Source organism: Acomys russatus, chromosome 10 (genome assembly GCF_903995435.1).
Source record: "Acomys russatus chromosome 10, mAcoRus1.1, whole genome shotgun sequence".
Classification (NCBI taxonomy): domain Eukaryota; kingdom Metazoa; phylum Chordata; class Mammalia; order Rodentia; family Muridae; genus Acomys; species Acomys russatus.
Window position 1 is genome coordinate 73,818,344 of NC_067146.1, and position 56,901 is coordinate 73,875,244.

General features: G+C 44.3%; 3 protein-coding genes across 3 annotated transcripts; 2 read left to right on the forward strand and 1 right to left on the reverse strand.

Moving 5' to 3' along the window:
* Positions 1–3,558: 3,558 nt before the first annotated feature.
* Positions 3,559–7,552, forward strand: Gimap4 (GTPase, IMAP family member 4). The gene is made up of 2 exons (XM_051152412.1): positions 3,559–3,637; positions 6,624–7,552. The coding sequence occupies exons 1-2, from the start codon at positions 3,580–3,582 to the stop codon at positions 7,550–7,552; spliced, it is 987 nt and encodes a 328-aa protein (XP_051008369.1). The 5' UTR covers positions 3,559–3,579.
* A 9,524-nt stretch (positions 7,553–17,076) lies between these two features.
* On the reverse strand, positions 17,077–21,755 carry Gimap6 (GTPase, IMAP family member 6). Its single transcript, XM_051151507.1, has 3 exons — positions 21,741–21,755; positions 19,210–19,291; positions 17,077–17,784 (listed from the first exon to the last, which is right to left on the reverse strand). Exons 1-3 carry the CDS (start codon positions 21,753–21,755, stop codon positions 17,150–17,152), a joined length of 732 nt encoding a protein of 243 aa, XP_051007464.1. The 3' UTR covers positions 17,077–17,149.
* Positions 21,756–36,787: 15,032 nt separating this feature from the next.
* Positions 36,788–41,929, forward strand: LOC127194835 (GTPase IMAP family member 7-like). Its single transcript, XM_051152414.1, has 2 exons — positions 36,788–36,944; positions 40,902–41,929. The coding sequence occupies exon 2, from the start codon at positions 40,939–40,941 to the stop codon at positions 41,821–41,823; it is 885 nt and encodes a 294-aa protein (XP_051008371.1). The 5' UTR covers positions 36,788–36,944; positions 40,902–40,938; the 3' UTR covers positions 41,824–41,929.
* Positions 41,930–56,901: the final 14,972 nt, after the last annotated feature.

The window sequence follows — 56,901 nt, forward strand, 5'->3', positions numbered from 1 at the left end:
ACAAACTCATGGGAAACCTCAGTCTACAGTCCAGGGCATGGGAAGGTGGGAGGAGAATTTAGAAGGCCTGTGGTGAAAACTGAAGTTCCCTAGGGCCTCTCTCAGCACCACCTGGTTGTTTGGTGACTTTGTGCCAAGTTATCAGATTGCACAGATGAACCTGGAGAAAGAATCAAGGAAACTTTATCAATAGATTTCCTGGAAGTGCTGATCTGACTCACTACTTTGCCCCATGTCAATACTATTGTTTGTGTTAGGGATTCAAAGCAAAGCTCTTCCTGCTGAATTCTGCTGCATTTGTGGAGAGGCTCAATAGAAATTGAAAGGAGACTGTCCCAAGTTGAAGAGGTATACATGAAGCCCAAAGTGCGCTTAGCGCGCGTACACACACACACACACACACACACACACACACAGTTTTTCTGAATATGTCAACAAAAGAAAATAAAAGTTAAATTACACAGGAATCATCTCCAAAGTAGGCAGAATAATAGAGAAAAGGAGAGCAAGACCAGGCAAGGAGACATCTGGTAGCAGGGTGATAATTGTTTGTTGTTAGAGAATTTTACAGATCCACGGGCTGTGTGTCATCAATTTCATTCCCATTTATCTCCCCTCTAATTCCTTCTCTATCCCACTCCTTTCCCGTCCCAACTCATGGACTCTCTCCACCCCATAAGAAAAAAAAACCCAGACTCCCCTTAGTGCTGGCTGTGCATGCTGGGATGTGGATCATCTTAGCATGTGGGCAGCTTTTAGGGGCTGTGTTCTTGAGGAAAACTTCACAACTTCACACACACACACACACACACACACACACACACACACACACACACACACACAAACACTCAACACAGACTTGCAGCTATCATTTGCCCATGGTTCCTCAGATGCAGCAAGTCTTCATAAGCTTTTCCTCATGAGCGCTGGGCTTTTGGTTTGTGCAGGTTTGTGTGTGACATGGCCTTTCCACATCCAGCAAACACTGCTTCACTGCAGACAGTCACTGCACCCATCTTTCCATCCCCTCTTCTGCAGTGAGAACTGAGCCTTGAGGAGAAAAGGTACAAAATAGATGTCTAATCTATTAACAATTCAACAAGTGGATGTCCAGTCAAGTTCAATCCTATCATGAATACATGAAGTGAAAAAATCTAAATACCCAAATTAAAAGCTGATTCTATTATACGCTATTGAAGAGGAGTGCTCCCCTGAGACCCTTCTCATTTCATAAATAAAAACATCACATGAGGAACTCAATGTCATGCCAACCAAGGCATTGTCATTCGTATTTACAGAATGTTTGTCAAATAAGAGCAGACTGCCCATTTTTAAGAGATAGACCATATTGTAATCAACAAAGTCCTGGCTGGCGATGAGAAAAATGACTAATCCCATGAAATACTTTATTTCTGCATTTGATTTATCACATTTCAAGTATTCAGTGGGTACCAGCTGCCCATAGGTGCCATATTAGATGGCACAGAAATAAAAAGGAACTGCAGAAAACTCTGCAGTGCAGCTAGCTAGGAAGGGGGGTGGGTCCTTTCCACACTCCTGTTTCCTTAGTCCCTCCCCCTCACTTCCTGTCTGCTGCTCTCTCTTCTAGGTTTACCATTGTTGCAAAATCAGAGAAGGGCACAGGGGCCAGATTTTCAGGTAAGAAAACAAGGTGGGGGAGGGCAGAGGTGCTGAATTTGAGTTTGATGAAAAGGGTGCCTCTCTGTTGGCTGTGTCCAGTTACTCTACTGGCAGAGCTGCTCTTGGCAGTTGTACTTGTTGATTTCTGCTTCCTGCCTGCTGACTTGAGGCTGTGATCCTCACTGAAGGCTGAGCCCTACAAATTCATGTGAGCTTCAGGATTCTTTGTCTTTTCTCCATGGAAAAAGTTTTCCTTAAGTGGTCAAAACTTTTTTTAATTTGACTCTTTGTGGAAGAGAATGAATAAAGGAGTTTGGAGGGAGCAGGCAGGGAGAAGATGGGGAGGAGGGGCCCCTCACAGCATAGCCTGGCTGTGTCCTCCACCAGGTCAGGCTCAGCACTAGCTCTTTTCTGTTTTTCCTTTAAGCTGCTTTCTAGGCAGTCTGCCTCTTGGGGAGTCAGTCTTTTAGGGTTCACAGAAGACCTGAGCTCCCTCCAGGTAGGGCTAAGTAGGGAGCTCAAGTTCACTGTGACCACAGTTCTGAAGCCAGGGGTGGGTGTTTGGTCATAGGCAGAGGGGGGATGATCTTGTCCATGACATCGGAAGCTATAGAAGCACAGGCCCTGGCGTTCTGTTCTGTGATATCACATAGGACAGCCTTCCAGCCTGTCCTGGATGTGGTCGGCTCCAGTGTGTGAAAAACATGTTCATATGAAGCAGGTCGAGGAAGCATTTAGAATGAGCTGTGTGTTTCTACGTGACTGCATCTTGGTTCCCAAGGAAGGGATGGCTGTGTGCACAGGTCACCAGCAAGCAGAGAAAGATGAAGACCCAAGAAGGTCAATTTGCTTGTTTAGTAAATTGCACCACACCTTTGTTCACTGCTGTGCCTGTCCCTGGGATGGTTCCTGCCATATGGTCTAAGAGGAGACAATAAAAGGTTAGAGAATAATTCCACGTGATGACCATGCTCCTTGCTGAAGAAAGGCTACTGTGCACGGAAGGCAACTGCAAGTGAACTTGAAAGCTGCAGCAGGAACAAGGCAATAGAGGCAACCTCTCAGGAAGCAGAGGCTGAGCAGAATCAGCCGGACAGTGGGCTGGAGCAGTGCCCCACAAAGGGAAATCTGAAAAAGTCCAGGAGATGAGGTGTGCTTCGAAGGTCCTGGGAGCATAGGGGAGGTCAGGGCCTTCAGAGAGAGGTGACCATGCAGGGACTTCTGAACCATTTGAACAGTTCACACTATCTTCAAAAATAATCGAAAGCTGGTAGGAATTCAAGCAAGAAAAGGCAAATGAAATTTTATTTTTAAAGAGAGATCCATTGGTAGAGTAAAGGGGGAGCTAAGGGGAGATGATTGGACATCAACCACTGCACTGACCACAGAAAGCAATGGCTTTGTTCACCATAAAGGAAGAAAGATAAAGACAAATGAGATTTCTGAAAGAGATCCTTAAATTTGGTGGTAGGCTGATGCAAGGCAGGAGGCAAGGCTACAGTGGAGCTCAAAGCCTGGCAAGAGCCACTGGCTCTGTGGTGATGCCCTTCACCAAGATGAGGAATGTTTCCTGGAGGAAGGGGAAGTCACAGATTTTGTTCTGGTCAGCCTTTGTTAGAGAGGTCCTGGAAAGCTGCGGTGAGAGGCTGAGCCGCAAGTTTGGGAAGCTGAGAGAACATCTTGTAGAAGACACCACAGTACTCACTCACTAGCTGGGCGAGGTGGGCAGAACCAGCACGAGGAAGGATTTAAGTCTGTGTAAGGAAAGTAACAGCTTGGAAAAGGGGAGGTTAAGGTGAGTTTTGCGGGAAGGAGGCAGGAGAAATCAAAGTATCCAGTGTATGGCAAAAAGTTTAGTACTGGCTACAGGAGGTGGGGTCCACATGTTTTTCATAACTTGCCATGGCTGTCTTTTTATCTGCAGGGAGTCCAGCAACAATGGCAACCCAGCACCATGGTATGGAGTCCATCCTGGGACAGTCAAAGACCAGCCATGGTGAGAGGATGTGGGGTGGATTGTGGGGAAGAGGACAGCCAAACTGCAGGAGACGTGGGTAGGCAGGCAGGGAGGGGTGCAGTCCCTCTTGTCATGACCATCAGTCCCCTCTCAGGCAAGAGAGAACCATTCCACTCTCTTCATTTTTCTTGACTCTCCTTATGTTCCTAGAATGTATCCATCAGGCTGAGCAGGAGACACCAAATGGCCTCCCACTGGTCCAGACTTGGTATAGCCCTCCCTTCCTGTCTTTTCCTTCCTTTCCCTCTTTGGTTTGTTTCACAGTGAGGCCCAAGCCAGCCTGGAACCTGTAACAGCCATCCTGTGCCTGTCTCTCCAGTGCTGGTGATGAGGTGAGCCACCATGCCTCCCCTCAGCACCGCTTCTTACTTCCTCCTTCCCACAATGAGGACATAACAGAAAGACTGCCTGTTGCCTCTCTAGTTGTGCTACCTCTGGCCACATCTCTATCCTTTCTTAAAGAAGGATTGGGCACGAGCAATGTGGGGGCAATTGGTCCCTCATCTGGCTCCTTGCTGCCAGTGGCCTCATCCTAATGAACAAATGAGCACCCCAATCCTGTACCCACCTCTACATACCTACCAGTTAAGATTTTGCCAGCTTATCAAACTACCTTACAACATAGTAGCTTAAAACATCAACCATTTCCTTGTTCCAGATGTTGTGGGTCAGTCAAGCATTTCTGAGGTTTGAACTTTGACTGATAAAGTTGGGCCCTCATCCATGCACCTCTCAGAATCCCGATAGGCTCACAGAGGTGCCACACATGCACCTGCGGTTAAGCTAGTGGTTCCCTGTCAGACTACACAGACTCACAGATGTGTGTGCTTCAGGGCTTCTCAAGCCTTTGCTGCCTTTTCCTCATGGAATTTTTATGTGACCCTCATTACATAAGAATATAAAACAGATTACAAGTCACATAGAAGACATTTGTATATATTTCTTTAAGATTAATGCAAATTTTCCCTGTTCATAGCACAAGGAGTTTTACTTATATAGGATGAAGACATTCTTGAGACCTCTTACATAACATAGTGAACATATATAATTCTATATTTTACAGTGGATAAAACATATACTTTAAGTGTAGTCACCATAAAACATAGCTGTATGACCAATGGAGATATTAAGTATTTTGAATGTCTCTTTAAAGCAGTTCACTGTATACCATAACTACATACGAGTTATGTTTAAAAATTCGACTTTGACAACAGAGAAGTGGATGCCATGTCCTAGGAAAGTAAATTTAAAAATTAAAAGATAATAAATGTTTTCATGTCTTTCCTCAACTTAAAAAAAAGCACATTTGTACACTGCTGAGATCAGTATCAGTGGGGTTTGTTCTGCATAAGTAAGTCTTGATTGAATATTGGACCTTGTAGGAAAGAACATCTCAAATGCTTTTTTAGGTTGATTGCTATAGTAAATTTATAATAATAAGTTGTACAATTTCCACTCACTAAATACATAATACAAAGCAGTAATAGTCTCAAATCCAAGTCAAGATGTCTCGAGCAGTGTTTATTGGTGCTGCATGGTATGAGCAAGGCAAAGTGTTCATGTTGTTTGGTCAGTAACAAGGTTGTCTTTCATCACAAAAAACAGGCAAGCACTATCAGAGACACGACAGAGTCATTCTACCTTTTATTTTGAGATAATTTGTTGTCATTGTGCATTCAGAATCTTTTACTGTAGTTTTCTTTCACTGTTTCCCTTCCTCCCTATGTTCAGCTTTGTGGCCCCACATGAAGTCACAACCTGTGCTTTAAGAAGCTCTGGTGTGGTCAGCTAGTGTTGGGTCAGCCGGAATGGTGGGGATCTTTCCTGGCTGTTGCTATCAAGAAGGTCCATCCAGGCATCTTCACGTGGCAGCTGCAGAGTAGCCAAAGAATCAGGCGGGCCACAGTGCTGAAGGGCTCTTGGAAGTTTAGTTTGCCTGTCCTCCAAAGCATGTCAGACCAAGACACACAGCCTACACTTCACTGGAAAGAGCTGCAAATTTATATTCCATAGAGCAGGGCATGCTGGGATGGAAAGGATTGAGTATGGATTGCAGTCGACTCATGTGTCATCAACACATGGTGTCAACACAGCATGGCATGGGAACTGCTGTTGTTGCCTTGCCCCATTCTTCCCTCCTATGATAAATAAAAAAAACCCAGTGCCCACAAGAATTTTTCATATGGGGTTCTCCACTGTGCAGCCAGGTAAACACTGATGTGAAGTAACCCGCATTCCCAAACATGGGAGACTATCTTATGGCTTGTACATACTCACCTACTTGGCTCTCATTTGAAAAAAGAAAAAGTCATTTTTAAATATAAAAAAAAAACATGTTTCCCTACACATGCCCCAAACTCACATTTTGTGTTCCACTCAGTGTCCTGTTACTGAGGCAGCTCTCAGAAGTGGCTCAGCGTTCTCCTTTGACACTCTTACTCTCTCCTCTGGGTGCTTGGGAGCCACAGGGTCAGAATGAGTAGCTCAAAGGAATATTAAAAAGAGGCTGTGAAGGAAAGGGATCACCGGAGGTCCTTATTGTCAAGTCTTTAAAGACAGTGAGACCCAGAGTTTGGTTATCAGGGTATGGTGGCGCATGCCTTTAATCCCAGAATTCAGGAAGACAGAGGCAGGGGGATCACTGTGAGTTCCAGGCCAACCTGGTCTCCCAAGTGAATCCAGAATAGCCCAGGCAACACAGAGAAACTCTTTCTCCAGAAAACACACACACACACACACACAAAGAGAGAGAGAGAGAGAGAGAGAGAGAGAGAGAGAGAGAGAGAGAGAGAGAGAGAGAGAGAGAGAGAGAGACCCCGAGACCCTATAGGTACTGGGAGGACAGAGGTGACAGCAAGAGGAAAGCTCACCAGCAGCCAGAGACAGGACGTCATTGGTGGGACTCCACATGCTTCACATTTGGGGGCTGTGTCTAACACTTGGTTTTGTTTCCTTGGTGTTCTAGATCTTGGAAACCAAGATCAAGGAAATCGCCAACTGAGAATTGTCTTACTGGGGAAAACTGGAGCAGGAAAGAGTGCAACAGGGAACAGCATCCTTGGGGAGAAAGTGTTTTCTTCTGGCATTTGTGCAAAATCCATAAGCAAGGTCTGTGAGAAAAGGGTGACCACCTGGGGAGAAAGAGAAGTTGTTGTCGTGGATACGCCTGGTGTTTTTGACACAGATGTATCAGATGCTGACACAGGAAAGGAGATCGCTCGCTGTGTTGCCCTGACTTCCCCAGGGCCCCATGCTCTGCTCTTGGTGGTCCCATTGGGCCGTTACACTGTGGAAGACCATAAGGCCACACAGAAGATTCTGGGCATGTTTGGAAAGAAGGCTAGAAGGTTCATGATTCTCTTGCTCACCAGAAAGGATGACTTGGAAGGCACTGACATCCATGAGTACCTAAACACAGCGCCAGAAGGCATTCAAGAGCTGATGTGTAAGTTTGAGAATCGCTACTGTTTGTTCAACAACAGAGCCTCAGGGGCTGAACAGGAAGACCAGAGGACACAGCTGTTGACCTTGGTGCAGAGCATAGTGAGGGAAAATTATGGGAGATGCTTTACTAACAGGATGTACGAAAGTGCTGAGGATGTGATTCAGAAACAAACCCTGGAGGTGCAAAAGCGCTACAAAGAGCAGCTGCAGAGAGAGCGCATGCGCATAAGACAGGCGTATGAGGAGCAGATCAGAGACCTGGAAGATCAACTGGAGAGGGAAAGGAGAAAGGCGCTTATGGAGAGGGAATTCACCACAATGGACGCTGTCTTTGCAGAGAAACAAGAAAATGCTAGGAGGGAAGTGGAGAACGGAACTAGAATTCTTGTATTAATTTTAAAAGCATGGGAGATTGTGTCCTTTATCTTCAGCAGGTTTATGCAAGACTAGGCCTTGCCTGTAAGAGGAGGCGTTGGCTCGACTTTATGCATTTCCCCTGATAACTCTGTGAAACTCAGCCCTCAGTATCTAAGTGCTCTAGTTTCTGTCTTCCGGGACTAAGGAATGAAGTAAAGGTTGCCATTAGCAGTTGGTAGATTTTCAATTGACTCATTAAGAAACTGACCAATGCTCAATGTGTGTAACTCCAGAGCAGAATGTATTACTGCTTGCCACTTTGTGCTTTTCCTCAGAGAAAGCTACCCAGGAGGCCACAGAAAACACGAATAAGACCTACCCACTCATCCTCCTCCAGGATACTCTTCACCTGCAGCGACTACACACTGACGTCATCTTTCAGATGGCCGTATTGTATGTTGTATTAGAAAGTGCATTTCTTTGCATGAGGTAAATGTTAGGCAAGATAAGGTGATCAAAAACCATATACCTCAGTTCCATATCAGAATTGTATGCAGTCCTTACGGTATTATTAGATTTTTCTGAATAGCTTATTATAGTTACTGACTCACAATATGCATATTGTTTTTCATATAGAAACTGCTGGATTTATTCCTGATAACTCAGATATAACTCTGCTGTTTATGCGATTGCAACAGGCCATCAGAAATAGAAGCTATCCATTATATATTACGCATAGTCCCTCTCACACAGGTTTGCCAGGTCCATCGGCAAAAGGGAATGAGGAAGCTGACCACTTACAAACAGGAAATGTGTTAGAAATCCTCAACATTTCATGAAAAACACCATGTTAATAATGAAGGTTTAAAGAACAAATTCTCTATCACTTGGCAACAAGCCAAAGAAATAATAAAAAAATTTCCTATGTATTTTCTGTACAACCAAACTCCATTACCTGTTGGAAGTAACCCTGGAGTATCAAAAGAAATGAAATCAGGCAGATGGGTATGTTTCATTTTGCAGAATTTGTAAAGCAATGGTATGTATACCATACCACTGATACATAATCAGGGCTTCAATGGGCAACTGCTTTGAGCTCTGAAAAGGCTGATTTTGTAATTACATTATTGGAATTAATGGGGATTATGAGTATACCTGTACAAATTAAGACTAATAATGCACCTATATATGTATCCCGTATATGAAGCAATTCTTTGCATATTATAAAATAAAGTAAATTACTGGTATACCACCCAATCCTACAGGACAAGCAGTTGTAGAAAAAGCTAATCCTACTTTAAAAGAGATGCTTTTTAGCCAAAAATAAAGAGTAAAGACCACCCCAGGACAGACTAAATAATGCTTTGCTAACTCTAAATTTTCTTTTTTATTTTTATTTTTAAAATTTTTATTTTATTTTTCCGTATACATTTATATTATTACACCTAAGTAGAAAAATTACATATATAGCAAGAAGAACCACAGAACGATCAGGGATCATTTGAATATTACATTCAAGGTGATTTGGCTCATTACATTTGGCATCCTGGTTGAAAACATCTTTCCTATCTTGGTGAGCCTAAAATTCTGAATGAGAATCAATATCCATCCTCTCTCATCTCTGCCAACTCAAAACCTCTATCTAGACCTAAAAACATCTTAACAGCCTAGGTTAATTATAAGACTAAACTCTCAGGTTTTCTGATGGGGTTGAAGACCTGCTCAGCAAGTTTTAACAGAAAGCACCACAGCCCTTCAGCTGTGATTCAAAGCCAGCATTGTGCTTCTCGAGTGGGACTTGCAAGGAGTGAGTGCCTTGTGTCTCTTTTCTTTGTCCTGGAGATAGGATGGATCACTCTGTGTGATCAGTGGAAGCAGAGCTCCAGGCAAGCTCTGAATGGGAAGCGCAGTACCAGCTTTTGTCTGACAGTAGAGCAAGAGACTTGATACCCTATGAGCATATACAGAGGGAGGTAATCCCCCTCAGGAACAGTCATAGAGGAGGAGAATAATGGGAAAATGGGAAGGAGGGGAAAATGGGAGGATACAAGGGATGGGATAACCATTGAGATGTAACAAGAATAAATTAATAAAAAAATTTTTTTTAAAAGGATCTAATTCAGATAACTATTGTCACACTTTGCAGCCACCAGCTGGACCCTCCCACTCCTGCTTCTGATTACAAGCAGTCGGTACAAACAAATAAATTTTTGGAGACAGATTTCAACTGCTCTAGTGTAAAACTGTTTTGGGCTCATCTCCAGGCTAAATATATTGACTCCTAAATTTTCTTAATGTTAGTGAGAAAGGAAAACAGCAGCTGAGAGATAGTAGGTTATAGAAAAAAACAAGGGAAGTAGGACAACAAATATATTATAGAGATGTGTTGACAATAAAATGACAATATATATATGCAAAATTGTACCAATATTACCTTTAAAAGTTTATTTTCTGAACAAAAGAACACATAGCAATGAAGACAAAGCATGTATCCCAGATGATTCAGCCTCACAGTGCCTCAGTTACTGTTTTCTCAAGAATTTGCATCTAGGTCAGCCTCAAAAGGACCAGCCCAACTGATCGATCCCACAGAGACTGGACAGAAAACACAAAGCTGGACAGAAAACACAGGGAATTAAAATATAGCCAGATTATCAACATTTAGTCAATATCTTAATTTTCTAGGAGTACCCAAAAAATGTTTTTACCTCTAGACAGCAAAAGGTGATTTTAAGAACAAGTTACTCCTGTCCCAATAGGTGAGGTGGCAGGTTCTGGTCATTTGGTGGGTTATGGACGTTTGTTGTCATCAAAGGAGCTTGGTTATAAGTAATGGTCAGGGAAGAAACAAAGAAAATTTGGGATTAGGGATCTCTTTCTTCCTCCCTTCTATCCTTTTTCTCTGTTAGCTAGTGGTAGGGAAATGGGGGAATGATGAAACAAAAAGGGATATAGGATGATAGGATGAGTTAGTCTACTAGTCTCAAGTATTTTACATTGGTATGGATTATTGTATATTGTTGGAATTTAAGAGTATTTTGTTCAATTCTTGATTAATGTATTGAACATATGCAACCCATTTATTGTGTATTGGTTGGAATTTAAGATTATTTTCTTCCACTCTTGCTTAATACATTGTGCATATGCACCCCATTTGATAATGAGATGTAAAGTTCTAGTCCTATGTAGGCAGTGCAAACTGTTTAGAATGATTAGAGATGCAAGTTAGTAGTTAGTCACCTATAAGTAATCTTACTTGTAGTCTTGTTAGATACTAGTTTAGCTAATTACAGAAATAAGCCTTTTTCACTCTCTGGCATATGTTTTCAAGGTTAAGCAGATAGTACATAGCTAGGAACAATTAAAGTTTATCAATTTAGATATGCTGAGATGATGGATGGATGGATGGATGGATATGATGATGGGCTACATTTAGGTGACCTTCAAACACTACAGAGATCCACAGAAAATATCATTTAAAGATGTTTAAATAATAAACGGCTTCTCTGACAGAGAGACACATCTTTTCCTGCCAGCATCTCTAATCTACTTCAAAGACGATTATGGGCATCTAAGAAAACAAATGTGACAAGATAATCCTGGACACACTCTTGGATTAAAGGTGTGTGTAAGGCTTTTGGAACCACACCTTAGTCACCTGTTTCCAGTAAACAGAAAGTTCTTGGATTAAAGATGTGTTAGAGCTCAACCACAAAAACACAGGGATTTAGTTCAGTCTCATGGATCACAATGGGATCAACAGCAGATTTTTGCAGTTCATGCTCTCAGGGATCCCAAAGAATCAAATATACTGCAGCTTACATATGAAAGATGGGTGTAATATTTGTGTTCCTAAGTCTCATTTATTTTACATCACATAATAATCTCTAACTCCATCCATTTTATTGTAAATAAAATAGCATTGCTTCTGCAATATGTGTAGATTGCATAATTCCTTTATCCTTTCCTTCCTTTATGGGCTTCTGGACAGAATGTGGCCACATATTATCTGTATTTTATGTTTGCTTTGGTTACTTTGGGTCTATGCCCATAAGTGGTAAAACATGATCGCATAGTCCTACTTTGAATCTTTTTTTCTCACAAGTATTTTGTATGTGTTTTTGTTGGCACGTGTGTATGTCTGCATGCCCGTGGAAACCATAAGTCTTCTTCAATTTGTCTCTATCTTATTTTTGTTTATATTACATTTATTTATGTGTGTAGATGCACATGATGTGTGTATGTGGAGGTCAGAGGACAATTTCTGGGAGTTGGTTCTCTTCTTCTACCATAGGGTCCAACCCTAATTTCTCAGGCTTAGTAAAGGTGCCTTTACCCACAGATCTTCTCTACTCTCTGGTGTTTGCTGGTTTGTCTGTATGTTTCTTTTTGTTATTGTTGTTGGTTGTTGGTTTGTTTGATTGATTGATTTTGAGACAGGGTCTTTCACTGAAACTTGGATCTTTCGGGATTTATCTCCTTGGGCAGTGAGGAAGCCCCTGGATCTTCTGTTTCACCAACTCATCACAACTCAGAGTGTACCATATAACCTCAGAAGCTACATGTCTGAATGCTAACTGGGTAAAGGTTACAGAGTGGTGCTCCACTATTGGGGAGTTTGAGGGAAATATTACATATTTAAATTTTGTTTGTTTTTTTCTGTGTAGTGCTGGTTGTCTTTCTACTCTGTGACCAGGTTCACATGGAACACAGAGAGATCCACCTGCTTTGGGCCTCTGGCATGTGCAACTATAACCTGTTCCTAACTCTCTATATATATTATATGAGAAAGATCTCCCATGAAATCACAAGACAAAACTTTGGCTCCTTGATAATTATAAAATGCTCAACTGATTTGGTTGGCACCAGATGAGAAGTGTGCCAAGAACCACATCAGAAACAAGAGGCAACTCTGCTATGAAAAACTTTTGAACACCTTCCTGTTCAGGAAGAGCAGTGCCTGGCTCTGCTCTCTTCCTGGGTGGGCCCTGGGAACCACTGAGACACATTTCCTGTTTATATTTGGACTTTACAAAAACAGAGACAAGATTGCTATCCCTTTGGGACCCCGGTGAGAAGAAGTGGCCTGAAAGAAAAAAGAAAGAGAGCTAGAAGGACAGAGAGAGAGAGAGAGAGAGAGAGAGAGAGAGAGAGAGAGAGAGAGAGAGAGAGAGAGAAGAAATGTAAAAAGTAGAGGACTTTAGCTTGAACAGTGGGATGTAGGAAGAAGACATCCAGGGGAGGGAGACTGAGTGAGTGAGGGGCAGAAAGCTGAGTGACCTGCTAGGCACCGACTGTACTACTGTACCACCACGTGTTCCATCCTTATGAACAGCATTGCCTAGAAAGCAGTGTGTCCACAAGAGTGCTACATCCCACAGAGTTTCCTGTGGCTAGAGGCAGCCATAAGAGAAAGAAACATAAGCAGAAGTAGTGTGGGTTTCTGCCCTTCTGTTGCCTTGGTAATAAAAGGCCATACTCTCTTGTATAACAGTGCTACCTTCCTCTTTCTCCTTGGGATCCAGAGGCTAGGAGTTGCTCTCTAAGAATGCTGCATCTCTGATGTCTCTGACAGTGCTTATCTTAGCCCCAAACAGACTCAGGGCCTCCTTTTGTCACATCAAAAGCGGGTCCTTTGCCTGCTATCCGCTGCAGTGACTTATCTCCAGGTGAAGGTAAGGGATGAACCTGGGCTCATGGGGAGTAATCCTCATGTCATGGGGCCTAGACACTGGTAAGAGACATGGAGAACCAAGCCGAGCCTGCAAAGGAAGCTTCCTGGGTTGAGAGCTGATGTGCCTCAGCTGAGACTTCCATGTTAACTTCGCAGAGTGTGTAGATGGGGAGCATCAAGGGAGAGGAGCGGTGTGTTCTGAAGAGACCATCTGACCATGGAGCCCACACAGAGAACTGCAGGAGTGCTGGCAGAAGAGCCCGTCACCACCACATAGAACTGCACACAGTGCCCATCACCACTATATAGAACTGCACAGAGTGCCCATCACCACCATAGAGAGCTGCTCAACAGGGCAAACTACACTGATTTAAACATTGTCAAACATTCACTTGACACATGCCCCAAATGCAATGGGTGAACAGTATGAAAGAATAAAACATACCTAGAAAAGAACAATGTTCAGTTTTCAGTTTGTGGGTAAACATGCCCTTCAGGCTTAAATAAAATCATTTACTGAGAGAATGAATCACATTCTTTCCAGGCACTCACTGCTGACTGAAAGTAGCTTTCCTGAGCTTCCTCAAAGCCCTATTCCTAGAAAGGCTACTATTGCATTAGCAGGACTTTAAACATTAACAGTGTGTTGACAACTGCAGGACATAGTGTCTTCTTCAGGTTTATCAGTGGGTTCTGTAGCAGTCATTACCTGAATGAGCACTCTCAAGACTTTATTATTTTTATTTCATTTGGTTTCTGGTAATGGGGTTTCTCTGTGTAGCCTTGACTGTCCTGGACTCATTTTGTAGACCAGGCTGGCCTCGAACTCATAGAGTTATGCCTGCCTCTGCCTCTCAAGTGCTGGGATTAAATGAGTCCTTTCAAGACTTTAGAGGACATTCTTTTTGCTCAGGAGTCCTTTCCCTCCCTGCTGAGTAATAGATTATATCCACCCAACCTGTAGATCCATTGTATCCTGGGATAGTATTACCAAGTGCAAGGCTCAGCTTTAATAAAGAGTCTTGTTCCAGGTAGACGATCCATGCCTGTCTGGGGATATCAAGATGCCTCATTAGTTGTGCCCAACTCTCAGTGCTGGGGCTTCCTTTGGGCAGAAGGATAGAATCAAGGAAATGAAAGTATTGGTCATATCTGGTTGCTTAGACCCAGTGGAGGGGATGCAATCTGTTTCCTGTTGGGGAAAGTCAAAACAATACAAGGAAACCCAGAACCCTTTATCAGGTACTTCCCAGCAACATTCCACACCAGGGCCATTGCTGCCCTTTGCTAAAAGAAGTGATTTGTGATGTTTTCCCTGTGCAAGGGAGGTTAGGAGCTCCTCTTTGCAGACAGACAGCAGAGACTAGACACAGACCTGCAGATGAGCAGCTAGCAGGAGCTGAGGCCACATCTTCTGAGTCCTGCCAATCCCCGTGCAGCCCTCACCATCCCATTTCCCAAACTTCTGTGGGGAATGGAGCCAGAGCCTCCACTGCACAGCTGAAGGAGAAGAGGGAATTGAGGTCTGCACCCTCATCCCACCCCCACCTCCTGCTGTGAGCTCCTGACAACCTGGCCACACTCCCAGGAGCTTTCCCAAATCTCCCAGATGCTCAGCTGCACCTGACTTGACAGCCTGTATGGTTAGCTAAACTGCTTCCTTTATGAGCTCCCAGCCAATATCCTGCTTCCTTCTTTTGTTGTCTAAGCCCTATCTGTAGGAACATCTATCCAGGAAGGCATCCTTGTGTCCTTGGGAAACCCAGGCTCCACCATATGCGATCATGAAGCACACTGCCTTCTGTTGCAGGGTCCCTTCTGTCAAGACTTCCTTCCCTTTGCTCACCCTTCCAATTGATCTTCCTGCAGAGCTCATTTACATGTGCAGATCCTCCCCCCACCCCATCCACACTCCTACCAAAGTAAAAGAGGTTCTTGTAACTGTGAAAATATCCTTTGCTTTCTAATATTCCCAACTAGTTCTATAACTGGGAGATGGAACCCAAAGAATAAAATGGCAGATAACAAGATGGCCTGCCCCATCTCAGGCTCATGGACAAAGGGAGCACTGGCCTTTTGGACCCAAGTCCATGCTCATGTAGACACTCCCACATCCTGTAGCCTGGGGTAAAGTTCTCCGAGGCCAAGGCTGGCTCCTCCAGTTCTTATCCCAACCTCACTCATTCTGACCCATAGGGAGTATCCGTGGACCTGTTGTTAAGGTTCAAGAGAGTAAAGTGGCTTTGTTGTGAAGCTTGCATGTGCATGGTGGTCTGCTCCTATACATTTGGGCCAACTGTATAGCTCACAAAATAGGGGAGGAACTAACCTCCCCATTCCCCCCACCCACACCCACCCCCGTCGCCTTGCCCCTGGCAACCCCACAGCAAGAGAGACATACACTGTTCAGAATTAGTCATTGTGCATACGTGGTCATCGCAGCAAAGTCTCTCAAAGGCTTAAAAGTCAGCCAGTGGTTAGAACATGATTATGGAACACAGCCTATTAAATAACTTTCATTGTGCAAGAACACTGAAACTCGGCCTCTCTCTTCTGGGTCATTGTCATTTTCCACCCACTACACAGGACAGACATCTTAATAATCACAGTGCTTGTGCCTCTTTATGGGTAAGGATGAAGTCCAAGACATGCACAGCTATCTGGTCCATGTCCCACCTTGGGCGGCATTAACTCTGACTACCTTGGCTAAGCAGCTGTGCAGTTTACACAAAAGAAAGAACCAGTCCTGTTGGCATATTTTTAATGTATTTTTATTTTGAGTTCCTTAAATCTCTTCCTTTCTCCACCTTAATCCTTTCCAACAACCCCAATAACAGTTGGAGAGAAAGAAGGTTAGTGGGGAGGGGGGCTTAGTTTTCCTTAGCTGCTTCCTGCTGTTTAGGGCCTCTGGGTAGCTTGGGGCAAGTCCAGTCCTCATGTGAGGATATCTCAGGACTTCTTCTTGTCACATTGCATCCACAGCAACCAGGGGCAGCAGTGGGAAGCACCAGCAGCCGCCTTCTTTCTCAGACCCCAATCTCTGTCTAGGTCTCTCTTTTATCCCAGCTAAGACCCTGCCCCTGCACCAGGTAGTTCACAGCTGATAAACATCACACGCCCTCTCAAGAGACAATTATCAGCTGTGGACAAACTGGAGCACCCCCATGTCCCACAGCTGAGATGAAAACAGAACCATGCTTACATAGGAGTCAAAACTTTCAAAACAAGAGTCCTGCTGTCAAGCAGCTCTGGTTGCAGCAGAGTATTGACACAGAACATAAAATATGATGCCAGAGGGACAAAAATCCCACATGAGGGCAGTGTACTGTTGGCTAAGGTTAAGGAGGGCCTGTGTGTTCAGAAAGAAGCTATGCAGCTGCCCCACACCCTTAATTGAGGCCTCACTCCATTACCACCCTTGACACGCTGATCTAGGGACTGGAAAGCTCTCTGTGAAGACAGAGGGATCTGCCAACAAGGGCTGATACAGGGTACAGCTGCTGATAGTCTCCTTGTGGTGGTTTGAACGAGAATGGCCCACACAGGCTCGTAGATTTGAGTACAGGGTCACCAGGCGTGGCACTGTTTGAAAGGATTAGGAGGTATGGCCTTGTTGGAGAAAGTATGTCACCTGGAGATGAGCAGGGGGCCAGTGTTGAAGTTTCAACAAGCCCGTTCCAAGCCCAGAGTCTTTTTCTTCCTGCTGCCTGAGGATCCAGACGTAGAACTCCCAGCTACTTTTCTAGCACCCTGTGTGCCTGCCTGCTGCCATGCTCTAAACCTCTGAAACTGTAAGCAAGCCCCAATTCAATGCTTTCTTTGGTAAGAGTTGCCTTGGTTGTTGTCTTTTCCAGGCAAAGAACACTGACTGAGACACTTCTTATGGCCAGCCTGGCCTCCTATGGATGCCTTTTCCCACAAGTGCTGCCAGGTCTTCTCAGAGGCCACCTGCTTCTGGGACAGCCTTTCCAGCCAGGACACCTTAAGAGTTTTCTACTCAGAACCTTGCTATTTGGTTAAACTGTTTTGCTGGGAACACTTGGAAGTGCTGTGCTGTAACAGTGGCCCTCGTTTTCCCACAAGACCAATTCGATTTTCTTCATAAGGTCCGTCAGCTGGTCCTTCTGATCAGCCTCTTGAGCCCTGTTGTTGAAGCCACAATGGCGCCTCTCACAGGCAACATCCAGCTCAGCCAGGCTCTTACTGCTGTTCTCCTGGACATACTCTTCCAAGGAGCCCCCGGCCAGGTCTTCCACCTTGGTGAACACCAGAATAGTGTAAGCCAGAATCCCATTTCCGAAGATCTCCTGAAGGCGCCTGGCGGCTTGCTCATCCTCTGGGGTGTACCTGCCCACCTGTATCACCAGGAGCACTGCATGGGGCCCTGGTGAGGCCAAGACTTCGCAGATCTTCTCAGCTGTCACCTGAGGGTGAGGTGACAAAATGTCGGGAGTGTCAATCACCTCAAGCTCCTTCCCTTCCCACTCTCTGCTTCCTTTCTGGAATGCCATGGTCACTGGTCTAGCGCTGAGTTTGGACTCAAATACTTGTCTACCAAGGATGCTATTTCCTGTTGCACTTTTCCCACTTCCTGTTTTCCCAAGCAGAAGGAGCTGCAGTCTCTTTGGGGTGAGCTCTTTCTTCTGCAGACCTGGAAGAATTTTACAAAAGAAAACACCAGAGGGAAATGCAGTTAGAACCAATCCTCTGTTTACTGGAGCCTGTGATCCTGAGTATCTGAGAAACAGGGTCTTGGGATGAGCAAGATTGTGGAGACCAGCACCTGTCCCTGAGGTCTGCCCTTGGCTCACATTCTCAGCCTGGGTCCTGAAAGGTGGAGGTGAACAATCCTACCAAGAGAGACATCAGAGCCTCCATCTGAGAAGGAACACTCAGATGCCAACCAAACACTGGTTAATACCTGGCAAGACTTTTAAACACACCTCCTGGGGCTGGAGGCTGGCAAGGAAATGTCCTTCTCCCTCATCTGCAGGTGCTAAGACCCATAACCCATAATAACAGTTGTCTATGAGTGGGCCCCATGGGAGGCACTGGTGGCTCTTAGATGACAGAGCATGAACCCTCCCAAAGGTAGCTAGGCTCTGCTTTCTGGGTCATCTCAGCACCCACGGGTTTAGCTTCTGCATGCCTGGACCCCAGGATGAACTGCAGTCATCTCGGTTGTCTTGAGCTTTTCCAACATATAGAAACGAACTTGAGTAGGTTCACGGGGGTTCAATTAAGTGTGGACAGTTGGATGTCATTTCCTTCTTGCCTAGCCAAGACACAGTGAGGGCCAAAGGGTAGCTCCTGTCTGAGCCACTGGAGCTCACACTTAGAAGCTAAATACCTCATGAGATGCAGAGAAGAGATTATTCAAGTAATGACTAAGTTTGTTTCCCCTAAGAAGGGAAAAAGGCTTAGACTGTGTTGGTGACTGTCCTGTGTAGTAGTATAACTTGGCTTTTATTGGCGGCCCAGGCCCTTCCAGTATATAGAGAAAATAATCATATTGGGAAAAAACGATGTTAAAATATAATGAATCAGAAAAGATTCTTCTAGAAAGAAAACATGGGTAGGTTTATACCCTTCCTAAGTTTTATCACCCTAGGTTAGGCAGCAATGGTGAATCTGAGAATGCTGTGCCCAGTCCCTCCCACTGGCCACTGACGACATTCTGCTTGCTTGTATGGTACTGTCAATCAGTGTGACACATCAGGTCCAGCTCATCACCCACACAAGGATTACTGACTTCCAGAGCTCTGAGTAAAGGCCATTCTCATCATGTCAGTGACCTGCATGCCGTTCTCAGGAGGACCTTAGAAGTGAAGACTCTACCCTGCACCTGGCATTTCTCAGCTCCTGTGGCCATCACACCTGTCACAGGTCCCATGCCTTAGCTCTTTGGGTGTAAAGAAGATGCCTTTGCTTTATTTTGACTACAGTGGGGAAATCTCTGTGCTTAGGTCTTCACCTCCCCGCAAACACTCAGTGTGTGCTCCCATGTACGTGTGTACACCAGTGTTCCCATCCATCTGCACTTCTCTGATTCAGTTCTGCTAGGAAATTAGTGTACCTTTTGTGAGTCCTAGTGCTGAGTCCAGGGCCAACTGCCTTGTGGGGTTCTTCTCGGGACTGTGTTCACATTCTTCTTCCACCTACAGAAAACAACGCATTTAAAAAATGATCATGTGTGTGTGTGTGTGTGTGTGTGTGTGTGTGTGTGTGTGTGTGTGCAAGACCATACTCATGCTCTTAGCATGTGCGGGTATTTATGTGTCATGGTGCACATGTAGAGGTTACAGGACAGCTTTTGGCATTCTCTTTTCTCCTTCCCCAGTGGGTTCCAGGAATCAAACCCAGGTGGTAAAGTTCTCACCACAAGCAACTTTATCAACCAACCCATCTCTCTGGCATATAAGTTTTTACGGACTTCATTTTAAGGAGCACTTGCCTTTCCCTTGACAGGATAAAGTTATTCCTTGTATAAGAGAGGGGGGCTACGTGATGAGCAGTGGGGAGGAGGAGTGTGAGACATTCTCTGGAGGCTTTAGGAACCCTATCCCACACCTACTGTGGCCTATCTCCCTCATGAGTTGAGAATACTGTTTGTCATAGAGAAAGGAGCCACTGAAGTAGTGTGTGAAGACAGTGTCCAGAGCCCCTCCCTGAGGGCTCTGCTGTGGGTTTGGGGTCAGTAGGAGAAGGGCGAGGAAGACAAGAAGGAGGCATTATGGTCTTAAATTTGTGTCTCAACCATATAAGATCTGTATGGGCACAATAAGGAAGTTCTAGGGAGGGTACAACTTTGGGTCTCGAGTCTAGAAAGAACCATCTAGGTGTTAGCACTGAGAGTCAGCTTGGCTGAAAGTGAGTAGCTGTGTTCAGCAGTTGCAAGAAAGGTGGGGCAGCCATAGGGGCCTTCAAAGTGCAAATCAGAATCCTGATGAGAACTGGGCCCTGGGTGTGCAAAGGAGACATGGTCATCCATTGGCTAGGATGCTTACACTGCCTGGGCCTCAGTATCTTTACAGGGCAACATATAGTCTTAAATTTAAGGAGATCTGCTCCTCCAGTGTCAGAACATATACACTGTTATAGATAGACTTGTAGTTCTCTTTGCAAATTAGAGCCATAGCTTCCCAGCCAGGCACTCCCAACACCACTCTGATGAGAGAGTGGTGCTTGCTTGATTGCTGAGCTAAAACTGTCCTCTATTTCAAGAACTTGAAATGATGTTATCAGACTGATGATGTTCCCTGCAGGTTTGGGAAGAGAACTGTGTGGTCCACGATGTTCCCAGATTTCCCAGGTTCCCCACAATCATATTAAAGAATCCAGATGAAGGCTCTGGGGTCGGGTGCCCAAGAGGTGTGGACTCATCTTCACAGCACTGTTGGCTATTCTACTCTACTTAATTAGAAGATTGTTCCATTGCCTCTGAATTCCAGGACACAGCTAGTGGGAACCTATGAAGAGGCGGCTTTGTGATGTGCTTTTACAGTGTTTAGCAGAAGTCTGGATTGATGGGCTAGCATGTGGGTGCAGGGAGCTGAAGAAAGTCTGCTGGTTTCCACGTAAGAGTGAGGAGGCAGACCAGGCCAGTAGCCTCACTCAGATCTGGTCAGCTGCATCCTGGCATGAGCTGCCTCTGTGCCTCCTGCATCTATGGCCTGGGAGTCTACAAACTACAGACCCTGAGTGTTTGTCCCTGTCTGCCTTTCATCCTTGGTGGAAACTGAGGCAGTACTTCTTCACTGACCTCATTCATTCCTTGGAGAATGGGTGCCTTGACAGGAAAGAGGTCACAGCAGAGGAAGCCTAAGAGAGTGCAGAAATCACCCCGGGGGCAAGAGTTACAGACCTAGCACTGTGCCCACAGCACTGTCAGAGGAAGGAAGCTCACCCTTGGAACCTCTTTGTCCCTTCCCTGAAGAGTGCCACAAACACAGGTTACACTTTGCCTTTTTATCTCCAGCCTGGAGAACAGAGGTTACATCAATTTGTTATATTTCTCAGAAAGAAAGGGAAATTCACAAAAATGCCCCAGGGAGTATTGGCCACTGGGGGGTGGTGACATGTCTCAGAGGTAGAATGCTTGTGAGTGTGCAAGACTCTGGGTCCAGTACCCACCACTGAGAGGAAGTAATAGGCACTAATCTTAAAGGTCACCAGGGAGCACAAAGCTCCCCGGGATTCTGCATTACAGTTCTTTCCACAGCCGCACACATGCACATGAGTATGTGTGCATGTGTGTATAAACACACAAGCATATGTACAACACATGTAACATACATAGAAATACATGTATAATGCACAGGAAACTCCATGGGTTTTGTGGGCCTCTGCCCTTATTTTTCATTCATTGAAACAGCCTAAATGTCCCTCAGTAGAAGAATGGATAAAGAAACTGTGGTACATTTACACTATGGAATACTACTCAGCTATTAAAAACAAGGAAATCCTGAAATTTGAGGACAAATGGATTGAACTAGAAATGATCATAATGAGTGAGCTAACCCAGAAGCAGAGAGACTCAAATAGTACACACTCACTTATATCTGGACACTAGGCCAAGGGGCATGTCTCATGAAAGTTTTTACTTACCAGGAAAATGGGCATATTGGTGAGGACACCCCAAGGTGGGAGAAATATAGCAGATAGGGAAATAGATGGATCCAGTGGGTCCTAGAAACCTACAAGAAGAACACTATGATGGGCAGATCTGGACCGAGGGGTTCTGCGCGATCTATGTCACCAACCAAGGACAATATGTGTAGTCATCATCAACCCCTATCCAGACCTAGCTGAGGGACAGAACATTCTCCACAGTTAAGTGGAGACTGGGGACTGACTTTCACACGAACTCTGGTGCCCCTTATTTGGCTATGTCCCCTTGATGAGGAGGCCCGATGGCACTTTGAGGAAGGATAGCAGACTTGATACCCTAGCATCATATTCAAGGGGAGGAGGTCCCCATCAGTCACAGTCATAGGGAAGAGGAATGAGGTGAAAGTGGGAGGGAGGGAGGAATGGGAGGATGCACAGGATGGGATAGCAATTGAAATGTAATATGAATGATTTTATTTTTCAATAAAAATTTTTTAAAAAAGAAAATAGATTGTTTTCATAAAATATTCTGACTATGGTTTCCCCTCCTCAGCTCACCCAAGATCTTCCCTGCATCTCCTCCCATCAGAATCCACACCCTCTCTGACTCTTTGGGGGGGAGGGGAGGGTACATAAAGAAAAATAATAAAATAAGGTAAAGCAAAAACAAACAAACCAGAATAGGACAAAAGGAGCAAGCAAGCAAACAAATAAACAAAGGAGTCAAAGCAGAAGCATGAGAAGCACATATAGATGCAGAGACACGCACTCACACACACAGGCGTCACACAACATCCCAGAACGGAAGCCATGACTCCCCAACAAGCATGATGGGATGAGGATGCTCCAAACTAAAATGCCGTTGAGCTTCTTCTGTGTCAGCTGTCTGTGGCTGGGCGTGGACTCACAACTGAAAAATTTGTTTTCTGGGCTTTTTGATTCTGTTTTCTGTTTTTTAAAAAACTGTTTTGTTTTGTTTTGTTGTCTCATTGGCTTTTTGTTTCTTTGTTTTGATTTTCAGGTTCTTAACTTTTTATTTTATTTTTTAAGAGAGAGGGACCGTGAAGTTAGGTCAGGTAGGAGGTAGAAAGAAGGGGAAAAACACTATCAAAATATATTCTATGGAATAAGCTTAAATGAAAAACATAAAAATGATATCCACCATACACTCACTGTGTATATATTTAGACACATACACACCAGCACAAATGCATACATGCAGCACACATGCCATTATTACTGCTGAAAACACATGCACACACAGAACACATACACATATATAAACAACACATGTTTACATGTAAAGACATGTAAACATCCAAATGTGACACGTGCATAAAATACAGTGTATCTCATCCATAAGCATGCATGCAAACATGTGTACAAGTGAACAGCTATGTTCAGATGGAGCCACTACTACATGCCTATCATTACACAAGCATACATATATCATGTACACATATACAGGCTCCATACACAAATATAATACAAACACTATACACAACAAACACACATCACACGGCATGTAAACACACATATATACAAATGCAAATTGTTTATAAATAGTAAATGTCCTCAAACACACAAAGGAACACATATATAAGACATATATAAATTAATAAAAAAAATATCATAAAAAAAACAGAAAAAAAAAGACATATATATCCACAAATATACACACAGATCCAACACACACATATAGCTATAAACATACACACATATTGGGACCTACCCCTGAGCCGGCTGACAGACAAGAGCAGCTCTGTTTCCTATCTCCTGTAGCATTGCCTTCTGGTGAATTTTCTGGCTTTCTTGATGGTGCCAAATTGCAGACTTTTTGGGAGACTGAACAGAAGAGCCAGGAACAAGACTCCACAGCACATGAGCCAATGGACCCGAGGATTTGCCTGGAAGGCCAATCCATCTTTCAATCCAGACCTGTGCTCAAGAGCTGTCCTCAAAGAGCAGCTCACTGCCACATGAAAAACAGGAAATGAGCAGAAACACAAGCCTGTCACTTCCTCTTACAGCCTAAAAGAAGAATTTTAAAGGAATATAGTGCCCTGGCTATTTTGACCATGATCAATGGTAACAAGGCTCAGAGGGTGAGGAAGCTGTGGGTTTCTGGTGAGGATGTCTTGGGACACAAATCCCTGGCCCCACCTTTTGGAGCTGAAATCACTGCTTAAGGCGGTGTTCCACCAACCCATCCTATAACTGTCTCTTCCTGGAACAGGGTAAAAACTCAGTCTTGCTCAGATTCCATGTGTGGAGAATCTTCTAAAATTATTAGGTATGCCCCAAGTTTTTGACCTTTCATAAAGAAATTGAACATAACTAGGTAATACAACTTTTACTATTTTGTTGAAACAAGGTGTCACTAGGTAAAGCATCCCAGCCACAACTCAGAGAGCAGCCTGCCTGTCTCCCAGATGCTAGAACTCACTGATTTAAAAAAAAAGTTTATTTTTAATTTTAGTTATACGTATACATGAATGTATGTATATGTGCATGTGTCTGTGGTGTGTATGTGTGTGCGCGCGCGCACGCGGGCACACGTGAGTGCACGTGCCTGCAGAGGCCAGAGGTTTTGGATCTCTGAGAGTTGGAGGTACAAACTCTTCTGGGCAGCACATTTTGGGTGCTAGGAAAAGAACTCAGGTCTTCTGAAGCAGTATACACTCTTTTCTTTTTCTTTTTTCTCTTTAATTTTCCAGACCAGGTTTTTCTATGTAGCCCTGGTTTTCCTGGAACTCACTCTGTAGACTAGGCTAGCCTGGAACTCAGAGATCTCCCTGCTGCTGCCTCCTGAGTGCTGGGATTAAAGGCATGCACCACCACTGCCTGGCACGATATACACCCGCTCCTGTTGAGGCATCTCTCTGGTCTTTACTGAGTTTTTGGTAATAATTGCTATTATGAAAGTAAAGAGCAGAGAGCAATATAAAGCAAGTGGCCACCTTGACGTTGTGTTTGAGAAACTGTGGTACCCACACCTGGGGCGGTGGAAGGAGCTCTGATCATTGTTTTTAAATTGTATCTGTATTATCAGTATTATCTGTAGGCCCAGCTAGCAATCAATTAAAACACAGACACTTGTTATATTTTAAAATAGCCTTAGTTAACCTGGGGCAGAGCAGATATCAATCCTCTGAACTACTTTCCACAGTAGGGCCTCAGGCATGGGATCCCTGCCTCAATCCCACCCCATCTGCTTCCAATTACTTCTATTAAGCTACGTCCCATCCATAATCCCATATACTTGCTCATGTTCTTCTTCTTCTCCAGCTAACCCATGGTGGCCTTCCTCTCCTCTCCTCAGGTCTCCTTCTCCTGGTGGTGGTCCTTCTTCTTCCCAGAATTCCTTCCTCTCTAAGCCCCACCTCTCTCCTTTGCCATGTCCAGGTGGGATGGCTTTTTATTAAGCAAAAGGTAAGTCACTGGACAGTAAGCGGTTATTAGCATCAAAATACAGCAGACCATCCACCAACATCTGATCCTCTTGAGCTGCTCATAGGATATTACTAGGGACCTTTACTATTATGCAAGCGATCAGGGAATAGAAAGAGAGCCCCTCCATCCAAGCCTTCCTTTATCTCTGCTCCCAGCCTTCTCTCTGTTCTACCTCTTCCCCTACTCAGTTCCTTTCAGCATTGAAGCCTCAACAGGATGATCTCTCCTCTATTGCCCTCAGGCTAATGAACCTCTGCTCCATAGGCCTAAACCCACAGCTCCCTCTCCTCCTAATCCCCCAGTTTCACTTTCTCCCTCTTCAGCAAGAGGTTTCCCTAGTCAACCCTCTCTCACCCCCACCTTTAGCACACCAGTAACCCCTGGCCCTCCTGTTCCTCTCCCCTACTCCAGCGGCAGAATCCCTACATCACTCTCCCTTGGCTATCCATGCCTGCTCAAGCTGTATTTCTGGCTTCCTTGCCATGGACTCCCTGTGTAAACTTAGAAAACTTTGTAAACCCTTATGGCAGGAATGTGACAGGACCCTGCCTGAGGAACTCCAGCAGCCAGGCCCCTCCCAGACCTCTCTGTTAGAGCAGCATGTCCAGGTTCTGTAACTGTCACAGAGGTCATTTCCAGCCCATCCTAAGAACCCATCCCAGGTTATGCTGATTTTAGGTGACAAATGTGGACAAAAATCCACCAATCCCTGAGTAGGAAATCCTACCAATCCATGAGCTTCCCAGAAAAATCCACTAATCCCTGAACAGGAAAACCCACCAATCCCTGAGCTCCCCAAGCTCAGGACTTGAAATCCCACCAGTCCTCACCCTGGAAATTTGTACACAAGAAAGCTGCACTCCCTAAGAAGTCCTATATAAAGGCTGTGTCCGCTCAGTTCCCTGCTGCCTTCTCCCAAGAGCAAAAGCAGCCAAAAACGTAGCAAAAAGACACCTATACCTAGTGATCTGAGAGAAACCCTTGGAATGTATACAAAGGTTAAAAAGGAGAATTAATTCCGTAAAGTCAGCTTCTGACCACCACATACGCTGTGTTATATGCATGTATATGTCCTCTGCCTCAGACACAAAATAAGTAAATACATATAAGAGAATTTTTAAATCAAGAATTGAGGCATGCTGAAATGAAAAAATAGCAATGAAGAGACAATGTTCTTTAACTATGAAAATAAATTGACAGGAAAATACAAAGCAAGACTTGAACCCTTCCTCATCTCAGGTGTGGTTGCAGCATTAAGTGAACAGGCAATTGCAAAGCATTGTGGGCAGTGAAACAGGCGTGTCGATATAAGGACACATACCAGCCTTCTACATAACATAAAAACACTATCCTTGGGAGTAGAAGGTGATGACAGTATAGATAACTGCTGTGGTTCATGTGTCAAGTCACCATGAGCACAGGTCTGGTGGTGCCACTTTGACCCTTTCTCTGTGTATACAAACTGTGTACAGTTCATAAGAAGCCATCCATGCATGCAGGCAGCAATGACATATATGCACTTATTTTATGTGATACTGTGACACACTGTTGTCATCTACATAACTCATGTTTGAGAACCACACAATTGTGTTACCAAAACATCCGCACTCCACACAAACGTCATGCTTCGGGGCTGGAGAGATGGCTCAGCAGTTAAGATCTCTGGCTACTCTTGTGGAGAACCTGGGTTAAGTTCTCAGCACCCACATGGCAGCTCAAAACTGTCTGTAACTTCAGTTCCAGGGAGTCTGTAGCCTCTTCTGATCTCTGCAGGCACCAGGTATACATATCGGGTACATATGCACATGCAGGCCAACACTCATCTACAATAAATAAGTGAAAAAATAAACCTCTCACTTTAAGTAAGTTCATAGTTTTGTCTCAGACCACATGCATAGATACAGGGCCCTTGTGTCAGTCTCCAGTGCTATAGTTTAATTTATTGAGGAAGAGCCTCAACATGGGCAGTTCTTAGGACTCACATGCTGCTCTTTATTATTCTGTCTGTCACATATATAAAGATAGTTGCTTTTGCCATCCGTAATCAGAATGAAGCATCTATTTTCAGTTCTGATAGTTATTATTTCTGCAAGATGCCTTTGAGTTCTCAGCTCAGTGGCAGATCAGGCCAGAGATCAGTCCTGTATTTAGCTACTGAGTATCCCACACTTGTTACTGCAGCAAAATTGGGCCCAACCAGACAGATGCAAGACAGAAATGTGATTTTCTGATGTTGCGCTCTCTTCAACGTTCACTTCCCAGACTCTCACTTCTGATTATTTCATTTTTCTGGAGGGAGTTCCCTGGTCTTTGGTTTTGAATGGAGTTTGGAGACCCCCAACACTGAAATCAGGTGCTTTTATTTCAGAGTTGGTTTGTATTTTATCAGGAACTGAGGATCCAGTACTACTGAACAAAGAATACCTTCATCTCCTTACTAAATCTCTGGACTCGTTTACAACTAAGAGAAAATGTAGGCCCTAGGGAGTTCAGCTGACACCTTCACTCACATCCAGGAAACTAACCTTCCCTTCCCATTTACAGCTCATATTCTCTCTCTCCTCTCTCTCTCTGTCTCTCTCTCTCTCTCTCTCTCTCTCTCTCTCTCTCTCTCTCTCTCTCTCTCTCTTCATTCCCTTCTCTGACCCAGGGTTTTTTCATATGGCCCAAACTTCCTGCCCTAGCCTCTTGGGTAGTGGGATTGCAGACATGCACCACTACAACCAGGACTTATGTTTATCTTTCTCTGTGTGTTTAACTCATGTGTGTTAACTTCTACTTCCTTCAAACCAAATACTTCTGTCAAGAGCCATCCTCGTGTGGGCTGTCTAGGAGGTGATCTGGTATTCCCAAGGTCTGTACCATGATGCACTCCCAGAATTGCTTCCAGCCTCTAACACACTGTCAGGAGCCATTGATTTGGGGAAGTTCAGTAGACATGAGAGATCTATGAAAGGGATCCAGTATTTTTCAAGGTCTGTATCGTGATTCACCCCCAAATTGCTTCCAACCTCTGACTATCCTGTCAATTGTGCACGGCTGCATCTCTCTTAAATCTGGAATTACAGCCGGGCATGGTGGCACATGTCTTTAATCCCAGCACCCAGGAAGGCAGAGGCAGGTGGATCACTGTGACTCTAAGGCTAGCTTGGTCTACAAAGTGAGTCCAGGACAGCCAAGACTACTTTCAAGGCCAGCCTGGTCTACTAAGCGAGTCTAGGACAGCCAAGCTTACACAGAGACACCCTGTCTCAAAACCCCAAAAAGGAAAACCATCTGGCATTAGCGTGAACTGTTACTTTCTAGGTATTGACCAACTCTGGTTGAGCAAACTTTCCACAGGGTCTTGTTTGAGAATACTGCTTGTCATTTAGATGAATTAATCCCTGATTATGGAATTCCTGGTTTCATTCAAATGATTTTAAAGCTTAAATTGTTTTAGAGAGTTTATGGCTGCAATAAATACCTTTGTGAACCTCCAGATACCTCACTAAGGATAGCCTTGTAGAAGATTTGTGGCTTCAAATAAGCCACTACAGATGGCACCAGGAGTCCTGGTATTTCACCATTAATATACGCAAGTTGGTTTAAACTTCCATGAACCCAACATAGAATAGAGCTACCTAGAGATGTCTAAATTTACTCTGTTTCTTGGAATTAAAGTCAGATAAAATTATTGTCCTGAACTCACTATAAACTAAGAGATATCTGGATAATGTAGAGTTAGTTAGATCAGTCCTAATTGAAAACACATATATTACCTTTGACACTCTGAACTCTCTATGGACTTATGTGATGGATACCTAGACAAGAACTGTTTAGATTTAAAACATGTAACCTGCTGTTTTTTTAGAATTCATCTGTTTTTGCAATTAATTACCTTTTTTGGCTATGAGATAATTCCCGTTTCTCAGAAGATATGGTAACCAACAATAAATGGCGTTGAAATTGGGAAGCTTAACTTCGGTTGAAGTTAAGATGCCTAACTTCATCCACCTTTTTTCTTGAGTGTATATGTGGGTGAGTGGTTTATTTTCTCTCTCTCTCTTATATGTAATTTCCCTATAGATTCACAAATAGGTTAACAGACAGGGCTTTACCATCAGCTCTCTAGGACTAGCAGGTTTAAGTTTACATTGGCTTGCTGGAGATCTCTGCAAAGAGGCCTATCTACAGAACAAAGAGCCTCCTTTTACAACCCTCCCCACTGATGTTTCTAGCCAGAAGCTACTTTTATAGACTCAGCCATAGGAAAATTGTGGTCAGTTTAAGTTCTCTTCCTGGGCCACAGTACAGCCAGTCCCTAGAGAAGAACCCTTGGGCTCCCTTTCCTCTTTCTTCTTTCAATCCTGATCCATTGCCTGAGCCATCAGCTCTGGGCACCCAAGAGATAAAGCGAACTGGAAGGACATCTGCATCCAGCACAGAGACCCCACCCTGGACCTCCTCAGAGCAGCAGCCAGGCATTACCATAGTTCCCTGTTCAAGTCTCTTAAACAAAGCCTGTCTGTGCAGAAGGTGGCTCAGTCTTTCTCACTGTCTTTTCTTATGAACTGCATCTCTCTTCCAGAATGTAGACACCTATTTCCAAACTAACTACTGGAAGGCAAGAGAAGCATACAGTTGTCAGGGAACAGTGATGACACTGAACATTCCATCTGACTCTGTGGTGTTTGGAGAAAGAGTCGAAGTTACAGAGGAATAGCTTTTAAGAAAGCATGTGTTGTTTATCGGAAAAATGGAGAGTGAAAACACAATCCTTAGGATTTAAGTAGCACTTCTGTATGTCAGGCTATCCTTAAGGACTTTGTGTGAACCACTTTACCCTCACAGTCTTTCTGTTGAGGAGGAAACAGTTTGTTCTCGGTTTGACAGATGAAGAACCAAGCACCAAAGGTTGAGCTTTCTATGAACTAATTTGGGGTTGTGTAACCAAGTACCTGACAGAAATAACTTAAAGGGGGAAGTAGTTATTATTGTCAGAATATAATATTAGAATCCAGACCAGACTGGAGATTAGCCCCAGATGGCCACAGCAGGGCTCCCCACCTATCAGATGCTGACTGGCACCCAACTGAGGCATTCCAGCAGTCTCCAGTTAGCAGACTTCCAACTGTCAAGACTTCTTGCCTGGGAAGGTTTTGGGGTCCATATACATTCTGCATTCCACCCCCTTCTCTGACTGGGAATCGGAGCCACACTGGAGGACCTGCTGCCAAACCACCTCTCACCCTCAGAGAGCTGTAAGAGGGTCTCACTTTTGCCACATGGACTGTGATTCCTCTCTCCTAGTCTCCTCTGCCACATGCTGTCTGTCTGTCTGTGTGTCCATGTGCTAAGAACACTTCTAATAAACTCTTTAGCACCCAACCACCTGTCTTTATCCATATTGGATCTGCAACCAAGACCTCTCAAATTGTTACATATCTCCACAAGGTTTGGAATATGGTTCTCACACAGAGGCCCAGGACATGGATGCTTTTCTGCTAGGGAGCAGCTTTATTTATGCTGGCACATGCTCAGCAGAGTCAAGGCTGAGCCCTGAGTGCGGGGGTGGGGGGGGCGTTTTGTCTTGTAAACATTCTTACATACATCTTCCCCTTATGTGCTAATATGCGTTCTCATTGAGCATCTTACTGTTAGAAGTTTGACTCAAAGCTGCATGGATGGGACAGGTTTGCTGTGACTCTGGAGCCCTGAGGCTGCAGGGATGAGAAGAGCTTGCTCTGTTGATGCGGTTGCCTTCTTACCTTCCTTTTTTTTTTTTTTTATTAGAGAGCCCTGGCTAGAGGTCCAATCATCACAACATGTGTGTGTGTGTGTGTGTGTGTGTGTGTGTGTGTGTGTGTGTGTGTGTGTGTTCCCAGGCCATACACTGATTGATACTCCTCTTATTCAGGCGAGATCATGTGTTCTGAAGACATGCCCACAGACTCACCCAGAAGTGTCCCTTTCTATTGCTCAGGTGATTTTAAATTCATTCAAGCTGATGATTCATCACAGCCATTTTGATAAGGCAGAGATTGTGGAGTGCTCACCTGGGATTTGGATGGTCAACCCATCTCCTGAACACACGCCTTTTTAAAAAATGTGTTTTTATGTTTTCTTTTGTTTTTAATTTAATTTAATTTTCCAGACAATATTAACATTCCTACCCTCCATTTCTTCCAGTCTCCACCCCCCACACACTTCCTCTCTCACCCACATCTGCTGTTTAATTAACTTTTAAATACTGAATTCAATCAGGGATTGTCATATAAACTGGGTGCTCTATCAGTGTCCATAGCTTCTGCACCACTGTTTTGAGACAGGTTCTTCTTAAGCTTTTCCGGCTCACCCTGACCTTGCAATCCTCACATGTGCCCTCCCATGTTACTAACCACCAAGCATAACTTCATGAGATCACTCTGAAAGTACCATGTGATCCAAGTAGACTGGAAACAACAGACAGATTCTCCCTCCAGCAATTTTATCCCCGTTTCCAGAGCACTTGTGCGGCTAACAGAGAGCAGAGAGCCCCAGTGCCTTCAGATGCTTCCTGTATGCTTCATGTCCTCCTTTTCTTTTTTTAATAAAACTCATTGTATCCAACTTAAGCTGCCCACACACCTTGAACACAAGGCGTTTTACTGGAGCATGGTTGACCTCCCAGGAGTCACATCCTTAAAGAACATTGCGTCTCCTTCTCCAGGATGATATCCACTGTGTAACTGACATTTGAGTCAATATATTTTACACAGGAAGATTCCCCTCTATGTTGTGAGTGAGCTTTGCTCAATAGAGTGGATGAAAACTTCCCCCAAAAGAAGTTTGGCCGCAAGATTGGCACAGCGAACCTGCCTGATATGAACAATGTACAATGATAGACACTGAAATGTCATAATGAAACCCATTTGTCTGTACACTGACTATAAATATTAATGAAAAGAGAGAAGGAGGAAATGGAAAACCCCTCTGAGCTCCCAGTCTACCTGGCTTGGTCACTGGATTTTGCACTATGCACCAAAGTGCCCTCCCCTCTACCCTGCTGGCCTAACCTCGGCATTTTGGCCTTTTGAGTTCCTACAGTTGTGTGAAATGGCTCCTAAAATACCTACCTATCTACCTGTCTGTCTGTCTGTCTGTCTGTCTGTCTATCTATCTATCTATCCATCATCTAATTACCTATCATCTATCTATCTATCACCTATCTACCTTTCATCTATCTATCATCTGTCTCTTTCTCTCTCAATACAGATAAAGATAAATTACAGATACAGTGGCCCTTTGGTCTCTGTTGGGGATTTCTGGGGGTTCTCAAGTCCGTTACACAAACTGGCCCTGTATTTGCATGCAACCACCAACCAGCCTTCCTGTACTTCAGTCACAGTATTTATATATAGAGAAGTAGTTGCCACACAACCTTATGCAGAGAATAACCATGAAAAACAGTGACCATACATGCTCAGTCCAGATCAAGCTTTGTCAGCCTGACAACATTTTCATCTGCAGTTGGCTGAATCCATGGATGTGGGACTCATGGACACTGGACATTCAGTATAGATCAGATATACATCTAGATCCATAGAAAACATATACTCAAAACATACAGTATGCATATATGTATAAATGCTATTGCTTCTCCTCTTGTTATATTCCACAGATCCACAGAAGCCTAGAGCTGCTGAGCTCTGCCCAACTCACTCTGCTAAAACCCAACTGAACCAGACACCAGTTTAATAAACTCTGGATTGAGCCTCAGGGTTTGGAAGCAGTTTATGACCTGGCACTGCGTGGCAACTGTAACAAACCATCAATCCATTTTCAGTGGTTTTTCACTGACTGTGTGGATTTGGCCAGAAGTTCTCAGCATTAGAAGATAATCAAATTTGTATTTCTCTGTATATTCTAGGTATTAACCTGTCTGGTGTGTAACTCAACCTTATATCCTGTTCTTTGCCTCTTTTAATTGCTTCTCTTGTTCACAAAGACCATGCCTTTCTTGTAATCCCATTGGTCAATCCCTGGGGTTGTATCTTATGGATTAGAATCCTTTTCAGAATGTTCTTGCCTATCGCAACATTTTGAAGAATTTCTCCTGGACTTTCCTTTATAGTTTCAAAAATTTAGGTCCTTTACTGTCTTTGACCCATTTTGTATTTTTTTATGAAGTAAGAATTAGGAATTGCATTTCATTCTTCTGTGAGTAGACATGCATTTTGTCACCACTACATGCTAAAGAAGCTTGCGGTAATGTATGGTTTTGACAAATTTTTCAAAATATTAGGGACCCGTAGCTATGAAGTTTATTTCTAGGTCCTCTACTGTTACTCCTTAGTCAACATGTCTGTTTTGTGACAGTGCAATGCTGTTTTCATTACTATGGCTCTGTACTGTGGCTTGAAATCAAGTGCTGTGCTGTCTCCAACATTGTTGTTTTGGCTAAGAGTTGACTGTCATCTTTTCTGCTTTATATGATTTTTTTTTCTGTTTCCCTAGTTGAGTAAGGAATGTCATTTGAGTTTTGATGGAGATTGTGGTTTTGTACATTTCTTTCAGTAACATTGCCACTTTTACAATATTAATCCTGCTGATCTATGAGCACGGGAGGTTTTTCTGTCTCTAGTATTCTCTTCCGGGTCTTCCCTACCTTAACATTTCTTCTAACGATGTCTTTCATCTCTATGCTCAAAGAACCAGTTTACTTGGTTGTCTTTATTCCTACCATTTTCCTTGCTGTAGCAGATGGACTGCGTGCTATCGTGTTTGTTACATGTTTGCTGTTACTACATAGAAGAGGGACCAAGATCTCTATGTTGGTTTTGTGTCGTTGTTGAAATTATTTCAGTTTCTTAAGCATTTCATGACTTCTCTTCACTAACAATGTGAAGAACTGCTACCGAATTGCTCATCAAGAAAAGTATCTGTTCATAAAAAGATCTCGATAAACATTTTATATTAAGCTGTGATCCATAATGCACATCAGCAGAAGCTAAAGCAGCCAAATAAATACACTAACTGCTCTGAGTCAGTTTAGCAGGGTCACTTATGAACACGCACATGCACATACACACACACACACACACATGCACACACAGGCACACATACATGCACACACACAGAGAGAAAGGGGGCAGGGTGAGGGAAGGGAGAGAGAGAGGGGGGAGATATATCTGTAATATTGACCTACCAAGCAAGGTGTGCCTTCTGAAGCAATAGTGGCATGACTGTCAATTGCGTGTCCCAACACTTTCTCCTTTATTTGAGGCCCACGCCATGTGAAGAAATTCATGCCTGGTACTGCTTACCTGATCAAGAGCCTGTGGCTGACACATGCACAGGCCTTAGAGGGAAACCTTCTTCTATTGTTTTCCTACATGGTCATATTGTCAAATTGTCTTTTAAATGCTCATGCTTCTGTCCACAGATTAGTGTATCTCTCAGCCACAGTACAAGAAGTTTCTGTTTCAGTGGCAGCAGCCTATGCATACATTCATAGCAGGTCAAAGTGTCAAGAATGAGCGATAACAGAATTTGTGACCCTAAATCGGACTGCTCTACCACCCCTTCCTAGGCTCATAGAATGAGGCAGAAAGAATATAAGAAGCAGAGAACAGTATGGCCTTTGTCCTCGTGCGTTCACTGCAGCTATGTATTCCTGCAAAAACCTGAACACGTCTGGGCTCATCAACATTTCATCATGAGCAGAGGAAGGGCCTGTGGGTCTCTCTCTCTAAAGAACTAATGGCAGCAAGTGGCTGCCAGAACAAAGGATGTCATTTTCTCCAGTGGTATAGATACTGACAAGTTGCCACAACACCAAGAACTAACCAACGCTCATTCAAGCGCTGCTGATCAAACTCTGTATAACACACAGCACGAACATTTGAAACTAAGAGAGGGACTTAGAAGTAGAAGCGTTTCATTGTGAGAAGGAGCAAGCAGAGAGGGAAATGGAGGGTAAGAACAACTAAAATGAGTGTGTGTGTGTGTGTGCGTGTGGTGTGTGTGTGTGTGTAAGCTGTCTGTGTGTATGTGTGCATATGGTGTGTGGGGATGTGCGTGGGGGGTGTGTGTGCATGTGGTGTGTGTGTGTGTGTGTGTGTGTGTGTGTGTGTGTGTGTGTGTGTGTGTGAACTGCTATAGAGGGCTGGGAGGCAGACCTCACTGAAGGTGTCTAAGTCATTTAGAGTGTGGCCCTAGAAAGCAGTAAGGCGCTCATAGCACCTGAGACCGTTCTCCCAAGAGTGTAAATTCTTGGGTGCTAAACTGAAGAGTGTAAATTCTCTCTCCCTGGAGCCTGGCTCCTGCTCTTGGCTTAGAGTTTTTACCTCTGTGTGGAACAACTTCCTCTGAATTAAAACATTTCCACAGGGAGTGAAGGGGAAGCTCATAAGACTCAGGAAGTAAAATTAGCAGGACTCAGGAAGACCCTGAAGCTGACAGGCCTTCAGGAGGCCCTGCTCTGGGTTATGCAGGCCACAGTCCTCTCTAGAGAGAACAACCTTTTCTGTGGGGCCGATCACAAGGTTTTCAGAGTGCGTCAAGATTTCAACTTTGATGAAACATGGAAGCTATCTCATGTTGGGATAAGCTTTTTGCTGAGGAAGCTGCCTGTGAGTTCTTTATCCTCCTGTGATTTCTTACCCATTCTCCTGTAAGGAACCATAATAAACCCATTGACTCACTAAGCTAAATGAGTTGGAACCCTTTTGGGGTCTTTCAAATTGGTGCCCTTTCTAGGGTGAATAAACACGTTTGTTCCTATCAGCTCAGGAACAATCACACATGATTTCCTTTAATACACATAGCTTACTGGCTGCTCTACTGCTATGTACACACCACCATAAATGAGGAGGATAGCAAGAGAGTTGTTATGTAGAATCCTAAATCATCCACAAACAAAGCCAGCTTTTCAAAAGACTAAAATAATTACACCACCTGATGTGGTTACTAGGGTCACCCAGGCTGCATCAAGAACCACAGCTGGAGTGATGCTAAGCCTGACCCTCCAAGTGAGCCCTCAGCTTCAACCAACACAGCAAAGACAGCTAGAAAGAACTTTCTGGAGCTCCTAGGGTGAGTGCACAGGTAACAGATTATTACATGGATATTTGCAGGTGCAAAATGTACTGAGAATGGCTTCTAGAGTCAACACTTCTAGGACACTGAAGTAAACCGATGACACCGGACTTTGAAAAGTGCCAAGAAGACCCAGAGAGTCGGTTCCATTGGAGCATGGTAGCTGAGGTGGAATGTGCCTTTATATCTCCGTGCTGACCAGTCACGGATTATGAGCTACATGGGCCTTTGTTGGGGGTGACTGTTGAGTAGGTTCTGTTCAGCTAAGAGTAATCCTCAGCTCAGCCATGTCAGTTGTTAGCACTCCTCTCAGTTTGGAGATGAGGACTACACTCCTGCAAAGAGGAGCAACAGGCAACCCTACCCTACACCTGATGATGGAGTCTCCTAAGCAACATGTGGACCACTGAACACGGTCTTTAAAGCCAAACCCATCAAACAAAAACACAGGCTAAGACTTGACATCATAGCAAGTACAAGAAGGAAGAGATTCACCTAGGGATAAGCTGAAGCTTCAGCCACAGCAGCAGAGGGTTGTTTCCTCTGTTCTTCAGACTGAAACCTTTCACACTGGCTCCACCCCTCCAGTGTCTGTGCTCAGCAGGTTTTGTAGAATTGCAGCAGGAGTGGTGGTGCATCCAGCTCCCTTGAGGACAGTGTGAGAACTCATCAGTCCTGCAGGAGAAGGTGAGCTGGGCAGGAAGCCACAGAGCATGTGGGATGGGGCTGGGAGTGAAGGGCACTGTGCACCCCAGGCGCACTGTGCGTGATGTTGAGAGGTCCTGGAAGGCTGCTGGGGCTGCTTAGGATGGGGGTCCATCATCTCCAGAATAACAGGGAAGCCTTGCTTGAGGGATAGCTTCTGCCCATGTCACTAGAAGCTGCTGCATGAAAACCCTTCACTTTTGCTTAGAATGTCACTGATGTCCCTGAGGCAGATCTTCAGAACTACGAGGCAGGTCACCAAGTGTAAATGTTCTCTAACTGCCTTCAGCCCCCACATCAAATCTCAGTGCTCTGATGACTATTTGAAGACCATCTGCACAGACAAACTTGACGTCCTGTTGCTGACTCTGTGTCTAGGTCCACTTATGCTTCTCAGGAAAGCATCTGTGTCCCTAGAAGTGTCAGTGCTGGAGTGGAGGATGGGAGCTCTGAGAACAGGATGAGACATGCTGAAGGGCCTATGTAAATATAATTCTGGCTGAGCCTGTGAGCTGCAGTGCTTGTAGGTCTGGGTTTCTTCTTTCATGATGCTGGGGAAATCTAACACAGGACCAATGCTCTACCGCTGAGCTGTGCTCTACCAACCCTGTGTCAATTTCCTTCATACAAATGCCTTATACAGCAAATGCCTGGATCCTGAGTGGTGGTCAGACTTAGTCTACAAAAGACCTTTGCAGAGCTTCCCTGTGGAGTCCCAGGCGCACCCTGGTGGGTTGGTGGCACTGTCCCTTTTCACAGTGGAGGGAATTGTGCTTCACAGGGCTTCAGGGTTTCTCAAGAGTGTTCTGGGCCCTGCCCTGTCTCTGCCCCCTTCTGAAGTGTCCTCTTTGTTCACTTCTCGGCTGCAGGATCTCTAGGTCTTCTGGAACCACTTTAGACAGTTTTGAGGTGAGTATTTCTGACACCACCTCTCCAGCTTGCCTTGTCAGTGTAGAAAAAAGAAAAAAGCCAACTGAGAGATGGGCTGTCTTCACCTGGACTGCTTAGGGCAGGCTTATCTCCAGCTGTCCTTTTCTCTCCTCTCCTATTGGCACATCTGACATGATCCCCACTGGCCTGTAGAAGCTTGGCCTGAGGATGAGCCAGGAAAAAGTCCCTGAGGGTTATGAGGGGTGTGGTGGAGTCAGAGGTCTTGGTCTCCAGTTTCTGAGCTGGGCAGTGTGAGTACAGGGACCCTAGGGCAGCTGTTTGGACATGCTGAAACCACAGTTTCCATACCTATGAAATTAGACAGAAATAGATTCTGCATCCTTGAGACTTTATAAGGAGAAAATACCCCCACCAAATATGCATTTAGGTGGGAGCAGCACAAAGCTAGTTGTACTTAGAAAATGAATCCATAAACCTTAACTCTTTACAGAAGAAAACACCACCCATTCCAGAGACGGTGAGGCCTGAGAGTAGGGGATAGCAACTCCAAAAAAGCAGATTTTGTGCTTATCTTAGCCCCACTGCTTGTTACACCCCAGGGTTGTGTAAAAGCTGATAGTAGACACCCTACATGTAGTTTTCTGTACAACTGTGTCTGCCTTTTTGTGCACAACATAAAGATCCATTTTCATCACTCTCAGGAAGCCAAGAACCCTGTCCATCTTTAATTGTATCAAACACGCACTGTGAGCCCTCAGGTCTCTTGCACTATTCCCAAAGCTTTCACAGTCAATTTAGTTTGAATTAGGACACAGAGTTGAGTGAGAGGATCACAATTCACTGAATATACTTTCTGGTCAGAAGTTTGGGCAGTCACTCTCCGAGGATTCCGTGATTCCATAGAGAATAGTGCTCAGGACTGACTGCCCAGGAGAGGGAGCCATGGCTGATGGGGGTGAGAGTGGAGTTGTGTCCTCTCTCTCTCTCTCTCTCTCTCTCTCTCTCTCTCTCTCTCTCTCTCTCTCTCTCTCTCTCTCTCTCTCTCTCTCTCTCTCTCTCTCTCTCCCTCCCTCCGGTGTGTGTGTGTGTGTGTGTGTGTGTGTCTGTATTTCCAGCATACACACAGTATCACCATGTGTATAGTTATTTAGAACAAAAAATTTCAGGTACTTCTTCATTCTTTTTTATTCTTTTACACTCTGTATGGCATCGTAAGTGAACTTGGTTTGTTTAAAGGCACAAGGATACATATTCTCACTGGCCTGATTCATTATATTTTTGTTTGTAGAATTGATTTTCCATGATTGCTTACTATAAAACCATAACTCATATTTAGCCATCTAGTCTCTCTGCACCTGTCTACATTCTTTGTATGTGCATGTGCATTTAATGTTTGAGAATTTCCCATCTGAGTTCTGTATTTACATCATTTATGATATACAAGATTGACTCTAACCTTTGCACCTTATTTCTGATATCATTATTCATTATTTTACAAATCATTTAAGCATTTGTTCAATACTACAAAGCATATTCTGAACCATATATATACATGCAAGGAACAGATTACTGGACAGAGTCTAATATTTGACAAAGGTGGGTTTTTTTCTGCAGTTATAGTGAAAATGTCTCTTTATTGCTTGTTCTCTCTGTTTAAGTTGGCCAATTCTTCCCATGCTTAGGGAAAATGAGGTGGAAACATCTGGGTTTTAGTAGAAAATACTTTCTCCACTAATAACTTGGGGACTCAATGAACAAGGACAAAGACCGAGGAAAACAGACAGGAAGCTCACATCAAACCACAATTTTCTGTAGTGTTCTGACATGAATATTGGCTGGTAGGCTACGTTAATAATTTCTTCTTCTTGAGCACTCTGTAGAAACCCCACGAACAGAAATGATGATGTTGATAATGCAACACGATTCTGTCTTGATAATATTATAATAGAATTTGGTCTTAATAATTGTATATGAGGTTCACTTTCAATTTTCCTTAGTCTTCGTCAGCTTGGACCTATGAAGTTTTTTTTTGTCTCATAGAAAGCTTGTGGGTGCTTCCCTTCCTTCTCTAGGCTCTGGGCAGTGGAACAGCATTGGAATTTTCCAGTTATCTGGGGCTTATTTAATAAAATTGCTCTGAGAAGCTATGAGGAACTGTGTACTTTGATGGGGAGGTTGAGAAGTAATTTGTGATGTCTTTCATGGTCCCTGGACTATCTCACTGCCTGTATCCACTTGGGTCAAAGCAGAAAGGGGATATTTATACACAGAATGCATGTGTGATTCAGACATTAGCATCTCTGCTTTCTTCTTAGGGTGGGATGGTCACCTATAGCCCTGAGCCTGACGACCTCCACACACTTTGCTAAACACCACAGTGCATGTGCTATTGCTTCTGAGTGTGAGAACCTTTGAAGAATAATTTGCATCTTGAGAAAATAAGGCCAGCACTGCCCTAAATAATGCACAAATTTAAAGAATTTCCACACCTTCCACCAATTGCCCCTGTGTTTCCATACTGAGAGTCTCAGCAGTAGACTATACACATTAAGATACATTTGACATTCAGGTCAGGATTGCCCATGACCTCAAAGCCAACCTGGGATGTGTAACAAGGCCTTTGTCTCAAACCACAAAACAAATAAAGACATACTTTAGAAACATCCACCATTGCATGTGGCCACATTGTCAACACCTTCTATTGGCTGCTCTCTCACGGGACAGAATGGTACTTGCTTCTACCTGCATTCCTCTGGGTTGATGCCTCAAAACAAAGTTAAATATGTTTTAGAGCAAAGTATATCAAGACAACAGTAAAAGATAGTAAAATGCCAGATTTCAAGCTGGGTAGGTGCTTTCATCACAGAGAGTGGGGAAGGGGCTGCAGTGGGTTAGAGCCTTAAGAAGGACACAGCAGAGAGTGTTCTAGAGGAGAAAGCTCTAGGAAGTCTTAGACTTTGTAGATCTGCAGAAAGGGAACTGGAAAGGTCAGAAGGTCAGAGAGCTTTCCAGCTTATCTTAACCTCTCTCTCCCCTTTGACACCACAGTCAAGGTACCTGGATTCCAGAGCCTCCAGAGAAGACCATGGCTGAGCCTCATGACAACTCCCTGAGGATTGTTCTGGTTGGGAAAACGGGAAGTGGAAAGAGTGCCACAGCAAACACCATCCTGGGGCAAAAGACATTTGCTTCCAGAATCGCACCCCATGCTGTCACCAAGACCTGCCAGAAAGCATCCCGCAAGTGGAAGGAGAGAGACCTCCTGGTTGTTGACACCCCAGGGCTCTTTGACACCAAGGTGAGCCTGGAAGCCACCTGCATTGAAGTCAGCAGGTGTGTCCTCCAGTCCTGCCCTGGGCCTCACGCCATCGTTCTAGTTCTGCATCTGGGCCGCTACACAGAGGAAGAGCAAGAAACCGTCATCAGGATCAAGGCTATCTTTGGGGAGGCAGCCATGAAGTACATGATTGTCTTGTTCACCCGCCAGGACGAGCTGGAGGACACGACCTTAGACGCCTTCATTGCAGAATCAGACACAAACCTGAAGAGCCTCATCAAGGAGTGCGGCGGCCGCTGCCTGGCCATCAACAACAAAGCAGAGAAGGCTGAGAGGGGGCTGCAGGTGCAGGAGCTGGTGGAGCTGGTGGAAAGGATGGTGCAGAGCAATGGTGGGGTCTGCTTCTCTGATCCCATATACAAGGATGCAGAGCAGAGGCTGAAGAGGGAAGTAGAGATCCTGAGGGAAATTTACACTCGTCTACCAGAGAAGGAATGCAGAATCGTGGAGGAAGAGTATGCCCTTGGGAAACTGACTACTCAAGAAAAAGAGGAAAAATTACAAGCAATTAAGGAAAAATATGACAAGAAGATAAGAAACTTACGTGAAGAAGCAGAGGAGAACGTATTCGACCAGATTGTTAAAGTAGTTAAGAACATTCTTCTGAAAGTATGGCATTTTTTTCATAAGTAGTCGGTTTTTCTTTTTTCATTTATTCTGAGCACTTCTCCATCTCACTCCCTACCATTCCCCCTGCTGGTCCTTTCCTACAGCCACCAACAACCTGAAGAGGCAATACTAGGAATTCAATTTACCCAAGTCAGGACTCAGGGTCAGGTTCCAAGGCTGGACCACACTCAGCTCCCTGTGCCTGTCCGTCCTCCCTTCCCACCATGTTGGGCTGCAATGCCTCTGTAACCAGGAGCCAAAATAAACACTGCTTCCCGGAAGCTGCTTCTGTGACACGGTTTGTCTAACACCGACAGGAAGGTCAAAAGAGAGCCCTTTCTCAGTTTGTAGTTCCGATTTTAATGTTAAAGGCGGTCATTTATATATAGTGCTAGCCAACGCAGGAGTTTTGTTCTAAATCGCAGAGTTAAATTCTTAAGCACTACGCCCCTTCGCCCCCTCTCCATCACACACTCGTTCCTGCAGGAAGCATCTCAGTGTGTTCCTTTGTGCCTCTTCAGCATCACTCACTCAGGCTTCCTCAACCCAACAGCTCTGTCACCCACAGAAAATGACTTACTGACATGCGCAGCACAGCTTTGGGCTGGATCACAAGGACAGAGGGAGAGGAGCCATTCTCACCCCTAATGGCTGAGCCTGAGGCTTGAGTGAGGACCATATCTCACTTGACTCTAGGCTCATAGTTGCCGCTGTTCTGTGAGTTCAGGTTTTCGATCTTCGGATGGGTTGTCTCAATTTCGACCAGAGTTGCGGTTTTTTGTTTTGTTTTGTTTTGTTTTGTTTTGTTTTGTTTTCAGTCTTTGCCCGGTTTCTATCTTTTGTTTAGCTCCGTTAGCACATGAAACAATGGCAGCCAGTGAGTGTTAGTTGATGATCAGAAACAGGAATGGAAGCACACACGTTCCAAAGAAACAATCCTTTCCCAGGCACCCAGCCAACTGGAGACGCTCAGATTCTGACTAGCAGATTGCAACCAATGGGTGATGGAGCTTTCAATACCTGCAGCCCAGGTCAGGGACCCTCTGGCCCAGGCCTGAAACCCATTTCCTTCTCTCCTCAGCTTGGCCTCTTTGTCCATTTGGTGGGATTAAGATATTCCTGGTGCCAGCTAAAGATCAGTAGTTTGCCATTAGATACTGTAGTCATTGTGGCCTCTGGCTCCTTCTAGCTAATTCCTGCCTCTCCCTGATGACCCATGAAGCCCAGAAGCCACCAAGATAGATATAGCTAGCATGACTCCAAACACCTGCCCTACTAGGTAGGAGCTTTCTTGTAGCCAGAAGCTATCCATGCACTTGTTGGCAGTACAGTGCAATAGTTATCAAGGAAACAATATTAACTGTGTACACTTTGAACAAATAGGTAACTGACTCTTGGAATCAACAGCTCTGTGGTGAACAATTTTCTTAGCAGGAGTGAGCTTCACCTTAATATGGTAATAATCTGTCTCTTTCTGAGTGTGTATCACATACACATGTAATATCTGTAAAGTCAATTAAGGCTCTTGCACGCCCTTTCCACACCTATTGACATGTGCAGCGACCCCGTGACTCCTGGAAATTCCCACAGATCTCAGTCTTTGCATTCTCGGTGGGTCAGGCACTTGCCTGAGCAAATCCACAGACGAGCCTCCCAGACACTGGTTCTGCAGCTCAGAGAAGCTGGCCCCAGAGGAAGCCCTCAGAGAGCTCCTGCCATTGCTTAAGGCATTATATCTGGTTTCAGAATGCCTTTCCAGAAAGGTGTCGTGCCTTCTAAGCCCTGAGATCATGCTCTCTGCCACAGATACCTCTCCTCCATCTTTTTCTATTTACAGGCACACACACACACACACACACACACACACACACACACACACTTTTTTTTGACCTTTTGGTATTGCTAATGAGGTTTTACACAGCAGGTGTCATCAATTGGTTTGTTTGCTATTGTGGTTCTAGGAATGGACACCAGGGCCCCAGCATCACTGGCAATTGCATACTCACAGAGATATATATCCCTAGTGCTTTTTTTCCCTGTTTTGGACACAGGGTCCCATTAGATTGCCCAGGCTGACCTGAAAAGCATTAATCCTGCCTCAGCCTCCAGAGTGTTTGCATTATAGTTGGACATCACCATACTAGGCAGAAGTTTCATTTTTAGAACCGCAGGATCCGTTGTTGTGTTGTTACTGTGTTGTTGTTGTTGTTGTTGAAAGTAGTGTGTAAGTGTGTGTCTGCATGGGGTTGTATGGTGGTGAGTGAGAGGCCAGACGCTTTCAGTGTCCTGAAGCTGGAGCTGCAGACAGTCGTGAGGCTGCCTAACATGGCTGCTGGGAACTGAACTTGGCTCTTCTGGAGGAGCAGCAAGCAATCTTAACCACTAAATCATGTCTCCAGGCCCACACTCTTTTATCTTAAATTTGCTTTTAAAGTTATAACACTCTACACCCAGGTCAAGGAACACAATCCCAAGAGCGGGAAGTTTAGTAATTGCACGTGTTTCCATATTGCATATATCTGAGTCCTGGTAAACAGAGAGAAGATGGCCACAGAATCTCCACGCCTCTGCATTGTTTTCACAGGCTGACAAAGCTACTGTGTGATTTTACAGATGCTTATGATTTTAAAAATACTTTTCAATGTGAATTTCAAGTTTTTGTCGCTTCAAAACATACACTGAAGCCAGAAACAAGGGATGGCAGTTTGCACTTTGAAAGCCGTGTCACCCAGTTTCTCAAGTACATGGCAAGGGTGAAAGAACATGTCACAGCTATAAAATATCCTCCTGCTTGCTCCTGGGGAGGAAGAAATGTCACTGTCGCTGTTCTGAGTGAGACTCTGTGTGACAGGAAGCATCTATTTCACTCCAGTGCGGTACCCAGGAAAGAGTCTGGGGGGAGGTAACAGAAAGGAGTCTGAAATGCCTCAACGAGATCTCTCTGGTGAGACCTCACCTTGTCCAGTCAAGCTCATGACTCATCCCAAACACTGAATGGGTAGATTGTCTAAGGAATCCATGTGAGGGGAGACATGTGAGCCCCACATTCTAACTCTGCCCTGTGGGGTGAGCACACTGTCATGTGATAGGTCCAACTAGAGGTGGCGATGGAGAAACAGGAAATGGTTAAGGCAGAGACAGACAGCAGGTGTGGTGGTAAACACACACACAGGCAAAATGACAGCAAGCAATCTTGTTTTCATAACTTGAGAACTTTCTGAGAAATGGGCGTCACACCCACCCACAGACAGGTAGAGATCAAAGTGAGCAAACCCCCACACTACATAATGAGCTGAAAGCAGCATTCTGTGAGTGCAGCCAACCTAAAGGAAGATGGGAAGTCCCCACAGGTGGGAAGGATTAACGGGAGAAGCCTGTGCTGACCTCCTGTGCAGACGTGGGGTGGGCACGGCTGATTCTCCATGGCTTCCTTCCTGTCCACACTCTTCCTGGCACACTCTCCGTGAGAGTGGGCACTGGGTAGAAGCCTGAGGCTGTTTAGGGACGTAGTGCAGTGTATGGTGGGCAAGAAAGGGACTTGGAGGGGCAGGAGCAAGGATTGAACATCCTTCCAATGGGGTGACCTGCCTCCTGGGACATTAATATTTTGTGCTGAGGGTGCTGAGGACAGGCACAGTGCTGAGGTGCTTTACCAGAGAGGCCAGTGCTAACAGGATCCCAATGGCACACTGGTGTCAAGGGCCAGCAGAGGAGTCTGGATGAGCCACAGTGACTTACATGTGGGAGTTCTTGAGAAGGGATACACATGAGTGGGAAAGTCCTACAGGTTTTAAGATGACAAATAAAGACTTGCACCCCTTCCCTTTGCTGCCATTGGGGTGTTTACCTTGCTAAGATTTAGAATTCCTGTCACAGTGTGCAAAGGCTCATGGCCCACGGCCCCTTACATGCAGAGGGATCTTCAACGCACAGTCTGTGTCACTGAGCAGTCTGCCAAATCTGACGTTTTCTCTACCATTGCTCTTCTGCCAATCACTGAGCTTCTGAAGCAAATTCCTCCGCAGAGTGCTAAACCCAGTTAAGTCCAAGGCCTGAAGATAGGAGTGGTGTGGCTGCTGCTAAGTCACGTGCACTTCCCAGGGACAGCAGAGTGCCCCAGGGCTCTCATCTCCAACAAAAGTCTCTGAAACAAGTGTGTACCTTCATACCTTCAAGCTCGCAGAGCCATTCTCAACCAAATGACTCGTGTCCTACCATCCTGGTGTGAAGAACTTGCTTTGCTCCCCATGGTTGTTGTCTCATTAGCAATGTCCCCTCTGCCCTCTTGATAGGATTTTCATCAATATGCCTCTTTTCTGGCTTAGCCAGCTTTTTCAAAACGTCTACTGTGTCCTTTGCTGTTGGTTCTCACAGCGCATTGAGTTGAACGTAGCCAGCAGTGTCCGTGCATCTGCCCGGATGCTGTGCGGCGTAGAGATATCTTTCCGTAGAAGAACATTCATTCCCCTTTAAAGTTGGTCTTCCAGGAAGTCTCAAGGCAAGAATATAGTGCATTCTGGTTCTTTGACAAGGGTTAGTAGAGACCGCCTCCAGGACAGTTCCTGCTAGAATCTATTGGCATCTGAAGCCTCATGAGCACCACCCTCACATTTCTACAGGAGTTTGGAATTCTGAGCCCTCTTCACAATTACTCATGAAGCTCGCATTCTACAATTTCTAGGTCTCAGATTCTCAAAACTTTTCAAATCCCTCCCACATACCAATTATGCAGCTTCACATCCCTTCAGGTATCACCACAGTAACAATCCACCTCCTGCTCGCAGTTTTCTTTAGCTTCTTTTATTTTCTGTTATCTCCTGGAACTCACTGTGCTAGCCAGTCTGGCCTCAAACTCACAACCCTCTTATCTCAGCCTCCCAAGTGCTGGGATATCAGATAGGAGCTGCCATGCCTGCTTGCCTCGTTAGGGAAGAATCACACCATAGAGAAACTCCCTGAGGTATCACTCCACGATGGCTTGCTGTAGTTACTTCTGGCATACTGCACCACCATATGTTATGGTGGAAACGTGAAGAGAAGATCTCTTTACCATAGAATCAAGAAAGTAAAGAGAGAAACAGACCAGGTGGTGGTGGCACATGCCTTCATTCCCAGCACTCGGGAGGCAGAGGCAGATGGATTTTTGTGAATTCAAGGCCAGCCTGGTCTACAAAGCGAGCCCAGGACAGCCAAGGCTACACAGAGAAACCGTGTCTTGAAAAACCAAGAGAGAGAGAGAGAGACAGAGAGACAGAGAGATGACAGCGAGACAGAGACAGGAGACAGAGAGAAAGAAACAGGAAGGGCCAAGGGGCACCAATAGCTGCTTTAAAAAACACATCTCCAGTGGCTTAACTTCCTGTCATTGGGTTTTACCTCCTAGCAATGGCACCACCTCCTTTAAAGCCTTAGACTGGACATAAAGCCAACACCATGTGGGTCTTTGGAGACCCTTGTCCAAGCTTTATCACAGCCTAAGTGTCACATATAACAAGCAAATGCAGGAAGTTAACGTATCTTAGAAATAAGTCTTCCACTTCTTACTATAGTTAGGCCGGAATCTGTTCTGTGGGATTTGGTGCTGAGACAGCATCAGCAGTCCATACGAGGACAACAACCCAGGGCAGCAGTTCTGAACTTTCTCTTCCAGCAGCAGTTTGGGGACCAGAACATCCAGGCTCTGTTACAGGCCCCTCAGGTGATGCAGACAAAGGCATGAGAGCCTTGTGCAGTTCAGGAGAAAGGAACATTTGAAACTAGTAAGGAGAGTGATCTCTGCTAACTTTTCATTCGTTTCTGTTTTCTTGACATTCTTATCAATATTGTTGGCTTGATATTTACACGATACACACAGTGTACACTGACCAAATCCAGTGTTGCTCTCCTCACCCTTCCCAGCCCCTAGTAATCACCAGTTTAGTTATGTTCAGACTGGTTTTTTTGAAATTCCCTTGTGTAGTATTTATCTTTCCCTGTTCCATCCACTTTGCTGCAAATGACATGATTTCCTTTATAGCTGAAAGAAATTCAAGTGTGTTCATATAACACATCTTTTTCTTTCTATCCATCTGTTGAGTACCTACATTGAGTCCATCTGTTGAGTACCTACATTGAGTCCATCTGTTGAGTACCTACATTGAGTCCATCTGTTGAGTATCTACATTGAGTCCATCTGTTGAGTACCTACATTGAGTCCATCTGTTGAGTACCTACATTGAGTCAGTATCACATCTACTGTGACTACTGTTCAATAAGCAGTGGCAAGCGTTTCCTTTGACGTCATTTCCTCTGGGTGTGGAGGCCCATGTGGGATCTTTCTGTTGTATGGTAGATTTATTTTTATGAATAAAATCTCACTATTCTCTGTGGGGCCCCATCAGTGTATGGTGTCCACTATCATGTCTCACCAACATTTTTTATTCTTTGTTGTTTTCTAATAGCCATTCTAATTTAGGTGATAGGTTTTGGGATGCATTTTCCTCAAAGTTAATTATACTGAGAATTTTTGTTATCTATTTGTAGGTCTTCTGAGAAGCATCTATTTACCCAGCTTTTGTTCTTTATTTATTTTATTGTTTCTTTTTTAAAATATATTTTATTGATTTATTCATATTACATCTCAGTTGTTAGCCCATCTCTTGTGTCCTCCCATTTCTCCCTCCTTCTTTCCTCCTACTCTCCTATGTCTGTGACTGAGGGGGACCTCCTCCCCCTGTATATGCTCATAGGGTATCAAGTTGCTTCTTGGTAGCCTGCTAGCCTTCCTCTGAGTGCCACCAGGCCTCCCTATCCAGGCGACGTAGTCAAATATGGGGCACCATAGTTCATGTGAAAGTCAGAACCCACTCTCCGCTCAACTGTGGAGATTGTCCTGTCGATTGGCTAGATCTGGGTAGGAGTTTGAAGGTTACTGCAGGTATTCTCCTTGCCTGGTGTCATAGTCTAAGCAGGAAACCCGGGCCCAGATACGCCCTTCATAATGTTCTTCTTGTAGGTTTCTAGGACCCTCAGGATCCTTCTATTTCCCCATTCTCTCATGCTTCTCTCACCTAAAGTCCCAATAGGATGTCCTCCCCTCTTTCCCACTTTCCTGGAAAGTGAAGACTTTCATGGGACATGCCCCTTGAGCTAGTGTCCAGATATTCGTGAGTATATACCACATGAGTCTTTCTGCTTCTGGGTTAACTCACTCAGTATGATCCTTTCTAGTTCAATCCATTTGTCCACAGATTTCAGGAATTCCTTGTTTTTAATAGCTGAGTAGTATTCCATAGTGTAAGTGTACCACAGTTTCTTCGTCCATTCTTTCTTGAGTTGCTAGTTCCTGACGTAGTACAGATATTGCAGCCCCATCAGGGGACAGTTGCAGCTGTGCTCTCCCTCACTGTGAGGCATCTCTTCACTCGGTTTTTTTCTCTGACGTAATTTCGCTTTGAGGTAGAAATCAAAACACTCACCCTTCCCATGAATCTCTTCAAGTGTCTTCTCTCTATTTTGTTCTAGTAATTTCAGTGTTCCAGGTCTTCTATCTAGGCCTTTGGCCCATGTTGACTTGCTTTTTATGCTGGTTAACTCATGGGGGAAAGTTCTCATCTTCTGTATGCAAATGTCCATTTCAGGGTGTGTAGTTTGCTGAAAAGGCTGTCTTTTCTCCAGGGTTGTCCCTTCTCCAGTGTATGTTTTTGGCTTCTCTGTCAAGAATCAGGTGGCTGCAAATACGTGAATTTACCTCTGTCATGTTCTTCCAGTCTATATGACTGTTCCTATGTCAGAATTATGCCTTTTGATTCCTATGGATATCTTGTGTTTATTGAAACCAGGTACATGGCACCTACAACATGGCGTTTAGTGCAGGATGGATTTGTCTTTTGTTCTTCCATGTGAGGTTTTGTATTGCGTTCTCTATTTATCTGAAGAACAGCATTGGAATTTTGATGAGGGCTGTGTGTCTATAAAGTGATTTTGGCAATACATTTAAACTAGATTTTCTCTAATTTGTGAACATGACCAGTTTTTATGCATATGCACACACACACACATACACACACACACACACACACACACACACACACACACTTATTGCTGTGTTTGTGTGTATGTCTCTATATATGTGTCGTTTTCCTTTTTTGTTTTTTTGTTTTTTTCAAGACAAGGTTTCTCTGTGTAGTCCTGGCTACCCTGAACTTGATTTGTACACCAAGCCACCCTCGAACTCACAGAGATCTGCCTGCCTCTGCCTGTCTGAGTTCTGGGATTACAGACGTGCACTACTTTACCTGGCTTCACATGTGATTTTTTTTTTTTCAATTGATTTCATTAGTGTTTTATAATTTTCTTTGGAGAGGCCTCTCATTTCATAACTTAAATTTACTGTGGCTATTGTGAATAATGTCGCTCTTATTTTAGAGTGTGCTATTTGAGCCCTGAATCATAAATAAGTGGTTCTCAAGCCCAGGCCAGTAGTGTTCAGCATGCAGAGCTCATGTGTTTCGCATGGTGCTGTGTATCCAGGAGTCACAGGCCATGGACTGTACCAGGCAAACTGCCAGCAAATACCCAGGCTTTAGGGAAGGGAGTCTTTATGGCTTCAACCAGTTTGTTTTTATTTTATTCAGCGTTAAGCTTTACCCTAGTCTCTATCTGAGCTTTAGTTTTGGTCTCATGTGGTCAGTGCTCTCATGGAAAGTGTTTCCTCATAAGCTCCGGGTGGCTGGTGCATATTTTGTCAGAGGTGAGGTGGACTTTCGACCTTTCTGCTCACACAGAGAAAGACAGTTCTCTGCTGTCCCTGAGGACTCTGGAGTAACCAATTTATGGTTTTCTTCACATATTGAACCGGAACCAGTTATTTCACTTGAGGTCAATCACTTAACCAGAGAGTTCATCTCACGATATAGTTGAACACAGGAAGGATAGAAAGACAAAGCACAGGGGGCTTTCCAAGCGTGTGTGGAGAGGAAACTGTGGGTGTCAAGGAGCTTTTGAACCGAGGAAACCAGCAGTTGAGAAACCAGTCCATGTTCTCAGAGGTCTCACCTAAGGCTCCTCCTGGGCTCACTTTGACCACAGTTGCCTGTTTTACAACCCCTAAAGAGCTGAGTGAAGAGGCAGAGGAAGTGGAGGAGGGCTCTGGTAAGATAACAAGAACCCAACTTCCCTGAGGCACAGTGGGGGGAACAGATGTGACAACTCCTGAGGTCCTTTCTCATTTTCCCTAAGAAAATTGTCAGATCCCCTCTGCCTGAACCCTGCTCCATGGCCTCAGAGTCTGACTTTCATCTGGAGATCTGCAGCCGCCCTTTGCTTCCTTTGGCAATCTGAGAGCTTCTTGCTGCCACTTGCTTGGGAGTATTACACAAGAGAGATGGCTCAGCAGAAAAGAGCTCTTGAGCCTCCTGCAAAGGACGCCCTTAGCTACCAAAGTGTAATCAATGAGGCCAAGCCTCTGACAATAGGTTTCCCTCTTAGGAGTAGCAAGGCTTTTCATCTCAATCACAGTCTCCATCTTGTTTAGTGAGAAATACCTGTCATGCCATGGACACCAGAAAGAAGATCTGGAGCCCACCACCCTTATTGATGTGCTTCTAGATATTAGCTGTACTCGGCTAACAGTGGAAGAGCACAGAAGTTTGTTTATTAAGTTTTAAGTGTTCTTAGTTGTTTCAGGAAGACAAGACAAGCTGTTCATCATTGAGCCAAAAAAATTTAAGTAACTAACAGTAGAACAGAGAAACTGGCAATAATGTGTAAGATGGATATCAGTAAACAGACAGGTTTAACATACTAAAATAATGTAATTAAAAAAAATAAAATAAAATAATGTAATTACATCCACACTGAGTAATTTGTATGAAAATCTCAGTGAAAATACATTACCTATTATATTGATAAAGATAAAATGATGAGCAAAGATTTGAGAAAACCTAACATTAGTAAGATGGTAGTGAAATGCATTTTGTTAATGTTTTTATTGTAAGCTGTGCAGTAATACTTATGAAACTCTAAGTGCGCATATCAATTCTTAACTCTTTCTCCTTGAAGTAGTCAATTTAGACAACTGGGTCACCTGTTCCTCCATTAAAAGTCACTCTAAACACTGAGGACATGAGATAATTTTATCACAGTCATAGTTTACCTTAGGAGTTCAGGCAAAGCCCAGCAGGCAGGACTGAGCTCTGCTGGGCTTCAGCAGGAGCAGCTCAAAGGACCATGGTTAGCACAGGGTTAAATCAGGAGACACATCTGAGCCTCTCACTGCCAGCTCTTCCTAGGTTCCCAGAGGTGCACTTGTGAAGGCAGGAATGGGGCTTTTCCCACTTTCCTGAGGCAGCAGCATTCCTCCTCTGGTGAGTTTGCTCCCCCAGGTCCAGCAGAGCATTGTAAAGTCAGGAGTGTAAAGGTAGTGCTGGTCTGTGCTCACTATTGGGCTAGTAGCAGAGAGGAAGGAGGGTTCTCTGTGAGACCCTGAGTTCACAGATGCACAAAGACCTTCTTGTGATAGCCCATTGCATCTTCATAGCAGCTGCGTCACGTCCACTCACGGAAGAAACAGCTTAAATGTGCTCAGATGACAATTGAAGACGCCTGGCTTTGTGTGTGCCTTTGAGGAATTGTCTGCACACTCTGCAGACAGAGGCCTTTATGGCACCCTGACCCACTCATAGCTCCCACTGAGCCTTCCCCATTCCCTCCACACTGTAGTCCACACCAGAGGCCCCCATTGTTCTGAATAGAACACATCTCATATAAAGCTGCCTAGCAAGCTCCAGACTGGGAAGACCCACATCTTCTTGAGGAAGGAAGTCATCATTGCTTTCCTAGCCTTTGCCAAGACCCAATGATTCCATCCAAACCCCTCTAAAGCACTCTCAAGCAGCTCTTACAATATATCACAGGTTTCTATAAAGTAGAAGGGAGTTAAGCATCCATTTAACCGTTAACCACTTACCTCCATCGGACGGACACTAAACTCAGAAGGCTGTGGTGGATAACGGCATGACTGCCTTCCTCTTTTCCATTATGCCTATGTAAACATTAGAAAAGATTCGGCCAAAGAGTGGGTTCATATGACGATGGCATCACATTAATTACCACATAAAGAATTTTTGCTGGAGCATTTTGCATGCATGTAAAATATACACTATGTGCATGTCGGGTACTCTTGGAGGTCAAAAGAGGGTGGTGGTCAGAAAAGGGTAGAGGCCAGAAGAGAGCATTGGATTCCCGGGCCTGGAGTTATGGGTGTTCATGACCCATCCTGTGGGTACTGGGAATTGAACCCAGCTCCTCTGCAAAAATGACAAGTGCTCTCAACCAATGAGCCATCTCTCTATCCCTCCACAAATAAAAGACCACTTAAGATATAGTTATCTACTCCCTAGCATGCATTTAAAAGATACTTGGGGTGAGAAGAAAGAGATAGTTGTCTGTAGCGTGTGGAGATGACACATTGGAGCAGACACTATTATGTCTAAGCTTGTTCATTGAACTGAACCAATGAAGGGGCCACTCTTTACATCCTGACACTTGGCCCTCCAGGAAAAAACAAAACAGTGACTTAGATGTGGACATCACAGATAGGCAATGCCTAAGAGACACAGCTTCATGCTGTGGGCTGGCAGCACCCACCTCTCACTAATGTCACTCTATTCTCACAATTGCCTCTAGGAGAGCTTGACTCTGCACCTGTCACCTGTGTGCACCTTTGACAGCCAGCAGCAAGGCACCCCCGTCCATTCATAGAAAAACCATTTTACTCCCTGTGTGGACAGGGTGATTCTCAGGATTCAAAACAAATTAGTCAACATGAGCACAAGGTGGCCTCTCTTCAGAAAGAAGCAGACGGATAGCTGTGAAGCTTCCACATCCACCTCCCCTGCTCACAGGCAGGAGAAACCCTTTCGTGGAGTGTGCAGCCACCAGACTTCTGTGAACTTTCACCTGGAAGAATGGATGTGGAGAAAAATTGGTTATAAGCAATTTACAGCAACGGGTCTAGTTATGAGAGTTTGGGTTTTGGGGGGGGGTATATCCAAGTTAAATATCCTCTTAGCCCATAATTATTCCAAAGTGTGAAGAGTCTAAAACTACTCCAAAGGACATCAGGCTTCTTAAGCATACAGGAGGCCACTCTAAAACTCGTCAGTAAAATGCCTCTTCATCAGACCTGCTGATTTTTAAAGACTATCCTCCTCACACATTATATATATTTCTGCTCTAATATTAGGCACTGAACCCATACACTTCAATTATAATACAAAGCTACTTCCAATACCTGGAAAGTGTTATTGCAGGCTGATTAGGATAATTAAGTAATACAAGCCATTTGTTAGTTGATCAAATTATGGACATGTTAACTACCAGCCTATTTTTAATCAAAAGAATATACATCCTAGGTTTAACAGAGACATATGATCTTATAGGTAGTTAAGGTAAAGTAGTCAGATAAAGTCTTCAAAGCCTCAGAGACCTATAGAATATGGCATTTAAGAAGTTTTTAATTTCTTAAAGATTCTTTGAAAACAAGACAGGCTGACTCTTGGCAACACCCAGCCTACCTCAAGAGGATGAATAGCATCAAATATCCTCCGTATAGAGATGGCTTCAAATATGGCAAACAAGCCACTGGGCAAAATGCAGTCATTCTACTACAGACAGAATTCTGCCTAAAAATGGGCAAGCTTGAGTACAGGCAGAGTCGACAGCCAAACTCTGCCAAGACAGGGTAAGCAGGTCTTCAATAGTTCCTGACTCACAAATATCTCTGTCAGATATATTGGACCAGAAGGCTGAAGATGATGCTCCAACATGACAGAGAGTGTTGCGTGACTGTTCAGGCAGTAAATTGTCTCTGTCCTTTTATTTTTCCTTCTCAGTTTGGAAGCTGCTAACCTCCACTTCTGGTTCACTCAAGTAATTAACTTTCATTCCTTCTCAAGTCTCTGATGGGGTTGAAGACCTGATAGTTTAGTCTTACAATTAACCTAAGCTGTTTAGGGGGTAAGATGTTTTTAGGTCTAGATAGAGGTTTTGAGTTGGCAGTGAGGAGAGATGATAGATATTGATTCTCAGTCAGAATTTTAGACTCACCAAGATAGGAAAGATGTTTTCTACAAGGATGCCAAATGCAATTAGCCAAAACACCTTGAATGTGACATTCACATGATCCCTGATTCTTTCCTGCTTCTTCTTGTTGTATGTAATTTTTCTACTTACAAGTAACAATATAAACGTATATCTCAAAAATAAAAATAAAATAAAATCTTAAATTAAAACTATTAAATGAATTTGTTATTTATGCTTTGCCATTGTTATCACATATTTACCCACACCCCTACCCTCACCACACACAGTATTCTGTATCACCTTGCTAAAAAGCATGCATTAGCCAGGTAGGGTGACACACGCCTGTAGTACCAGTAACCTGGGGAGGCTGAGGCAAGAAGATGGCAAGTTCAAGGCATGCCTCATCTACAGAGCAAAATTTAAGGCTAGCTTAGGCAACTTCATGAGACATCATCTTAAAAATGAGAGGTAAAAGTAGGGCCAGAGATACAGCTTATTGCTACAACTCTTGCCTGGCATCTATGTGCCAGGCACAGGGTTTGATCCCAGTACTGAAAAATAAAATGGAGAAGAAATAAAAACCGTAACTGCTACTCAAATGGCAGCTACAGGCCCATGAATGCAGTATTTAGTTATATAGACTGAAAAGCACAGATGAGTCTCCAACCACTCCAACCACACTGCATAAGTTCATAGCCTTGTGAGCCCTGCGAAAATCGCCATCATCACAGAATCTTCACAGACAAGGGCTGTGCAAGAAACCACAAGACAGCTGTCACTGGTTTCTTAATAAGTCTGTGGTCTGAATCCTTTCCCATAACTGCCTTAAACTGCACGAATAAATGAGTTACTGTGAATTCGTTGCTCACAGTAGGCTCTGCTCACTCTGTTCCTCTTCCTCACTTTTGTCCTGCATTTGTGGACTTCTATGGTCACATGGCTAGATGTTGAGTAGGACACTGGGAAAATGATCCTTCTAAGTGTGGTGTTACAAGAGCAAGAGGAGGTAGGCCAACAAGAAGCTTTCATGAGGATGTTCCCACCCTCCCTAGTGCAGAGTGAGCCTGGGACCTCCACATGTTAGGTAAGCATTGTATCACTGTGCTGTATCCCCAGGCTCCTTTTAGTTATTGATTTGAAACAAAACAGGGTCTTATTAAGTTGTCCAGGCCTTAAACTTATGATCCTCGTGCCTCCCTCTCCCTATAGAGGGACATGCCTGTGCTTTGGGAACATGTTTGAAGCTATGATCCTCCTGCCTATGTCTCTCTAGTTGAACATGCCTGTGTTTTGGGGGGACATCTTTAAAGCTATGCTGAGACGTCTCTTCAAATGGCTCAAACACTGATCAAGAGAAATTCTAGCAGCAGCACAGGGACAGTCTCTGCCTCCAGCTGATGAGGAGTGCAGCCAACTGTCAGTCCTCACTGTCTGCCTAGCACTCTTGCCCAGATATTAGCATCTGCTGAAGAGAGATGCCTGTAGGGTAAATATTTTCTCCAGGGGAGTTGACATACAATCACTAGCTGGAAGACTTTTGAAATCCAGTCTCCTCACCTTCAATCTCAAGGTCTATGCAAACTGTAGAGTTCCCTGCAGAGTCAACATTTGTTGGGACTGTCTCAGTCTAACTTATGTCTCTACCCAATCCTGTGCGCTGTCCTTCTGCTCTCAGCTGTAAACCTCAAGGTGACTCCCCAGTAGCTTCTTTCATCACCATTCTAGCTCCACCTCAATAGTCCACATGCCTTGGAACCCAACATTCACACACACACACACACGTACATACATAATGCATAAATAAACATACACAGACACATAGTTTAAAATATTAGTAGATTAAAAGAAAAAGATAAGGCAATTACTCCAGCCATTAAAAGACATTTTTAAATAACTCAACACCTCCAATAAAAGCCTTTATTTACTGAAGAAGGAATGAACAAAGTATGTGTGCACTAATTTAAAAATTAATCACTGATAACCAACATCAGCCTTAGTGATGTTGGGGATTCTATTATTTTTAAATTTTCATTTCCC

What these genes read in the sequence shown, in the direction of transcription:
- Gimap4 (XM_051152412.1), top strand. Translation starts at nt 3,580, where the DNA reads ATGGCAACCCAGCACCATGGTATGGAGTCCATCCTGGGACAGTCAAAG. An exon ending in ACAGTCAAAGACCAGCCATG is followed by an intron (nt 3,638 to 6,623) that starts GTGAGAGGATGT and finishes TTGGTGTTCTAG; the next exon opens with ATCTTGGAAACCAAGATCAA.
- Gimap6 (XM_051151507.1), bottom strand. An exon ending in AGCACTAGGACTCACAAAAG is followed by an intron (nt 17,785 to 19,209) that starts GTACACTAATTT and finishes AAATTCTTCCAG; the next exon opens with GTCTGCAGAAGAAAGAGCTC.
- LOC127194835 (XM_051152414.1), top strand. Translation starts at nt 40,939, where the DNA reads ATGGCTGAGCCTCATGACAACTCCCTGAGGATTGTTCTGGTTGGGAAA.